The sequence below is a fragment of the Nicotiana sylvestris genome, chromosome 11 (genome assembly GCF_000393655.2).
Source record: "Nicotiana sylvestris chromosome 11, ASM39365v2, whole genome shotgun sequence".
Taxonomy (NCBI): Eukaryota; Viridiplantae; Streptophyta; class Magnoliopsida; order Solanales; family Solanaceae; genus Nicotiana; species Nicotiana sylvestris.
In genome coordinates, this window is record NC_091067.1 from 67230989 (window position 1) to 67303077 (window position 72089).

The 72089-nt window shown below is 39.5% G+C and overlaps 4 protein-coding genes across 4 annotated transcripts; 3 read left to right on the forward strand and 1 right to left on the reverse strand.

Moving 5' to 3' along the window:
* The first annotated feature begins 31605 nt into the window (after window positions 1–31605).
* On the forward strand, window positions 31606–35872 carry LOC104227504 (probable 1-acyl-sn-glycerol-3-phosphate acyltransferase 4). Its single transcript, XM_009779753.2, has 4 exons — window positions 31606–31736; window positions 34331–35069; window positions 35183–35313; window positions 35395–35872. The coding sequence occupies exons 2-4, from the start codon at window positions 34498–34500 to the stop codon at window positions 35835–35837; spliced, it is 1146 nt and encodes a 381-aa protein (XP_009778055.1). The 5' UTR covers window positions 31606–31736; window positions 34331–34497; the 3' UTR covers window positions 35838–35872.
* A 2939-nt stretch (window positions 35873–38811) lies between these two features.
* Window positions 38812–40247, forward strand: LOC138881129 (binder of USO1 and GRH1 protein 1-like). Its single transcript, XM_070161330.1, has 4 exons — window positions 38812–38920; window positions 39110–39555; window positions 39841–39993; window positions 40104–40247. Exons 1-4 carry the CDS (start codon window positions 38812–38814, stop codon window positions 40245–40247), a joined length of 852 nt encoding a protein of 283 aa, XP_070017431.1.
* Window positions 40248–45614: 5367 nt separating this feature from the next.
* LOC138881130 (uncharacterized mitochondrial protein AtMg00810-like) lies at window positions 45615–47854 on the reverse strand. The gene is made up of 3 exons (XM_070161331.1): window positions 47798–47854; window positions 46742–47669; window positions 45615–45682 (listed from the first exon to the last, which is right to left on the reverse strand). The coding sequence occupies exons 1-3, from the start codon at window positions 47852–47854 to the stop codon at window positions 45615–45617; spliced, it is 1053 nt and encodes a 350-aa protein (XP_070017432.1).
* An 8289-nt stretch (window positions 47855–56143) lies between these two features.
* LOC104227503 (pathogenesis-related protein 5-like) lies at window positions 56144–58128 on the forward strand. Its single transcript, XM_009779752.1, has 3 exons — window positions 56144–56225; window positions 57162–57287; window positions 57489–58128. The coding sequence occupies exons 1-3, from the start codon at window positions 56174–56176 to the stop codon at window positions 58052–58054; spliced, it is 744 nt and encodes a 247-aa protein (XP_009778054.1). The 5' UTR covers window positions 56144–56173; the 3' UTR covers window positions 58055–58128.
* The last annotated feature ends 13961 nt before the right edge of the window (window positions 58129–72089 follow it).

A 72089-nucleotide genomic window follows, 5' to 3' on the forward strand; every position in this document is an offset into this window, starting at 1 on the left:
CACCCTCAGGAGTCGTGATGGCGTATACTAGTGAAAGCTAGGCAAGCCGACTATTTGAATTATTTATCTTATTTTTCATTTTAGTCCTTTTACAATTAATTACCAACAATTGATAAACAGCGAAAATCTAATAAGCGGAAGACATAAATGTAATAACTTAAGATAGATGCCAATACCAACCGTACAATAACTACCCAAGACTGGTGTCACAATTCCACAGACTGTCTAGGAATACTACAAATAAAAGTCTGAAAGATTTATTACAACACTGTCTCTGAGATATATAAAAGAAACATGCTAAAAGGATAGGGGAAGACGCCAAGGCCTGCGAACGCTTGCAGGACTACCTCGGAATCTCCGACTGGAATGAAGGCAGCCACCCAAAACTACGGTCCGAAAGCTGCTGCTCCGGGATTTCCACATAGTATAGAGTGTAGTATCAGCACAACCGACCTCATGTGTTGGTATGTGCCTAGCCTAACCCCCGCGAAGTAATGACGAGGCTAGGATCAGACTGCCAAATAAACCTGTGCAGTTATATCACATACAGCGGAAAATAAAAGCAGAAATGTATAATTAAGGACGGGAAGGGGAAACATGTTGCGGAGGAATATCATTTACCAACAGTAACTCAGGAGAAAAGCATAAAGAACAATTTAAAATTCGCAGCAGAAAGAATACGGAAACCGTAACAAATCAATAACCACTTTTATCATTTATTGTTGCGGCGCACAACCCGATCCAAATCATAATCACACTATTGCGGCGTGCAACCCGATCCATATCATATATCACTGTAGCGGCGTGCAACCCGATCCAAATATAATATTATTGCGGCGTGCAACCCAATCCAAATATAGTATTGTTGCGGCGTGCAATCCGATCCAAACATAATATTGTTGCGGCGTGCAACCCGATCTAAAATTACCTCGACGCCTTGAACACAATTCAAGTCTCAACTTCTTTACCTCTTGATTCCACCACCAATTCGCTCGTATCTAGACACAAGTTACTTAATTATATCAATAAATGCTAAATGAATCAATTCTAATGCATGAAAATAAGTTTTCTAAAGTTTTCCCCAAAAAGTGACAAATTGCCCCGGGCCCACATGGTCAAAACTCAAGGTTCTAACCAAAATCCGATTACCCATTCCCCACGAACCCAAATATATAATTTGTTTTGAAATCGGACCTCAAATCAAAGTCCAAATCCCCAAAATTTGAAAAACCTAGGTTCTACCCAAAACATCCAATTTCCCCCATGAAAATCATTGAGTTTGAGTTGAAATCATGTGAAAAGATGTTAACGATTAAAGAAAACAAGTTAGAAATGACTTACAATCGATTTGGAAGAGAAGTTATCTTTGAAAAATCGCCCAAGAGTGTTTTGGTTTTGAAAGGGTTTGAAAAATGGAAGATTTTCGACTAAGTTATAAAGTTGCAGGTAGAAGATGTCGCAATTGCGACCAGGATTCGCAATTGCGAACCCTTAAGGAACCTGCTACCTTCGCATTTGCGATCATATGTTCGCAATTGCGAACTCGCATTTGCGAAGGTGGCGTCGCATTTGCGACCACTAGCTACAACTGGAGGCATCGCATTTGCGAGGTATTGCTGGCCTGGGCTATTTTGCATTTGCAACATAACTCTCGCATTTGCGAGTCAGGCTTCGCATGCAGACCTGCAATATACCAGTTAAAATCTGCAACACCCTAAGTCCAAATTGCACTCCGTGGCCTATCCAAAACTCACCCTGACCCCTCGGGGCTCCAAACCAAACATGCACACCAACCTAAAAACATCATACGGACTTGCTCGTACATTCAAATCACCAAAATAACCTCAACAATTATGAATTTAGCATCAAAATCATGAAATCACTTAAGAATATCAAATTTTCCAATTTTCTTAAATAAGGTCCGATTCACGTCATTTCAAGTCCGTTTCTTACCAAATTTCACAGACTCAACTTAAACCACGTATAAGACCTGTACTGGGATACAGAACCAGAATACGGGCCTGATACCATCAAATTTTTCACACATTTCATTTCCCAAAATTCATAAATATTTCAGAAAATAATTTTCTTTAAAAATTCATTTCTCGGGCTTGGGACCTCAGAATTTGATTTCGGGCATATGCCTAAGTCCTATATTTTCCTACGGACCCTTCGATACCATCAAATCACGGGTCCGGGTCCGTTTACCCAAAATATTGACCGAAGTCAACTTAAATTCATTTTAAAGGAAAAAATCATCATTTTTCACAGATTTTCACATATTGGCTTTCTGCTACGTGCCTAGACTGCGCACGCAAATTGAGAAAGAGAGAAAGAGGGTTTTAAGGCCTCGGAACACGGAATTTATTTCTAAAACAAGTGATGACCCATTGGGTTATCACATTTTCCACCTCTAAAACAACCATTCATCCTTGAACGAATATAAGAAGGAAGTACCTGAGTCGGGAAAAAGATGGGGATAATGGCTCCGCATATCAAACTCAGACTCCCAGGTCGATGCCTCAACAGGCTGACCTCTCTACTAAATACGAACAGAAGGAAAACTCTTCAATCTCAACTGACGAACCTGCCGGGCTAGAATGGCTACCGGCTCCTCCTCATAGGACAAGTCCTTGTCCAACTTGACAGTGCTGAAATCTAACACGTGGGATGGATCGTTGTGATACTTCCGAAGCATGGACACATGAAACACTGGATGCACGACTGATAAGCTCGGCGGTAATGCAAGTCTTTAAGCCATCTCTCCCACTCGATCAAGAATCTCAAACGGGCCAATGAAACTAGGTCTAAGCTTGCCCTTCTTTCCAAATCTTATCACGCCCTTCATAGGCGACACTCGAAGCAATACCCGCTCACCGACCATGAATTCCAAATCTCGAACCTTACAATAGGCATAACTCTTTTGCCTAGACTGAGCTATACGAAGACTATCCTAAATAATCCAAACCTTGTCCAAGGCATCCTATACCAGATCCGTACCCAACAACCGAGCCTCTCCCGGCTCAAACCATCCAACCGGCGACCGACACCGCCTACCATACAAAGCCTCATAAGGAGCCATCTGGATACTCGACGGGTAGCTGTTGTTGTAGGCAAACTCTGCTAAAGGCAAAAACTGATCCCACGAGCCTCTAAAGTCAATGACACAAGCTCGGAGCATATCCTCCAAAATCTGAATGGTCCGCTCGGACTGCCCGTCCGTCTGAGGATGAAATATTGTGCTCAACTCAACTCGTGTGCCCAACTCTCGCTGAACTGCTCTCCAGAAATGTGAGGTAAACTGCGTACCTCAGTCCGAAATGATAAACATGGGCACACCATGAAGATGAAAAATCTCCCGAATATAGATCTCAGCTAACCTCTCGGAAGAATAGGAGACTGCCACCAAAATAAAATGTGCTGACTTGGTCAGCCTATCACCAATAAAGTTTCTTTGAGTTCGTGGGAGTCCAACAACAAAGTTCATAGTGATACTCTCCCACTTCCACTCAGGAATCTCAATCTTCTGGAACAAACCACCAGGCCTCTGATGCTCGTACTTAATCTACTGACAATTCAAATACCGAGCCACATATGCAATAATGTCCTTCTTCATTCTCCTCCACCAATAATGTTGCCGCAAATCCCGATACATCTTTGCGGCGCCCGGATGAATAGAGTACTGGGAACTATGGGCCTCCGCTAAAATCAACTCCTGGAGCCCATCCATATTAGGCACACAAACTCGACCCTGCAGCCTAAAAAATCCATCATCTCCTAAGGTAACTTGCTTGGCACCTCCGTGCTGCACAGTGTCTCTAAGGACACACAAATGAGGATCATCATTTTGCCGATCTCGGATACGCTCCAATAATGAAGAACGAGCGACTGTGCAAGCTAACACACGGCTGGGCTCAGAAACATCCAACCTCACTAACTGATTGGCCAAAGCCTGAACATCCAAAGCAAGCGGTCTCTCACCAACTGGAATATAAGCAAGATTGTCCATACGGGCTGACTTCCTACTCAAAGCATTGGCCACCACGTTGGCCTTTTCCGGATGATATAAGATGGTGATATCATAATCCTTTGATAGCTCCAACCACATTCTCTGCCTCAAATTTAGCTCCTTCTTCTTGAACAAGTACTGCAGACTCTTGTGATCCGTGAACACCTCACATGACATGCCATATAGATAATGCCTCCAAATATTCAACGCGTGAACAATGGATGCTAACTCCAAATCATGAACTAGATAGTTCTTCTCATGAATCTTCAATGCCGCGAAGCATAGGTAATGACCTTACCATCCTGCATTAACACTGCACCAAGTCCAATACGAGATGCATCACAATAAACTGTATATGGCCCTGAACCTGTGGGCAAAACCAAAGATGTCTTGAGCTTCTGAAAGCTTGCCTCACACTCGTCCGACCACCTGAACTAGGCACCCTTCTGGGTCAACATATTCATCGGGGCTACAATAGATGAAAACCCTTCCACAAACTGACGATAGTAGCTTGCCAATCCTATGAAACTTCGGATCTCTGTAGCTAATGCTGGTCTAGGCCAGTTCTCGATTGCCTCAATCTTCGTCGGATCTACCTGAATACCCTCTGCTAATACAACATGACCCAAGAATGCAACTAAACTCAACCAGAACTCACACTTCGAAAACTTAGCATACAACTGACTATCTCTCAAAGTCTGGAGGACCACTCTCAGATGTTGCTCATGCTCCTCCCGGCTGCGGGAAATAGATCAAAATATCATCAATGAAGACTATCACAAACGAATCCAAGTAAGGCCTGAACACTCGGTTCATCAAATCCATAAAAGCTGCTGGGGCATTTGTCAACCCGAATGACATCACCAAGAACTCATAATGCTCGTACTGAGTGCGGAAAGCTGTCTTAGGGACATCAGATGCCCTAATCCTCAACTGATGGTAGCCAGATCTCAAGTCAATCTTCGAAAATACCTTGGCACCCTGAAGCTGATCAAACAAATTATCAATCCTCGGCAATGGATACTTATTCTTGATTGTAACCTTGTTCAACTGCCGGTAATCTATACATATTCTCATCGATCCGTCCTTATTCTTAACAAACAACACTGGCGCACCCCAAGGCGAAATACTAGGTCTAATAAAACTTTTTTCAAGCAAGTCTTGCAACTGCTCCTTCAACTCTTTCAACTCAGGCGGGGCCATACAATACGGCGGAATAGAAATGGGCTGAGTGCCCAGAGCCAAATCAATGCAGAAGTCAATATCCTTGTCGGGTGGCATACCCGGCAAGTCTGAAGGAAATACCTTAGGAAACACACGAACAACAGGCACATAATCAATAAAAGGAACCTCGACACTAGAATCCCGAACATATGCCAACTACGCCAAACACCCCTTCTCGACCATATGCCTGTTGATATCCAATTTTTCCCTAGATATTTTTAATATGCAAAATAACTTCAAAATAGCATATATATATATATATGCATATATAAGTATGTCCAAATGTTTTATTATTTTTCCCATAACTTTTAAAGGTTTTTAAATCAATTTAATTCCCTCTTTTATTCATAAAAACCAATAATTATTTCCAAAATTATTATTTTTGGTAATTCATTTATTGGATTTTTATATTAATACTAAAATATAGCTAAGGTAATTTTTTGTATATTTTTACAAATTTATTTAGTATTTTTAAGCTAAATTGCATATATTTGCAACATTAGCCTTCTAAGATTTAATTGTGTTTTATATTCATAAAATTAAGTCCTGTATTTTTAAATTGTTAATTATATGTTATAAATCATTTTAGGGTTTTCAATTTATTTTCAGAAATTTATTTACTATTTTTATAAATTAAAAAGTAAAAAGTGGCTATTTAAATTTTAGCCCAAATTGGCCTTCAATTTGACCCCAAATTAAACCCAATTTCCCCCGACCCAATTTAATTTAAACATGAACCCTAACCCAATTTAACTAGCCCAACCCGAATTCCCCACCTAACCATTCAATCTTGGTCGTTGATCATTCAGATCAACGACCACCGTTACCCTTACCTAAAGTAAACCTAAACGACCCCTTACCCTAATTAATTCTTCACCAAACGCCGCCCTTGAATCCCTTCCCTCTCAATTCTCTCTGCATCCTCTCATGAACCCTAGCCGCCGCCATCTAATTTCACCCTAATCCACTTCAATCCCTGCCTAATCCATGGCTTCTCATGGCCATTTGAGATGTGTATCGGCCTCCTATGGCTCTGGGGTGTTTGTTTCCGTGATTTCATGGCTAGATCTCGAAGAGATATCGTCTAGTCCTTGCTCAACTTCCATTCATGGCCTTTCTCCGGCCATCTCTGGTCTTTCTCCGGCCAACCATGGCCGTTCAAGTAGGATCTTTGATTGTTCTGGCTAGATCGGTAACTTTAAAAGTCTTTCTCACTTTTTCTGGGTTTTCTGAAACGCTAAGCTTTAAGATCTTTCAATTTTTCTTTCAGATCTATCTTAGATCTGTGCTTACTATGAACGTCTTAAATGTTTTTCTCAAAGATTCTCCGATTTTCTTTCAAAGTGATTCTTCATTTTATTCAATGATTAGGGTTTTCCTTTAAGTTTTTAAAAGATCTCTTCTCTGATTTTGATGTTGTTTATGATTTTTCGATGTTTAAAACGATTTGCTCATGTTGTTCTTCTACCTATTTCATCGTATTGAAAACCCTAAGTTTTTTGGTCTTGTCCGAGTTCTGAAACTGTCCTTGTTTGTTTGAATGTGTATTTGTTCGATTAAATTCTTTGATTCTCTTTTCTTTGTGTGACTTATATGGTTCTGGTTGCATATCATCTCTTAAACTCGACTACTGTTGTCAAAACCCTAATTTCTTAAAAGGTTTTCCTCACTTGTTACTGTGAGACCTTTACTTGTTTCTGATTCTCTTACCTGTTACTATGTTCTTCTTCACTGTTGATTCTAAGTGACTACTTGACCTACTTGACTACTGTGTTTCGAATACTTTTCTTACTGCTGAACCCTAGCTTACCCCTACTGCTACCGTATGTTTGTGTTGCTTCTTTAGTCAACATGTTTGACTCTGCATGCCTGTTCATTCCTTGCTATTTATATGTTGAGGTGCAGAATCTGGACCCTTTCTTGATTGATCCTGATTCCCTCGATATTGTGACTGATTGCAAAATTTTTCTTATGAACCCTAATTTTATTCGTTTGTTTGAATTAATTGATTCCCCTCCTTTAATTACTGTAGTGTTTTACCTTGCTGAATTGTTTTCCAAAAATTAAGCCTATTTTGAACATAGACTTGATTATTTACTTCATGCTTTTACTGCCCCTTATATGGCAATAATCAATCTGTCCCAAACTGATTTCTTTCATTAATTAAAACATGTTAGTATACGTTACGCAATGATTCCTTAATTAAAGGGAATCACTTGTGTTAATTATTTCTGATTGTGATTATTTCCATGTTTGTGTTAAGACTTTACTCGTTTTCAAAACTATAAATATCTACCCTCTCTTCTTTCAAAACACATGAACTATTTGAGTTTAGAACACACACTTACACTCAAACTTTCTCTCTTTTCTCTACTATTACTTGTGCTGCTACTTTGTCTAGCCGGCTGAAAGCCAAGTCTAGACTGTGGAATCTTGCTTACTTTTCTTTCTGCACTTTGCTTCTCTACTGGTACGTTCTAGTTAATTTTTAAAGTCTCAACAACAACAAGTTCCTTTGATTGTTTCAATTTCTTTCATTCTTGTCTATTCCTGCTTATGTTTCTGCAGTTAAGTTATATTACTAGCATGCTGTAATATGTCCCTTTCCCTTTAGATTAATGCTTCCCTATGTGTGTACTCTGTCAGTCACTTGTTATGTGTTTGCTGACTTATGAATCCCAAACCCCCATATCCCCTCTATGTGTTTGTATCCTCTGGCTGGTTTGTGGGCATGCCAGCATCAGCTATTGTTGTGCATGACCAAACCTGACCCCTTCTGGGGCCATATGCTGCATACAATGTATTCCCAAAACCCCTTGACCCCTTTGTGTAACTACTGATTCTGTGTAGTTTGAGTTTTACTACTACTGTTTTCAAACCACCCTTACCACTTACTATTTTCAACCTAGTTTTATAAAAATCTCTTCCAACTATGTTCTACACTTCCACTATATTCTTAGAACCTAGGTTCTGCCCATCTTGTGTGAGCCTTGCCTTTGGACCCTTGAGCTCCCTATGAACTTGGACACATAAGGGCTGACCCTTCCACATTGCACTCATTTCTGTCTGGTTATGCAAACCTGGGTGTAAGCACTGCCCGGGGTCCCTTGAGACCCTTAGGGAACTTTAACACACCCAGATATGAGAAAGGATTTGAAACAATAAATGGCATTTGAGGTGGTTTATTCCATAACTCAGAGAGGAAGTCAGAATCATGCTTCATATGGTTGTAACTTCTTATTTTACACTTTTTCTGATGTAATTCAGTATTTGGTCTGTAATAATTTGTAACCAATATTGGGGTTGGCTAGTGAAATGGATGTGGTGATTATGCATGTTTTAGCTATTAGAAGGGTAGATAACATGCCTATAGGATGTATTTCGATATGATCTGTTAGAGAACATGCCTATAGGATCTGCTCTGTTTTAATTAAGTTCTGCATGCTTTGCTTTCACATGAATAGAAACCATGCCTATAGGATCTAAATGGTTCTAATAGAGATCATGCCTATAGGATCGAAATGGTTCTGATAAAAGTCATGACTATAGGAACTTCGCTTTGATCAAATAAATCCTTCTTACTTCACTGTATGTTCAATTAGATACCATACCTATAGGACCAAAATCAGACTTTAATACTTAGATACCATGTCTATATGAATTAAAATCAGTTATAATAGAGATCATGCCTATAGTGTCGAAATCAGCTTAGTTAAAATCACTTTGACTTATGCCGGTCTGAATCAGATTAAACAGCCTACCCTTCTCGTGTTAATTAATATGGCTTAGAAAGCATGCCTATAGAATCCAAATCACCTGTTTAAAATTAACAACTGCTCTACTGCATTCCTAATCAGTAATAGATATCATGCTCATAGGACCTCACTATCACACCTAGGCAAGCCTTAGGTAATAATGATAAAACTGAAATCGCCTTTGTTAATTAGCACTGCTACAACCAGCTGGCAGGCCTGATTCAGACTTCTTATCTGAGTTATATAATAAATTTGGTCTTCTTCAACAATTTAAACACCCTGCTTTAGTGTTTCAAAAGTCAGACCCTAATTGTGTTTAAGTTATGCTATTTATATGCATTGTCTGCGGAGGTATATATGAGCCCTTTAAATTGTTTATATGTTTCCCCTAATATATAGTCCTACGTGTTTTGTATGTCGCCTTAGCCTTTTTACCTTTAAAACCTAAGAGTCAGCCTAAAATCCTCCCCCTTATAGGAATAGTAGTCCTAAATTCCTCCGGGACTGATAGGAATGGGACAGGTAATAACATGCAATAGAGGTCAAGACCAATCTGTGCTTTAATACCTTAACGGGGTGGGAATGGTAGATATGGATATGATGACCGGTGCGCTAATACCACGTGTATGCCCTATTCTGCGGAGTGTCATACTGGGTATCGCATTGATGTGATCCATATTATAAACGAGCCTAGGACCCCCCTTCCCTTTTACATTCTCAAGTATTTGTAAAACTGCAACTCCTTTTCAAAATTCGCCTTTTAATAATTATTTTCAAACCCTTATCTGTTTAAACTTAAATCCCCTACTATTTGAACCTATACTTGTCTATTTTGTAATTGTACAAATTCACAAAATTGTCTGGACGGGAACCATACTAGTGGATCCTGAGGGGTGCCTAACACCTTCCCCTTGGGATATGTTCAAGCCCTAACCCTATCTATAGTTATCAAACAAACTTAGAAATGAACCCTATAGGTGTACTAATGCACCATATATCATTAGGTGACAACTCTTCAAATGTAAACCCAGTTCTCAAAAGGAATGAGTTGTCCCATACCTCAAAATGTCATAAAACTGATTTTTTGATGTGAAGAGGGAAAAAGGGGGAGCGACAGCATGACGACTCTGCTAGGGATTTTAGCTTTTACCATTTCAGATTATTTTGTGAATTTGTACCCCCCCCCTATGTGCAATTACCTCTTTAAATTTCTTTAAGCATTTAACCTCCTTTTCAACTGCAAAACTGACATGTCTTCTTTGTTTCTTTCCTTTATTGCAGCTTTAAATTATGAAACTGTAGTATTTATCGCTTTCTTAACATGCAAATGCATTCCAACATGCTTGCATAATCATGCTCAACATCATACTCCACTCGTGCCAAACAAATACTATAGCAACGCTTTTAACGAGTGGTTGCGCTCTTCCATATTATTACCCCCTAAATTCGGAAAGGCATATTTGCGGTAAAACCAGTCGATCAGCGGTGCAGTCGACGGTTCCGTGCCTTCCCCCTTGAGTTTTCCGCTCAAGGGTACCAGTCTAAAACCCCATAGAAACCTTACTCTATTTGAATTTTGCATGCATTATGGTCAAACCTAGCCGGGTCAGTTATGTTGTCCGCATAATGATCCTTTAAGATAGCCTTGTCCAAGAGTCCATCGAGTTTCCCTAAACCCAAACGAACGTCGTCACGTTCTGTGCATTTAGTTGGAGAACTAAATTCTTCATGCTAATTATTGATGTTAAATAGTCGAGTCTGGTGGGGGTAAGGGCCTAACCATATTTGTCTTGCAGAAATATGAGGCACGAAGTCTCCAGATTCGGCATTGTCACCAGTATCCACCCAAGATTGCTAAGATGGTGGAGAGATCTACACTCTAGTGATCAAACCCTCATCCGAAAATACTTGGGCAACCTACCATCCCTCCTGAAGGTCCAACCTAACAACAAGATCATAGAAGCTGCTACTCTGTTCTGGGATTGTGAAAGGGCCGTGTTCCGCTTTGGGGACATTAAAATGACTCCTTTGCTGGAGAAGATAGGAGGATTGGCCGGTTTAGTGTGGGAAACTCTGGGTTTGCTAGTGCCTGGGAACCGAAAAGTCAAGGGTTTCCTCAAAATGATGGGTTTGAAGAAGAATACAGAACTGACATGCCTAAAGGAATCATATATTCCTTTCGACTACTTGTATGAAAGGTACGGTCACAGCAAATCCTGCCGTACCTACCCTGATGAGTTTGCCATCACATCCTTGGGGCACATCCAACGAAGAGTTTTCATCTTCATGTTTTGTTTCCTGGGGCTGATTGTGTTTCCAATGAAGAAAGGGAGAATCCATACTAGGCTGGCTATGGTAACTAAGACCCTAATGGAAGGGATTAGTGGGTAGCCATTCAGCATCATGCCCATGATCATTGCAGACATATACTGAACCTTGGAGAAGTGTCAACAAGAAGCAAAACACTTCGAAGGCTGCAATTTATTACTTCAACTCTGGCTCATGGAACACCTCCAAAAGGGCGAATACCGACAAGAGATTACGTGAAGGGACTGGGATGATCACATCGCTTTTCATCATCCAAAGCGAATGAATTACATCCCCGATATGTTCGCCCAACCAGAGAATGCTAAAGAATGGGTCGAGCTTTTTGAAAATCTGACATAAGAACAAGTTCAATGGATGTTCGAGAGGTTTCCAATCGAGGAGTTCATCGCTCGATCTAGAGATGCACCTTTCCTGATACTGATCGGTCTAAGAGGAACATATCCCTACGTCCCTCTTCAAGTTATGAGGCAGGTTGGTAGGAAGCAAATCATACCCAGGGTCGACAAGATGAGCCATTTCAGAGCTGACTTCCAAAATGATGATAGTCCCTACAAGTGCCAAGCTCAGCATATGTGGCACTGCAAAATCGTAATGAGGAAAGACACCATCGAGCCAGACAGATATCATGCTAGTAGTACTCCCTACTATTCAGGCTGGTTGGAAGATAATCATGATGGTCTAGGCCAGCCTGGGTTTGTTCAAGGTCATAGAATCATAGATGAAAAGTCCGAGGAACAAGTCAAATACAACCAGTTGCGCAAAGGATCCGCGAATGCGAGAGCAAACACAACGAGATACAAGAGTCCAACCAGAAGTTGATTGAGGAATAGAAGGATATGACTGCCAGCGCCAACAAAAGGCTAGGATATTTGGAGCGAGGCATAGTAGAACTGGAGAGGAAATTTCTTAAAAGGATCGAAGATTGTCAAAAGGCCGAAGGAAATGAAGGCGGACATCTAGCCAGAGCATACTTGTTGCTGGGACTTCGCGAGTTGGGGAAGATGTTCAATGGAGCCAAGGATGCCGAATCTGGGGAAGGTCCTTCTGGACCAAGTAGATAGGAATTTATCTTTTTGCTTTATAAAATGTAATAAGCCAATGGGCATTAGTGACTTTTTATTTCCTGTTTGTTTAGTGTCGATTTAGGATTTGTCTTATTTTTATCAATAAAATGAGGCATTTAGCATTCTAAGTTCTTCAAATTAATTTGTCGCTAGGACTACCTCGGGCACAAAGAGGTTCTCAAATTAGGACGTGCTTTGCATTCAGCACTATATTTTTAAATACCGCAACACTTTTTATGATCCACACTAACTTGATTACCTTTTATTTTATTTTTTGTTTTATTATTCCCCTCCCCCAAAAGTTAGTTCGTGCACTTTGGCATCATCATCTTATTCCACGATATCCAGGGGCCCTCCACCCACTCCTCATCTTAGTCTTGTCAGAAACAAGAACAAAAGCAAGATGGAAGATCTGAACAACATCAGGAAGGAGAATCCAACTGAACGGGTAGAGGCTACTAATAGCCATGGTACTTAGGTTCCTCAGGAGAATGTATCCCAATTTGAACAAAAGCTGCTGACATTCCAAGAAGATCTTGATCAGGTTCGGAATTTTGGCAAACTTGTCATTTTCCCTCAGCACCCCAGATATCAATTTCCCCAACACTCAAAACCCTATACCTCCGCAGAATATCCCAAAGCAACAAAACTATCCCGCTCCTCACCATCACACTATTCCACCAAAAAATCAATGCAACACCTGCCATATCCCAAACAATACTCCACTACTCATCCCAGAACCCCAAAACTCCTCAAACGACTACTTTCACACCTACCATAACACCCCTATCTACGTGGAGACCATGCCACACTCCATCCAACCCATCTCAAGCATACCCGAGTCTGATGAAAAGGATCTGTTTATCAGAAACCTGGCTGAGGAACTTAAGAAATTGACTAGCCAAATTCAGGGCGTTGAGGGAAGCAAAGGAATCGAAGGGCTGAACTATAAATATTTTTGCATACAGCCCGATGTCGAACTGCCCGAGGGGTACAAACCTCCTAAGTTCGAAATGTTTGATTGTACGGGTGATCCGAGGGTCCATCTGAGAACTTACTGCGATAAACTGGTTGGAGTCAGGAAAGACGAGAGAATCCGCATGAAGCTGTTCATGAGGAGTTTGAAAGGAGATGCGTTGTCCTGGTACATCATCCAAGATCCAAAGAAGTTGTCAAGCTGGGTAGGCATGGCGTCCGATTTTATGGATAGGTTCAGGTTTAACACAGAGAATGCGCCGGATATGTTCTATAAACAGAATCTAAGGAAGAAGCCCACAGAGACGTTTCGCGAGTATGCCACTCGCTGGAGGTCCGAAGCTGCTAAAGTCAAACCTGCCTTAGAGGAGGAACAGATGAACAAGTTGTTTGTCCGGGCTCAGGACCCGCAATATTATAAACGATTGATGATGATCGAGAACCACAAATTCTCCGACATTATCAAACTAGGTGAAAGAATTGAAGAAGGTATCAAAAGCGGTATGTTTACAAACTTCGAGGCCTTGCAAGCTACAAATAAGGCCTTACAATCCGGTGGTGTGTCCAAGAAGAGGGATGTAGGGGCCGTGATGGTTACACAAAGGACCAAATCTCCCCTCAAATACCAAACTTACCCAACATCTCCACTCATATATCAGCCAATCCCAAATGACCAAGCACTTTCACCCTCATAGCAAACTCCACCGACTTATCAGTCACCTCCACCTCCCACATATCAACCTACCTCACCCAGATACTCGCAACCCGCTCATGTCTACCAAACCTATAATGCTCAACCATCCCACTATCAATCACCTCCTGCACCCCAAAACATCTCTAGACCTCGGCCAAATTTTGATCGCAGACCTCCAAAATAATATACAGCCATCGACGAACCTATTGACTAGTTGTACGAGAAACTCAAAGTTGCTGGTTATGTCACCCCCATCCCTAATGCAACCTCTGAGAACCCTTCCCAGTGGGTTAACCAAAACAAATCTTGTGCATAACACTCCAGCATGAAAGGGCACACCATCGATGAATGTCGTTCCTTGACAGACAAGTTCCAGTCTTTAATTGATAACAAGATTATTGTGGCAAAGGAACCCACTCCAAATGTCCGCAACAACCCTCTGCCAGACCATAAGGGTGGAGGTATCGATATGATTGAAATAGAGGATGATTGGGATCCCGAGGGACCAATCGGTTTGATCGCAGAAGGTGATGACCCAAAGAAGCCAGCAGTCACTCTCAATACAATCATAGTCCAGATTCAACCATCTAAGGATGTTGAGGTGAACTTGTCTGTACCACTTGAATTTGAAACAATGTCGTCCGCAAAGACACCAACACCAATTGAGGTTGAATTCGTGTCTCCGGCAAATGCACCCGCACCATTTGAGGTTGCAGTTTTACCACCCAAAGCAAATGTTCTGTTTGGAGTGAGGATAGCCACGCCGATCCTAGTGGCAATGTCGACCATGACACCGTTCCATACGAAGGCTGTACCCTGGGACTATACAACCGAGGTAAGGAGGAAAGGCAAGGTCAGTTTCGAAGAGACTATTGCAGCACAGGGTATGACAAGAACTGGTAGAGTCTATACCCCTGAACATCTTGTTGAGTCAAGGAAGTAGGCCTCCAATCGGCCACCCCTTATTGAGATAGGTCCGGACGATCTTTGGAGAAAGATATAGGCCAAGGAATACTCGGTCATAAACCAGTTGAACAAGACACCGGCGCAAATCTCCATTTTTGCTTTGCTACCAAATTTTGAGGCACACAAGAAGTTGTTAAAGGAGCTAAGTGAAGTGTACGTGCCAAGTAACATCACTGGCGGGGAAATGGCTAACATGGTAGGACAAGTGTTGGAGAGCAATAAGATCACTTTTCATGAGGACGAGCTACCACCTGAAGGGCTGGGGCACAACAAAGCATTGCACATCACCGTGCAATGTGAGGACTATTTCATCGCCAGAATCCTAATCGATGGAGGTTCCAGTCTCAACATTTGTCCGTTGGTAACACTCAAAAAGCTGGGTAAAGGACTGCATGAGATAAAGGATGGGGCAATCAATGTGAAAGCCTTTGATGGTTCTTAGAGGTCCACCATCGGTGAGATTGTCCTATGCCTGCAAATGGGACCAACATGGTTCGATGTCGATTTTCAGGTGATAGGCGTGCCAACATTTTACAACCTACTGTTGGGACGGCCATGGATTCATGCTGCTGGGGCCGTAGCGTCAACACTGCATCAGGAAATAAAATTCGAATGGAATCACCAAGAGATGATCATTCACGGCGACGGTAGCAATCCCATATACAGTACCATTCCGGCGATCGAGGGAAGAAGGAAACTGGGTGGAGAGACTTACCATCATATTGAAAGGCTAAATGCTGTTGACAAGGACAAATGGTGGGATAACAAAATCGAGAGTATACAGAATTAGAGTGGGTACGAACCTGGCAAGGGGCTCGGCAAGAACCTCCAAGGAATCGCTAAGCCCATAAAACTCAGCACTACTTTCGGTTTGGGATATGAATATACATGGGAAGAATTCAACAGCTGGTCGCCACTATGGCGTGGTCCTTACTATCCGCTAGAGCAGCCAATACCGCATCTGGAGCAGACTTTCCAACAAGCCGACATTATTTATGGGTCAAACGAAGAAGAAGCACTTGCAGCGGTAAAGAACTTGTTCCTTGAAGACAATGACACGGACTATTGTGATGTTCTCAAGGAGTAGGGGAGGAAGGCCCTTCCATACAGGCTATGAGCAGAGGGGCACGCCTCAATAATTGGACCATAAGGATAACTAGAGCCCGACGAGCCTTGGGATAGCAAGGCTAAAACAAGCATTATCCATTATTTTACTAAATGATTTTCTTTTCGCATTCTTAATTCCTGCAATAAGATCTTCAATGTTCAAAACGGTTATGCAATTTAGCAAAACATTTTGACTTTTCTTACAAATCAACACTCATTATCATTTTCTCTCATTACTTTACTTATACAACATTACTATTACTTATCTTGATGAACCAATAACTGTGACATGCAATGAGACAATGCAAAAAACGGACATTGATTCAGAGGAAGATGACATACCAGATGAGATGGTTAAAGAAGTTGCGAACTTTGAGAACAGACCTAAGTCCAACCTGGACGAGACCGAAATTGTTAACTTGGGAGATGCAAAGAACGTCAAGGAAACATGAATCAGTGTTCACCTATCGCCAGCAAAAAAGAAAGAATATACAGAATTTCTAAAGGAATATGAGGACATATTCGCCTGGTCGTATAATGACATGACTGGTCTGAGTACGTCTATTGTGGCTCATAAACTACCAACCGATCCGACATGTCCACCAGTAAAGCAAAAGCTCAGAAATTTCAAGTTTGATATGAGTTTGAAAATCAAGGAAGAAGTCACCAAGCAGGTCATAGATAGGATTCTCAGGGTAGTAGAATACCCGACATGGTTAGCCAGCATCGTGCCAGTGCCAAAAAAGGATGGGAAAGTCAGAGTCTGTGTCGACTACCGAGATCTCAACCGGTCCAGTCTGAAAGATGACTTCTCTTTTTCCGAATATACACATCCTAATTGACAATTGCACCAAGCATGAGCTGCAGTCATTTGTGGATTGCTTTGCTGGTTATCATCAGATCTGGATGGATGAAGAAGATGCTGAGAAAATGACTTTCATTACGTCATGAGGAATGTACTGTTACAAGATGATGTCGTTCGGCCTAAAGAATGCAGGGGCCACCTACATGAGGGCCACGACTACCATTTTCCATGATATGATACACAAAGAGATTGAGGTATATATAGATGATGTCATCGTCAAGTCCAAGAAGGCCATTGATCACATGGAAGATTTGAGGAAGTTCTTCAATAGATTGTGAAGGTACAACCTGAAACTGAATCCCGCGAAGTGTGCATTCGGGGTTCCTGCTGGGAAATTGCTTGGGTTTGTTGTGAGTCACCGAGGAATAGAACTGGATCCATCAAAAGTCAAAGCTATTCAAGAATTACCACCGCCAAATAACAATAAAGATGTGATGAGCTTCTTGGGAAGGCTCAATTACATCAGTCGATTCATAGCATAGTCTACGGTTATCTATGAGCCAATCTTTAAGATGTTGAAGAAGGACGCCGCTACCAAATGGACTGATGACTGCCAAAGGGCCTTCGACAGAATCAAAGAGTACCTGTCAACACCACTAGTCTTGGTCCCGCCCGATCCAGGTAGACCCTTATTACTCTACCTTGCAGTATTAGATGGAGCTTTCGGTTGCATTCTAGGGCAGCATGATGAAACGGGGAGGAAGGAGAAGGCCATCTATTATCTCAGTAAGAAGTTCACCCCGTACGAGGCCCAGTATTCTCTATTGGAGCGCACCTGTTGTGCTTTGACTTGGGTAGCTCAAAATCGGAGGCACTACTTCTGTGCCTATACTACATATCTCATATCAAGGATGTACCCCTTGAAGTACATCTTTCAGAAGCCCATGCCCACTGGCAAGCTAGCCAAGTGGAAAATCTTGTTAAGTGAGTTCGACATTGTTTACGTAACTCAGAAAGCGGTCAAGGGACAAGCACTGGCAGACCACCTTGTTGAGAATCCCGTAGATGGAGAATACGAACCATTGAAAACGTATTTTCCTGACAAAGAGGTATCATTCATAGGAGAAGACATTGCAGAATCCTATGACGGTTGGAGAATGTTTTTCGATCGAGCAACAAATTTCAAAGGAGTTGGCATAGGAGCAGTCCTAGTATTAGAAACCGGTCAGCATTATCCGGTATCCGCCAAACTCAGGTTCCCTTGCACCAACAACATGGCCGAGTATGAAGCTTGCATCTCAGGGCTTAAAATGGCCATTGACATGAATGTTCAAGAGCTACTAGTGATTGAAGATTCAGACCTACTTATACATCAGGTCCGAGAAGAATGGGCAACCAAGAACTCCAAGATACTCCCGTATCTGCATCATGTATAGGAATTGAGAGAGAGGTTCACAACGGAGTTCCAAAATGTTCCCAGAGTCCAGAATGAGTTCGCCGATGCATTGGCTACCCTGTTATCTATGATACAACATCCATACAAGAATTTCATTGACCCCATTCCAGTAAAGATCCATGATCAGCCAACTTTCTGTGCCCATGTTGAAGAAGAAGTAGAAGGAAATCCTTGGTTTCACGATATCAAGGAATATTTGACAAAAGGAGAGTACCCAGAGCTTGCAAATCCTACTCAGAAATGCACACTTCAGAGATTGTCTAATAACTTCTTTCACGACGGAGGAACCCTGTATAGGAGGACTCCCTATTTGGGATTACTAAGGTGTGTCGACGCAAAAGAAGCATCCAGGCTACTAGAGGAAATTCATGCTAGGACCTGCGGTCCACATATGAATGGTTTTGTCTTAGCAAAGAAGATACTCCGGGCAGGTTACTTTTGAATGACTATGTAAACGGACTGCATCCAGTATGTCCGAAAATGCCACCGCTATCAAATACATGCAGACATGATAAAGGTACCTCTAAATGAGCTCAATGCAACAAACTCACCATGGTCGTTCGCCGCTTGGGGATTGATGTTATTGGACCGATCGAACCTGCCACTTCCAATGGACACAGGTTTATCCTAGTAGCCATCGACTATTTCACCAAATGGGTCGAAGCAGCATCTTACAATGCCGTAACTAAGAAGTCATGGCAGATTTTGTCCGCGACTGCATTGTTTGTTGATTCGGAATTCCAGAGTCAATCATCACTGATAATGGCTCCAACCTCAACAGTGACTTGATGAAAGCTATGTGTGAAAATTTCAAAATTAGACACAAGAATTCCACAGCCTACTGGCCTCAAATGAATGGAGTTGTAGAAGCCGCCAACAAGAATATCAAGAAGATATTGAGGAAAATGATAGAGAAGCATAAATAGTGGCACAAAAAATTATCATTCGCTCTGTTGGGGTATCGCACCACAGTCCGCACATTAACCGGGGCAACCCCTTATATGCTGGTTTATGGTACAGAGGCTGTCATTCCCACCGAGGTAGAAATTCCTTCCCTAAGGATCATACAGGAAGCTGAACTCGACGATGCGGAGTGGGTAAAAAGTCATTATGAGCAACTAGCTTTTATAGACGGAAAGAGAATGAATGCAGTTTGCCATGGTCAACTCTACCAGAACAGAATGTCCAGAGCCTTCAACAAAAGATTCAAGTCAAGACAGTTCACACCGGGGCAGCTAGTATTAAAGAAACTTTTTCCGCATCAAGATGAAGCCAAAGGGAAGTTCTCTCCCAATTGGCAGAGTCCATACATGGTCCATCGGGTTCTGACAGGAGGAGCCCTCATACTTGCAGAAATGGACGGAGAAGTCTGGCCAAAGCCAATCAATTCAGATGCAATCAAGCATTACTATACGTAATCCTTATGCTTTCCTTATATGATGTAAATTGAACTACGCTCGACCTGATTCCTATTTAAGAGGGGATACGTAGACAGCTTTATGGATTCGGTCACAATGAATAAAATTTTTATTTCCCCCCGCAATTGGAAAATGGGGATGAATTTTGAGGAGGACCCTCAAAATTCTGAAGTAACTTCAGCCGATCGTCGTGCGAGCAGCAGCCAAAAACATCAACCCATCAAACTAGGGCAGAATTTGGAGGGTCAGCTGGAAAGGTTACAATGTCCCGAGCTACGTCGCAGTCATCGGTTCATCTAAAAAGCTAATTTAATTATACACTTATAACATATATTTTTTATGAAATTATGCATGTTTATTACTGAAACTGCTTTGTTTAGCAACGCTACCCCAATGATACATACGGTATCACCAGATCAGAGCCGAGCAGGTCAAGCAAAGCCAGCGGGGATACGAGCTGACCTTCCCCTTACAAAACTCACGATTTTTCTTTGGATGTAGGCACTAGGATTGCAAAATCATTAAACATACTATACACTCATGGGACAAACATTATTCAGAAATACAACTCTTCGAACCGTCGCACTTACCAATATTTTCTATCCGCACATGCCAGTGATACTCCGTCTGTCACAATCCTCTCAGTAATCACGACATCGCAATCTACTATCAGCTAAGAAAACTCTACTATCACTCATTATTTGCATTGCATAAGGCTACCTTTATGCCTTCCGAGATTAAACAATGTCTCTATTTGCATTTGCATTCTTGCATAAGGCTACTATTCGGCCTTCCAATTTGCATAAGGTTACTATTCGGCCTTCCAATTTGCATAAGGCTACTATTCGTCCTTCCAATCTGCATAAGGCTACCTTGCATCTGCATTCTTGCATAAGGCTACTATTCAGTCTTCCAATCTGCATAAGGCTACTCTTCGGCCTTCCAATCTGCATAAGGCTACCTTTCTGCCTTCTGAGACTAAACACTGTCTCCATTTGCATCTGCATTCTTGCATAAGGCTACCATTTCTTCCTTTCAAGACTAAACACTGTCTCCATCTCCATCTACATTCTTGCATTGCACAAGGCTACTATTCTGCCTTCCGAGACTAAACGCTATCTCCATCTGCATTTTTGCATAAGGCTACTATTCTGCCTTCCGAGACTAAACATTGTCTCCCTTCGCATATTTGCATAAGGCTACTATTCTGCCTTCCGAGACAAAATGTTGTCTCCCTCTGCATCTTTGCATAAGGTTACCATTCTGCCTTCCGAGGTTAAGCTCTACCTCCATCTGTATTCGCATCTTTGCATAAGGCTATCATTCTGCCTTTCGAGGTTAAGCTCTGCCTCCAATACATTTCAAAACTAAGCGCTATCTCAAGCACTATTTATTTCTCTTTTCTTATGGGCTAAGTTCTGCCCTTCAATTCGCAAGATTAAGCTCTGTCTTGTCCGCATCATGCTACTGCATCTCATGGGCTGAAAGATCGCCTCATATTGCATCTCATGGGCTTAAAGATTGCCAAATTATCCAAAGACGTCATCGTTCGGAGGCACCATCTTCATAGCCCGAGAACATCATGTCATGGCCTGAGGATCCCTTTTAATCTTTTGCATATCATTATTCAAAGGCATCATAGTTTGGAGGCACCATCCTCATAGCCTGAGAGCATCATTTCATGGCCTGCGAATCCTTTATCATACGCTTCATGGCCCAAGACGTCATGGTCTAAGGACGTTATCCTAACCGTCCAAAGACAACATTCATGGTCCGACGGGAATTTACATCATGTTTAAATTTATGCGCGATATACGCTTGTATTGTTTCTAATTGCAGGTAAACTGGCGAGCAACAACTAACCTAGGAGGAGCGATTCCGCTCCAGTTCCCGCAGCCATATCAAACCTAACCACTTTCGTAAACTGTTCACTCACCCGGCCCTAGATATTGCATTCGTTCTTGAAATCGTCTTCATCGGCATACTCCGCCGATGGATCCTGAACTACAAACGGCCTGATTCCTGTAAAACCATTGATATGTAGGCAGCTCAGAAAGCTAGGTTACGGCCTGAACCTCTTAGAACCGTTTCGCTCGGTCAAAATTGGCGATCATATCTTTACCCGACAACTCTTTCATTCTTTCCGGGTAAAGAGGGGTAGTTGTTAATATCCAATTTTTTCCTAGATATTTTTAATATGCAAAATAACTTCAAAATAGCATATATTTGCATATATAAGTATGTACAAATGTTTTATTATTTTCTCATAACTTTTAAAGGTTTTTAAATCAATTTAATTCCCTCTTTTATCCATAAAAACCAAATAATTATTTTTAAAATTATTATTTTTGGTAATTCATTTATTGGATTTTTATATTTATGCTAAAATATAGCTAAGACAATTTTTTATATATTTCTACAATTTTATTTAGTATTTTTAAGCTAAATTGCATATATTTGCAACATTAGCCTTTTAAGATTTAATTGTGTTTTATATTCATAAAATCAAATTCTGTATTTTTAAATTGTTAATTATATGTTATAAATCATTTTAGTGCTTTTAATTTGTTTTCATAAATGTATTTACTATTTTTTATAAATTAAAAAGAGAAAAGTGGCTATTTAAATTTTAGTCCAAATTGGCCTTCAATTTGACCCCAAATTAAACCCAATTTCCCCCGGCCCAATTTCAATTTAAACCCGATACCTAACCCAATTTAACTACCCCAACCCGGATTCCTCATTCAATCCTGGTCGTTGATCATTCAAATCAACGGCCACCGTTACCCTTGCCTAAAATAAAACAAAACGACCCCTTACCCTAATTCATTCTTCACCAAACGCCACCCTTGAATCCCTTCTCTCTCAATTCTCTCTGCATCCTCTCATGAACCCTAGCCACCGCCATCTAATTTCACCCTAATCCACTTCAATCCCTGCCTAATCCATGGCCTCTCATGGCCATTTGAGATGTGTATCGGCCTCTATGGCTCCTGGGTGTTTGTTTCTGTGATTTCATGGCCAGATCTCAAAGAGATCTGGTCCAGTCCTTGCTCAACTTCTATTCATGGTCTTTCTTCGGCCATCTCTGGTCTTTCTCCGGCCAACCATGGCCGTTCAAGTCGGATATTTGACTGTTCTGGCTAGATCGGTAAATTTTGAAGTCTTTCTCACTTTCTATGGGTTTTCTGAAACCCTAAGCTTTAATATCTTTCAATTTTTCTTTCAGATCTATCTTAGATCTGTGCTTACTATGAACTTCTTAAATGTTTTTCTCAAAGATTCTCCGATTTTCTTTCAAAGTGACTCTTCATTTTTTTCAACGATTAGGGTTTTCCTTTAAGTTTTTAAAAGATCTCTTCTCTGATTTTGATGTTGTTTATGATTTTGCTATGTTTAAAATGATTTGCTCATGTTGTTCTTCTACCTATTTCATCGTATTGGAAAGCCTAGGTCTTTTGGTCTTGTTCGAGTTCTGAAACTGTCCTTGTTTGTTTGAATGTGTATTTGTTCGATTAAATTCTTTGATTCTCTTTTCTTTGTGTGACTTATCTGCTTCTGGTTTCTTATCATCTCTTAAACTCAACTACTGTTGTCAAAACCCTAATTTCTTAAAAGGTTTTCCTCACTTGTTACTGTGAGGCCTTTACTTGTTTTTGATTCTCTTACATGTTACTATGTTCTTCTTCACTGTTGATTCTAAGTGACTACTTGACTACTGTGCTTCGAATACTTTTCTTACTGCTGAAGCCTAGCTTACCCCTACTGCTATTGTATGTTTGTGTTGCTTCTTTTGTCAACATGTTTGACTCTGCATGCCTGTTCATTCCTTGCTATTTATATGTTGAGGTGCAGAATCTTGATCCTTTCTTGATTGATCCTAATTCCCTCGATATTGAGACTGATTGCAAAAGTTTTCTTATGAACCCTAATTTTACTCGTTTGTTTGTATTAATTGATTCCCATCCTTTAATTACTGTAGTGTTTTACCTTGCTGAATTTTTTTCCAAAAATTAAGCCTATTTTGAACTTAGACTTGATTATTTACTTCATGTTTTTACTGCCCCTTATATGACAATAATCAATCTGTCCCCAGACTGATTTCTTTCCTTAATCAAAATCTGTTAGTATCCGTTAAGCAGTAATTCCTTAATTAAAGGGAATCACTTGTGTTAATTGATTCTGATTGTGATTATATCCATGTTTATGTTAAGACTTCACTCGTTTTCAAAACTATAAATACCTACCCTCTCTTCTTTCAAAACACACGAACAATTTGAGTTTAGAACACACACTTACACTCAATTTTTCTCTCTTTTCTCTAATATTACTTGTGTTGCTACTTTGTCTAGCTGGCTGAAAGCCCAGGCTAGACTGTGGAATCTTGCTTACTTTTCTTTCTGCACTTTGCTTCTCTACTGGTATGTCCTAATTAATTTTTAAAGTCTCAACAACAACATGTTCCTTTGATTGTTCCAATTTCTTTCATTCTTGTCTATTCCTGCTTATGTTTCTGCATTTAAGTTATATTACTAGCATGCTGTAATATGTCCCTTCCCCTTTAAATTAATGCTTCCTTATGTGTGTACTCTGTCAGTCACTTGTTATGTGTTTGCTGACTTATGAATCCCAAACCCCCATACCCCCTCTAAGTGTTTGTACTCTGGCTGGTTTGTGGGCATGCTAGCATCAGTTGTTGCTGTGCATGACCAAACCTGACCCCTTTTAGGGTCATATGCTGCATACAATGTATTCCCAAAACCCCTTGACCCCTTTGTACTGATTCCGTGTAGTTTGAGTTTTACTACTACTATTTTCAAACCACCCTTACCACTTACTATTTTCAACCCAGTTTTAAATAAATCTCTTCCAACTATGTTCTGCACTTCCACTATATTCTTAGAACCTAGGTTCTGCCCATCTTGTGTGAGCCTTGCCTTGGGACCCTTGAGCTCCCTCTGAACTTGGACACATAAGGGCTGACCCTTCCACATTGCACTCATTTCTGTCTGGTTATGCAAACCTGGGTGCAAGCACTGCCCGGGGTCCCTTGAGACCCTTAGGGAACTTTAACACACCCAGATATGAGAAAGGATTTGAAACAACAAATGGCATTTGAGGTGGTTTATTCCATAACTCAGAGAGGAAGTCAGAATCATGCTTCATATGGTTGTAACTTCTTATTTTACACTTTTTCTGATGTAATTCAGTATTTGGTCTGTAATAATTTGTAACCAATATTGGGGTTGGCTAGTGAAATGGATGTGGTGATTATGCATGTTTTAGCTATTAGAAGGGTAGATAACATGCCTATAGGATGTATTTCGATATGATCTGTTAGAGAACATGCCTATAGGATCTGCTCTGTTTTAATTAAGTTCTGCATGCTTTGCTTTCACACGAATAGAAACCATGCCTATAGGATCTAATCGGTTCTAATAGAGACCATGCCTAGAGGGTCTCAATGGTTCTGATACTTCACTACATGTTCAATTAGATACCATGCATATAGGACCAAAATCAGCCTTTAATACTTAGATACCATGTCTATAGGAATTAAAATCAGCTATAATAGAGTTCATGTCTATAGGGTCTAAATCAACTTAGTTAAAATCAGTTTGACTCATGCCTGTCTGAATCAGATTAAACAACCCACCCCATTCGTGTTAATTAATATGGTTGAGAAAGCATGCCTATAAGATCCAAATCACCCGTTTAAAATTAACCACCGCTCTACTACATTCCTAATCAGTTATAGATATCATGCTCATAGGACCTCACTATCACACCTAGGCAAGCCTTAGGTAATAATGATAAAACTGAACTCGCCTTTGTTAATTAGCACTGCTACAACTAGCAGGCAGGCCTGATTAGGACTTCTTATCTGAGTTATGTAATAAATTTGGTCTGCTTCAACAATTTAAACACCCTGCTTTAGTGTTTTAAAATTCAGACCCTAATTGTGTTTAAGTCATGCTATTTATATGCATTGTCTGCGGAGGTATATATGAGCCCTTTAAATTGTTTATATGTTTCCCCTAATATGCAGTCCTATGTGTTTTGTATGTCGCCTTAGCCTTTTTACCTTTAAAACCTAAGAGTCAGCCTAAAATCCTCCCCCTTATAGGAATAGTAGTCTTAAATTCCTCCGGGACTGATAGAAATGGGATGGGTAATAGCATGCAATAGAGGTAGATACCAATCCGCGCTTTAATACCTTAACAAGCTGGGAAGGGTAGATATGAATATGATGACCAGTGCGCTAATACTACGTGTATCCCCTCTTCTGAAGAGTGTCATACCTGGTATCGCATTGATGTGATCCATATTATAAATGAGCCTAGGACCCCCCCTCCCTTTTACATTCTCAAGTATTTGTAAAACTGCAACTCCTTTTCAAAATTCGCCTTTTAATAATTGTTTTCAAGCTCTTATGTGTTTAAACTTAAATCCCCTACTATTTGAGCCTATACTTATCTATTTGCTAATTGGGCAAATTCACAAAACTGTCTGGCCGGGAACCACACTAGTGGATCCCGAGGGGTGCCTAACACCTTCCCCTTAGGATAATTTCAAGCCCTTACCCTATGGTTATCAAACAAACTCAGAAATGAACCATATAGGTGTCCTAATGCACCTTAAATCATTATGCGGCGACTCTTCAAATGCAAACCCAGTTCCCAAAAGGAATGAGTTGTCCCATACCCCAAAATGTCATAAACCCGATTTTCCGATGTGAAGAGGGAAAAAGGGGCGCGACAATGCCGAGCCTTCATATATGAGATAACACTACGGGTAGAATGACCAGGAGTCCCTCTCCACTCCAAATGGGGTAAACCCGGCAAGGCTAAGGTCACGGTCTTGGCATGACAGTCCAAGATAGCGTGGTAGGGTGATAACCAGTCCATCCCCAATATGACATCAAAATCAATCATGTCCAGAAGTAGCAAATATACACGAGTCTCAAGACCCCCAATCACAACTATACATGAACAATGGACACGATCTACCACAATAGAATTACCCACCGGTGTAGACACATATACATAAGCACTCAAAGAATCACTAGGCATGACCAGATACAGTGCAAAATAAGATGACACATAAGAGTATGTAGATTCTGGATCAAATAAAACCAAAGAATCTCTACTACAAACCAGAACAGTACCTGTGATAACTGCATCGGAAGCCTCAGCCTCAGGCCTGGCTGGAAGAGCATAACATCGGGGCTGAGCCCCTCCACCCTGAACTACATCTCTGGGACGGCCTGCTACTGGCTGGTCTCTACCTCTAGTTGTCTGACCTCCACCTCTAATACCTCTACCTCCAACTTTTGCCCCTCTACCCCCACCCCTAGCTGGCGGAGCGGGCGGTGGAACACCTGGTGCCTGAACCATAGCACGGGAACCCTGCTGCTACGACTGAGCACCCACCAATCTCGGACAAGCCCTCCAGATATGACCATACTTACCGCACTTAAATCATCCACCTGAATTTGCGGCTGAGGAAACTGAGACTGACCCTGGCAACCTGAATGACCACCCCGAAAACTCTGGAGCGGCGGTGCACTGCAGGACTACTGATCAAAATACTACATATGAAAACCACGACCACATGAAGCACCGTGAGAAACCTGAAGTGCTGACTGAAGAGGCCTAGGAGAATGGCCTCTACCATACGAATCCCTGCCTCCGGACGAGGCACCACTGAATCTGCCTGAATGATGAGGCCTCTTGTCAGACCCCTGACCACCCCCTGCGACAGAACCATCTCAACTCTCTTGGCCACATTGGCCGCCTCCTGAAAAGAAATCTCACTCCCCGTCTCCTTAGCCATCTGAAGTCGAATAGGCTGAATGAGTCCCTCAATAAACCTCCTCACCCTCTCTCTCTCTCTCTCTCGGTGGGAAGTATGATAAGAGCATGACGGGCCAAGTCGATAAATCTGGTCTCATACTGAGTAACAGTCATAGAACCCTACTGGAGACACTCAAACTGCCTCTGATAGATCTCTCTCTGAGTGATAGGGAGAAATTTCTCCAGAAATAGCTAAGTAAACTGCTCCCAAGTCAAGGCTGGTGATCTGGCTGATCTAGCCAAACAATAATCTCTCCACCAAGTCTTGGCGGATCCAAATAGGCGAAAAGTAGCAAAGTCAACCTCATTGGTCTCCACTATCCCCATGTTCCCGAGAACCTCATGGAAGCTGTCTAAATAATCCTGGGGATCCTTAGAAGTTGCACCGCTGAAAGTAGTAGTGAAGAGCTTGGTGAACATGTCCAATCTCCAGAAAGCATCGGCAGACATAGCCGCTCCATCAGCGTCTGAGCTACCACACCCGGCTGAACTGCTCCAACTGGCTGAGTTGCTGGAGTCTGAAACTGGGGAGCCATCTGCTCCGGAGTGCGAGTAGCTGGAGTCTGGGCTCCTCCTCCAACCTGAGTGACAGTTGGTGCTATAGGAAGCAAGCTTGCTCGGGTGACACTCTCCATAAGGTCCAGTAGACAGGCCAGAGCATCCTGGAGTACTGGAGTAGCAATGAACCCCTCTATGGCCTGAACTGGGCCCACCGGAACTGCGTGGACCAGAACCTCATCATCAAAGTCAACCTGAGACTAACCGCGGGTGCTGCTGCTCTAGGCTAAGCTCTGCCCCTACCTCGGCCGCTAGCACGGGCTCGGCTTCGCCCTCGCCCTTTGCCCATCGTGGGAACTGCTGCTGGGGGCTCGGGCTGCTGATCGGTGAATGAGAAAGCGTGTGTTCTCGCCATCTGCAAAAGAACATAGTAGAAATTCAATTAGCATTGAGAAACCAAACCCCACAACATGAAAGAATAAATGTGAAGTTTTTCCTAACTCTGTAGCCTCTGGGGGATAAATACAGACGTTTCCATACTGATCCCTCAGACTCTACTAAGCTTGTCTGTGAATTGTCAGACCCATGTAACCTAGAGCTCTGATACCAACTTATCACGACTCGGATTTCCCACCCTCGGGAGTCGTGATGGTGCCTACTAGTGAGAGCTAGGCAAGCCGACCATTTGAATTATTTACCTTTTTCCCGTTTTAGTCATTTTACAATTAATAACCAACAATTAATAAACAGCAGAAATCTAATAAGCGGAAAACTGAAATGTAATAACTTAAGATAGATGCCAATACCAATCCATACAATAACTACCCAAGACTGGTGTTACAATTCCACAGACTGTCTAGGAATACTACAAATAAAAGTCTGAAAGATTTATTACAACACTGTCTCTGAGATATATAAAAGAAACAGGCTAAAAGGATAGGGGAAGACGCCAAGGCCTGCTGACGCCTGCAGGACTACCTTGGAATCTCTGACTGGAATGAAGGCAGCCACCCAAAACTACGGTCTGAAAGCTGCTGCTCCGGGATCTGCACACAGTGCAGAGTGTAGTATCAGCACAACCGACCCCATGTGCTGGTAAGTGCCTAGCCTAACCCCGGCGAAGTAGTGACGAGGCTAGGACCAGACTACCAAATAAACCTGTGCAGTTATATCATATACAACGAAAACTAAAAGCAGAAATGTACAATTAAGGATGGGAGAGGGAAACATGTTGTAGGGGAATATCATTTACCAATAGTAACTCAGGAGAAAAGCATAAAGAACAATTTTGAAATTCGCAGTAGAAAGAATAAGGAAACCGTAACAAATTAATAACCACTTTTATCATTTATTGTTGCGGCGCGTAACCCGATCCATATAATAATCACACTGTTGTAGCGTGCAACCCGATCCATATCATATATCATTGTTGTGGCGTGCAACCCGATCCAAATATAGTATTGTTGTGGCGTGCAACCCGATCCCAATATGCAATTCATCACCAATCACAAAAGAGTCCCGACAAGGGAACAATAAGGGAACAATAATATCCCCGCAAGGGAATCGACAGTAAGAAGTAAATACGTCCCGGCAAGGGAATCAGCTATAACCAAACTTGTTCTAATATTTAACTTTACACAGAAAACCTCAACTAGCACCAATACTCAACCATAAGCAATTTCCAAGAGAATAATCATAATTCTTCCACAAAGAATCAACAACTTAGACATTTGTAGCACTTATTAAGAACACAACGATTTCAACTTAAGACTCACGGGCATGCTTGACACCAACGTATAGATACTCGTCACCATGGCTATACATAGTACTCAACAAATAACACATAGCAAATAGGACACAACTCCTAATCCCTCAAGCTAATGTTAGACCAAACACTTACTTCGATGCCTCGAACAAAATTCAAGTCTCAACTATCGCTTTACCTCTTGATTCCATCACCAATTCACTCGTATATAGCCACAAGTTACTTAATTACATCAATAAATACTAAATGAATCAATTCTAATATATGAAAATAAGTTTTTTAAAGTTTTCCCCAAAAAGTCAAAAATCGCCCCCGGGCCCACATGGTCAAAACCCGAAGTTCGAACCAAAACTCGATTACCCATTCTCCCACGAACCCAAATATATAATTTGTTCTGAAATCGGACCTCAAATCGAGGTCCAAATTCCCAAAATTTGAAAAGCTGGTGTCGCATTTACGACCACTGGGCTACAACTGGATGCATCGCATTTGCGATGAGTACCTCGCATTTGCGAGGTAATGCTGGCCTGGGCTTTTTCGCATTTGCGACATAACTCTCGCATTTGCGAGCCAGGCTTCGCAAATGCGAAGCCTGCAGGCCTACAATATACCAGTTAAAATCTGCAACACCCTAAGTCCGAATTCCACTCCGTGGCCCTAAACCAAACATGCATACGAACCTAAAAATATCATACGGACTTGCTCGTGCATTCAAATCACCAAAATAACCTCAACAATTATGAATTTAGCATCAAAATCATGAAATCACTTAATTATATCAAATTTTCCAATTTTCTCAAATAAGGTCCGATTCATGTCATTTCAAGTCCGTTTCTTACCAAATTTCACATACTCAACTTAAACCACGTGTAAGACCTATATCGGGATCCGGAACAAGAATACGGGCCCGATACCATCTCACACATTTCATTTTCAAAAACTCATAAATATTCTAGAAAATAATTTTCTTTAAAAATTTATTTCTCGGGCTTGGGACCTCGGAATTCGATTCCGAGCATACGCCTAAGTCCCATATTTTCCTAGGACTCTCCGGGACCGTCAAATTACGGGTCCGGGTCCGTTTACCCAAAATGTTGACCAAAGTCAACTTAAATTCATTTTAAAGGCAAAATTCATTATTTTTCACAGATTTTCACATATTGGCTTTCCGTCTACGCGCCCAGATTGTGCATGCAAATCGAAGTGGGACAAAAAGAGGTTTTTAAGGCCTCGGAACACAAAATTTATATCTAAAACAAGTGATGACCTCATCACAATTATAATTATAATCATCAGAAATACCAATTCTAACTTATCTGATTCATGATGGGTACAATCAAATTATTCCCCTTCAAACAATAATCATTTTTTTAAATAGAAGCGAGTCCATAAATAATGAACTGAAGGATGTTTCACGCTCTAACCAAGAAGTTGCATGCCTTTTTTTTCTTCTTAATTAATAAGTGGGTTAAACAGGCGTTATATACGGAGAAGGACAGTTTGTTTATTAATCCACAATAAACTATTACATTTATTTCTCAGTGGATGTTTAATTATTTAATTTTATAGATAGTCTTTACGTCAAAGAGATCCAACAAACCCACGTATGACTCATGAGTTCAACTTCATTTTCGTTGGTCACTAAAATGATGACATAAGGTAGAGGTAACAACATTTGATTACTACTCCTTTTATAAATAGTGATTTTCCTTCTTTGAAGGAGTCTTCCCTCCTTGGTATATTGCTTCAGGTGCAATTCTGCAAATCTCCCAAGTTTTATCCATTTTCGATGCTCTCCAGTTTCGCTCACCTCTAGGTACGCAAATCTCTGTATACTTAATATTTATGTGCTTATATGTTGGATCTACTTTCTAAATTTATACAATTCTGCATGTACATATGAGACCGTTCGTGTGTGTATGTGTATGCTCACACACAGACACTTTTATATGAATACAAGATATATGTCATTGCTTATGTGTGAAGCTTTTAAATGAATCTGCAGATCATGGCTGTTCAATTTTTTTTATTGAGGTTTCGTTTTGTTTCTTTTTAACCGTAGAATCTAATACATGAGTGTTTGTTTTGGTTTAGTCGCTTCATTAGTTTAGCTTATGAAAGGGGGAAATTCTTGTATGTTGTCCCATGTTTGATTCAATATCAGCAAATTAAAGAATATGGATGGAATATGTCTATCTATCTATCTATGAGGACCTATTCTTTAGCATTTGATTTTTCCAAATGCTTATGATTAAGGGTGAGAATGAATAATTAACAACTTGCTAAATGTGAAACCAGCAATGGAGGGAAGATATTCTATACCCGCTCGCTGCCAGGGGCGGAGCTAGGTATAAAAGAAGGGGGTCCAATTAAATTCCTTTGTTGAAAAAATATACCAATCAAATAGGAAGGGAAAAAAAACAAAAATTTTCCTTACTCAAATTGCTTTTGGTCACTTACTCAAATCCCAACTTTGGTATTATACTCCTTCCGTTTCAAATTAGATGAACTAGTTTAACTCGGCACGGAGTTTAAGAAGAAAAAAAGATTCTTGAAACTTATGGTCTTAAAAGTTTAAGGGGTAAAAACTTATAGGGCCATGACATTTGTGCGGTTATAAAAACTTCTTATTAAGGATAAAATCGGTAAGATAAAAATTTTAAAGTTGAATTATTTATAATTGTAGAAATATGTCATTATTTTTGGAATGAATTAGAAAGGAAAGTGTGTAATCTAAATTGAAACAGAAGGACTAATATTTTCTTGAATCCATCTCTTATAAATTTATGGCTCTGTCACTCCTCACTACCATAATGCAAAAGGGCTCGTTTCTTAGTGTCTAGGGTCGTGTAGGATCAGAGCCAACAGTCATTTTCTAGGTGCATTTGGTTTTGTTTGAGTGTTTCTATAATAGGTAAATTAATTTGATAAGGAAAATAAAGATTAATCAAATTTTATCTGGTTTATAAGTCAAATACAACAATTTGTAATAATAGCCTTGCAAAAATGAGATCTATGTCCTATCAAGTGTCATGTGCCATTAAGTTGGAAAGTAGCTCATTTGATGTGGCATCATGTTACCTTCAACAGGTAAGAAGCTTCCTTTAAAGTATTATTAGTACATTTAATCAATATATTACTATTTTCTTTCAACTTCTAAACATGTTTTAAACTAAAAAGGTCAAGAAGAAATAGGAGGGGCAAAACATAACAAAACTTCTTTTCGATATTTGTGAATAGTTTAAGTATTATCTCTATGTTCCCATTAACTGCAAAAGTTCTTGTAGTAATTCCAACTATGATTTTACTCTTTCAAATGACTCCTAGGGGACAATTCAAGATGAAAACTTATTATAGATCAGTCTCTCAACAAGAATTCTATTAAAAGAAACTGTAACAATTTATGTAGTAGCTGCTTGTTTTATGACAAGAGTTGTTATGTAGATATCTTGATATCATTAAATTATGAAACTTTTAAGCACCAGTAGAGGATCTGTTAATTTCACCATATTTTAAATTACTGACAACTACATCATTTTCTTGTGATGTCCAACTTAAATGTACTCATTTCAAAGCGTCCAACTATATTATTATGCAGACTAGGTTCTCTTCTTTACCAGAAATGTGTCTCTTTATTATGGTGGATGTGACTCTGGCAAGTATTGCCTTAAAATCACCTTAATATCACAGGTAACTTATGGAAGTCGAGCAGGAATCTCTATTTGAAACTTGTAAATGCATTCATCATCATCCCCCAGTTCTCTATTCTAATCCCTATTGTTAGAATTTCCTTTCTAATGTGACGATCATGTTGTGAACATGGATAAGTTAGATAATGCTTATGGGCCAGTTATTTGGATAAAGGTTGTCCAAGCTATTGGTCCTGGGGCAAAACCGCGATATGGCCAAGGAATTAGACAGCCCAATAATATATTTGCTTGGGATCCAGGTTGAGTGGGGAAGTACGTGATAAAGGGGATAAAAGGGTGTCATCGGCAGTTTTGGGAATTATGCGAATTGTGTCAACTGCTTAGGCAAAGTCTATGTTTCCTCATCCCCAATTCTTCTCTATGTACTCCTCATCCCCTTCTTCTACTTTGATTGTTCTTAGCAATTTCCTTTCAGTGTTTCGTTTCCCTTTGTAATTCTCGTTTCTATCGTAGTGAAATACACTTGTTAATAAGTTGGGCGTGGAATTGTGTGTGTTTAGTTTTGTGTTTGTTACATACCATTTTCCATGAGACAAATAATTAGTCTACATTATGCTGTTAAGTTCTTGATATCTTAGTTGCTTTCTGATAATTTGGCCATCATCTGCTTTGACATAGTTTTGTCGACTACTTAAGCCTTGAACTCTTGAAGGCACAAGTCATTTGTTCTCACTAGGCTTCATATTTTGTTTAATTGCAGATATGAGCTTCAGGAGTTGTAGTCCTCCATGTTTATGGGAGCTCCGCCAATTTATGTTCTATATAACGAGTGAGAGTAAAGTTACTGAAATTGCGCGCATGTAAGAACTTTTAGCTGGCTCATATCTTCAGCTCTTTTAGACAATCGCCTTGAGCACAGAAGATAGGATGGAACTTAGCCAGGTTCTTGCCTCTGACGAGAAAGCAAAACATTTTCCTTTAACACCTTTCAGAATCCTCAGGGGTGTGATATGTTTAGCGATTCTTCTTTCAACCGCATTCATTTGCTTAATTTATTTCGCACCAATAGCAGCTGTTCTCTTGCGCTTCTTCAGCACACATTATAGTAGGAAAGTAGTGTCATTCCTCTTTGGTCTTTGGCTTGGATTGTGGCCGTTCTTGTTTGAAAAGATAAATGAAACCAGAGTGGTCTTTTCTGGAGAACATGTTCCACCACAAGAACGTGTTCTGCTGATGGCCAACCACAGAACAGAAGTTGATTGGATGTACTTGTGGGATCTTGCATTGCGGAAGGGATGCTTGGGTCACATCAAATATCTACTTAAGAAAAGTTTGATAAGATTGCCAGTCTTTGGATGGGGATTTCATGTGCTGGAGTTCATCCCACTCGAGAGAAAATTAGAAGTGGATGAACCAGTTATAAGACAGATGGTTTCGACTTTTACCAATCCTCAGGATCCACTTTGGCTGACCCTTTTCCCCGAGGGAACTGATTTCACGTAAGGAATAGTAATTCTTAGAATCTTAAGATGAAATGTCTCATTCTTACCTGAACATTTCACAATTATTATTCTGTTTACTCTCTAAAATTGCTACTTGCCTTTACTTGCAGTGAGCAGAAGTGCAAAAGCAGCCAAGAGTTTGCTATCAAGAATGGATTACCTGTTCTAAAGAATGTACTGCTTCCTAAGACGAAAGGTTTTTATGCATGTTTGGAAATATTAAGGAGCTCCTTGGATGCAGGTTTTGTCTTGTAACAAATGTTTTCTACTTTTGACTCTCCAGTAGTCTTATATATACTCCCTTAACATGTTCAATTTGCAGTTTATGATGTGACTATCGCATATAAGAATCAGTGTCCAACTCTATTGGACAATGTTTTCGGCGTGGATCCTTCTCAAGTACACATTCATATCAGACGCATTCCCATAGAGGAGATTCCAGCATCCGAAAAGGAGGCATTTGCATGGTTGATGGAGACATTTCAGTTGAAGGATCAGTTACTCTCTAATTTTATTGCAAATGGTCATTTCCCTAATGAAGGAACCGAAGAAGAACTCTCTACAGCAAAATGCTTGGTCAATTTTACACTAGTAATTGCTGTTAGTGGAATACTTGCATTCTTTACATTTTATTCATTCATCTGGTTCAAAATATATGTAGGTTTGTCTTGTCTATACCTTGCTTCTGCTGCTTACTTCAATTTTAGACCACAACCTCTTCTTGGTTGTACTAATGAAAAGCCTTGGTGCAGAAAAAGTTCATAGAATGAAAAACCAGCACAAGGTAATATTGATGATGATTTTGAATTGCATTCTTCAAATTCTTAACAATATTCGTTCTTCTTTTCCTTTGGCTTAATTACTGTTGGAAGTGAAAGTGAAATTTCGTTTTCCTTCTTTCCTCTTGTGGTTTTCTCAATTACTTTATGTCAACATGTCACCTTTTTTGTTTCGAAAATAAGTTAATCAATCGCTAAAATTAGATTTAGGATTTCTTAACATATTTTTATTTAACCCAACATTTGTTTAATAGTTGAATCAATTTAATTTGTAACAATAAGGCCACAAGCAATCGACTGACTCAATTTATGAAAAGAAAATCAGTGATGGCAGTAAAATAAAATACAAACACAAACGATTGTAAAGACAAAAGGAGGAGATCTTACTGAAAATCTTCTTTTAGTACTAGAATTATTCACTGCTAATTTCAGTTGTCAATTCGTTACAATAATAGTGGGAATAAGTTAATTCATATGATCTTGATATAAATGATCTCGATTACACTCTTCAAGTGGCCTTCAGGTTCATTGCTTATTTGTCCTAAGGCTGACTAGGTGTCAATTGCCATGTGTCGTCCATTATACTGTCCACGTGATGAATTCATTTTTTACCAATACATGTTTAACATCATACATTCAATACCATGAATATGTTGAAATCATATGGGGTATTTCATTAATAGATATAAGGGTGCCAGGCAAGTACAACCACCTCCTCTGAAGCAAAAACAATCATTCTCACTAGTGAGATATTAAAATGAAAAATTTAGCCCGATTAATTATTTTTTGGACCGGCTACTAGAGTTTAGTCAGTTTTTTAAATGCATTAGTGAAGTAGCCATTGTCCAACTAAATTGATATTTTTGCCCCAATTAAAATACGGAAATAACTCCAATAATCGGTAATGGAGTTCGAAGCTTTGACAAGTGAAATCTCATGAGCAGAGGTGGATCCAGGATTTTAAGTATATGGGTTCTTGTCGCAATTTCAAAGTAATATACAATAATAAATGGGTTCACAAATAGATATTTATAGATATTTAATAAAAAATTTAACAAAAATATAGAGTCTATGCATAAGTTACTGGGTTCCCGAGAAACCATATATTTCACTCTAGACCCGCCCCTGCTCATGAGTAAACTATATTGGAGTTCAAAAATTTGCTGAACTTTCAAATCCCATGAATGATTCATGAGGTTCAAAACATTATAAGTTCAACCCCCAACAATAATTCCTGATTTTTGAAGTTGTATTAGTGCAAATTTCAGAAATGATTCTTGGTTTTTGAATCTTTATTAGTGCAAACTCCAGGAACGATTCCTGATTTTTGAACTGTTTACCCTAAAAATTGGATAACAATTAAACTTATAATGTGATTTTAAGGATACATGATTTCACCTAATACCAATTGATAAACGTAAAGATAAGTGATGGAAATTGACAATAATATAAAGCAAACCAATGTGTCAACAGAGCTCTCGAGCTTCAATACCCTCAAGCTAGTTATGCAAGAACGGTTAAAATGTAACAAGTTGATAAACAAGCGAATGTAAATTAAATGGAGAATATTGTATTGCTTTGATCTGTGTCAATGTAAGGTGCTTATAAATGATGAACAGTCCTCTTTATATAGTAGAGGAATCCTAATTATGGTATAACTCTAATTATAGAAGTAAATCCCATGATTAGCCTAAACAACTGCCCTTGATTTGATCTGTTCTGGGATCTCCGACCTGTTACGGATATCTCGCCTTTTTGTTATTGCACTCCGTTCGAAGTCTGTCATATATAGTCTCGATCATGTTGGCCTCGATCTCGATGAGCACCTCGATTCTCGAGCTCGTTACCTTATCTTCGTGCTTTGACCTGATGCGTTACGAGACTGACCCCTGACGTGATTCCCTGGTCTCGATTAAATGGAAAAATCAGGCAAGCCCTATTTTATTCGTATACAGATAGTCCCCTCGTTTCTTGGAATGTAATGAGAAAAAACAAATTGAGCCTTTGATTTTATACGTCGACCAGTTATGACGTCATCCTTATATGTAAGACAGAAGCATCGCGTCGATAGAGTTCCCAAAATCATTAATGAGCATCAGTTGATGGTCGACCACCAGTGTCTTTGAACCGCCATAGCAAACGTTATAAATAGGTCTTTATCATAATTTTCTCAAACTTTACTTTTAAAACTTCCCTTAATCGTCAAAGCACTCTACTTCCTTCAAGTTCGTCAAATCCTGTTGTCAACCTTTTCTCAAAACAATAAATCTCATCTCCTCTGAATCCATATAAAAATGGCAAAAACATCTAAAATCGTTACTCAAAAGGAAAAAGCTTTTTCATCGCGGACGGTCGGGGATAAAACGCCGGTAGAGCCATACCTCGAGGAGTTGTTCCTTGGGGGGGGGGGTGATCTTACTTCCGACTTCAAAGTCGAGAAAACTTCGTCGGTCCGTGGCCGATGTGAGCAAATATCGAGATATATATGCTCGATAACTGAGGACGACCTCAAACATATGAAGAAAGATTGCAACTGGGGAGACAAAGAGGTGGTGATTCCGACCCCTGAAGAGGACATCACTACTTACATGAAAGGGTTTCTATGTGTTTATATTTATCCTTTCATGCTGGGCCCCGTCGATCACGTCATCAGCGACTTTTGCCACCAATACCGAGTAACCCTAGGTCAAATCCATCCCTCTATTTGGCGAATCATTATTCTGCTCCAATTCTTTGTGAGCAAGTTCGAAGGGATGACTTTCACCCTCGACCATCTCATCAAAATGTACAACCCCCATCTTTATCGAGGCGAGTTAATAAGGCTTCAGCGTCGGGCTACCAAGGTATTGTTCTCGAGCATAGATAAGGATAAGGATCGAGGATGGATGGGCCGGTTCTTCCGAGTGAGGACTTTCGACATAATCCCGGCCGAGAAAATTCCATTCCCCGAGGAATGGAATATGAAGAGTAAGTACAAACCCCACCCATGGCTTCCATTTACTGTCTTGTTTCCTTTGCTTTTTCTCATCGATATTCCTCCCCATGATGCAGCGGATTCTTGGATGCCTGGTGCAATTCCGAACCTTGAGGGCTGGGTTCAGAAACTAGCATCGACTTTTTCATATGCCGAGCACTCGTGGCGCGATTTGGCAAGGGGCCGATGAGAGGCCAAAAATCATGGTAAGCTTATTTTCATGTATTAGATGATCTTTTTCCGAAATATTTCCTTTCTCATTCACTTGATTTCTTTTCATATAGGCCTTGGAGACATTACTGTCATGAGGCCCCCGTCTAGAGAGGAGGAGGTTCCGGCCCCGGTCCTGAGGCCGTCGAAGGAGAAGAAAAGAAAAAGGGTCTCGCCCTCAGAGACTCCAAAGCCTAAAAAGAGTAACGCCCGTAAGTCAAAGAACAACAACACCGCCCTGCCTGCCGATGTAGCTCAGCGACTACGAGATGAAGAAGAGGAAAATAAAAACGCTGACTACAAGCTGGTGGCACGAAAGAGGAGCACTGAGGTCCCTAAGGCCGCTGATGATAAAAAAGGTTCAGCCTCGGACCGAGGAGATCTCGGGAGATGGCCCGAGCAAATTTCCCAGTCGTCGGAGGCTGAAGATGCCTCCCGCCATGACGAACAATCAGCGGATGTGTTTGAGGGGGCCGGTTCTGAAGCCCTTCGGATCAAAGAGAATGCCCCAAGTGGCTTGGTTGGAGCAATATATATCAACGACTCGCCGCCCCTCTCCACATTTTTCGACGGGCAGATTCAAGAAGCCTAGGCCATGGGAACCCCCAATGTGGGAACGGTCCATGAGGGAGAGGACCTTTTCCGTATTGCTTCACGGGGGTCGAAGATGCTACCGACCTAGGTAATGCATCGAGTCTCTTCGATGAGGCTCAACAACATCTGAGTTAGGCAAGTCTCTATTCCCCTTATTGATATTACACTTATGCTTATTTCTTTTTGTCTAACTTCCTTTATTTCTGCACAGGCCTTGACACTTCACCGGAATACATTTTCCAAATCCCGGGCAGAGCTGAGCCAATGCGAGGCCAATCTTCAAAGGCTTACGGAGGAGAGGAATTGCCTCAAACTTCTCAGTGGGCAAAAAGAAGAGGAGATCAAGGACCTCCGAGCCGAGTTGGTCAGAACTCATAAAGAGCAGACCGACCTGATTGAGCAGATAATAAAAAAAATCCTTTAGAAGCTCGACATATCATTTCGGGAACGACGACTAATATTTCAATCCTGCAGGTTCAGCAGAAGGCCGAGAAGATCGAGCAGCTTCGTGATAAGGCCATCACGAAGGAGGCAGAGACCTTGGGCTGGAAGCAAAACATAGACCGCCTTGCCTCGGAAAAAGAGACTTGCAACAAGAAGGGTTACAAAAAGCAATAACTGAGATCTTAGCAGAACAAGTTATAGCAATTTAATACAGATAAGGCTAAGTTTCAACATCAAGTCACCCAATAGAAATCGTACACATATGAAACCTCGTGCCCATATTGTCAATCACCCTTGCAAGGTAAAGACCTTGTGTCACAGTATATACCATATCTGCATGGCAAAGACCTCGTGCCACAACATATATCATACCTGCACGGTATAGACCTCATGCCACAATATGTATCATACTTGTGTCAATTACCAATAACATGTTCAAGAGGAATTTACCGAAAATCAAATAAAGTAATGCATGATAACAACTTTTTTAATCTTAATCCGTTATGCTTCCAACAACACGATAGAATACGAGATAACAAAAATCATCAAGTAACAACAAGGCATAGAATGGAAGGTAAGAAACCACAAAACAATTCATGTATAAATACATGATATATACAAAGAAGTCATAAGCACAAACAAGAATACCCCTTTTTCACCACCACACAAACATCATCAATAAATGCCCCCAGAATATCACATATCATCCCCACATAGTCAGCCTTATCTCACCGTGTGAGCATCAGTAAAGTAAATGTCCGTTTTGTCTCGCCACACGCGTATTAACAAATTATCCCATCTTGTCTCGCCACATGTGCAAACCCGATATAACCTGCATTATCACACCACAAGTGCAATATCAACATAATAATAGTACAACAGAAATCTCGTACAAACACCCGAACAATCCGCCCAATAATTCCACATATTTCACAATCATAACAACATATCATGCCAACAATTGTCACCAACACATAAATTCACAATCTACCAGTGATGTGCACAAGGACAACTCAATAAGGAAACGGATGTATGTTCAACATATAAGCATGAAAACTAACTCAAATCAGTAACAATCTCACAAATGCCCACTTTGGCCAATTTAGGAAATACGATCCTAAAACATGATCTCTATCATGGAACATAGACTGAAATAATTGTCCAAAGTGAAAAGCACGTCATACAGGGTCCTCTCAATCAAAACAAGGCAATAGAAGAAATCTCGGGTAAAATTCAGTCATAAAGCACACATACGTCCGTGTACACACTCGTTACCTAGAATACATGTCATTTACACATAACACAAATAAGCAATTAAGCCAAATCCCGAGAAAAAAAATTCTCCCACATAAAGTTACGCAAGATACTTACCAAAAATTGCCCAAATCAATACTCAAAAATAGCTTTTCTTTTAAAATTCTCCTCCGCTCTGCTCAACTCTAAACAAAAATAACTTAGTAATATAAAACAATGCAAGAGAAACTAATTTCATTTAATAAAATTAAGATCTTTACACAATTTCCAAAAAGTCAATAAAAGTCAACCCCAGGCTCACTCGCTCAAAATTCGATTCGAATGATAGATCTCGACTATTCATAGTCCCACGAGTCCAAATATGTGTTTGATTTTTATATTCAAGTCCAAATCGACTCTGAAATCCCAAAATTTTATTTTTAAAACATAGTCAAAATTCCTTCAAATCCCATGATTTTGATGTTAAAATCCATAACAAATCAAGTTAAAATATTGAAATTGAGTCAAAATTACTTACCTAATGGCTAGACTTTAAAAATCCCCTAGAACAAATTGCCTCCCACCAAGTCTAGGGCTCAAAATGTGATCAAATGCTACTAAGTCTCGAAATCTCATTCTTTAACTAGCTGCAGATGCCGCATTTGCGACCAAAGGTTCGCAAACGCGACCTCCGCAAATGCGACACAGGGATCGCAAAAGCAAACTCTGTTAGCCCCAGCAAATCTCGCAAGTGCGAGACACGCTTCGCAAATGCGAAGCTAGAACCATCACAAAAGCAACAATGCAATCACAAATACGATTATCCCAGCCCAGTTGCCCCTTCGCAAGTGAGATCCTATTGTTTGCAAAGCGAACACTTCAGTCCCCAGCCACCTCGCAAATGCGACACTCTCCTTGCAAATGTGAGATTTACAAATGTGGAATGGATCTCGCATTTGCAAGACCTGCAACATCAACATAACACCAGAAAATCTGAACTCTCCCAAAACACTCTGCAACGCGTCTGAAACTCATCCGAGCCCCCAAGACTCCACGCTGAACATCGACACAAGTCTAAAAATATCATACGAACTCGCTCGAGCTCAAACCATCAAAATAACATCTAGAACTACGAATCGAACCCCATAATGGATAGAAATCTCAATGAAACTTTAAGAATTGTTAAATCACAATCAGGCATCCGATTCCTACCAAACCAACTCGGAATGACACCAAACTTTGCACACAAGTTCGAAATGGAAAAATGGACCTATTCCAAGTCCCGAAATCAAAATATGAACCCAATAACTACAAAGTCAATACATGGTCAAACATAGAAGAATTCTAAACCTTCAAATTGCCAACTTCCCAAAAAAAAGCTAATTCAACCTATGAACCTCTGAAACCAATGTCGGGCATACGCCTAAGTCCAGAATCACCATACAATCATATTGGAACCATCAAAACTCCGTTTTAGAATCGTTTTCAAAAGAATCAAACCTCGGTTAATACTTCCAACCTAAACTTCCAATCTAAGGACCAAATATTCCGAATCAATCCAAAATCTCCCCGGGACTAAATTAATCAACTTCGCAAGTCACATAGCCACAAACACACATACGAAAAGCTTCGAACAGAAAAACGGAGCTTGAATACACAAAATGACTTGTCTGCTCGTACAACTACATACGCCCTTGGATTGAAGGGGCTATGATTCCGGTCGAAACAATTCCACAAAAAGGAATATCAGAGTAAACCATCATGTTAATCCTTCAAAAACTTATGCGGTTCTTAGTGGAGATGAAAACGAATGTAAAATTCGTTATAACGCAGTGCTACTTGGTCATATAGAAGAAATGACCCCCCATCATAATGCAATATTTAGTAGACCGTAAGTTAATATCTATATATTTTTATGTATAGTAATTTATGTACTATTTTCTGTAAAATAAGAATGAATGTACAGTAATACCAAATAACGCATTTTATAATGTCTTTACAATAAATAATTCATGCAAAATAATTTATATATTATTATTAACATAATAATATGTACATTTATACCAATCATTCTATTATTATACAGACATCATAAAGTGTCATTAGATATAAGTTCCGTATGACTAATATGTAAATCAAATGACCAAATAAGCTCATAGCTAGGGTCGTTTGGTTTGGGTTTTAGAAGAGCTTTAGTTCCCACATAAATATTAGGATCAACTTATACAATGTTTGGTTGGGATTTAACGAGATTTAATCTCTACATAAAAATAATATTCATTAGTACGTCGTTAGGTAGCTCATTTTTTGTTTTTTCTGATCATAATCAATACTTGCGTAAGTTATGCGAAATTTATGTACTATTTTATGCTAAATAAGATTGCAAGTATTAGTAATACATGTATATTAAATACTAAAATAACAACACTAACCCTCTCATAATAATAATAAAAAATAAAAAAACATTATATACTGATTATGTAATATACTAAACTACACACTTAACAAGAAATAATATCTACATTATACAATTCTTACATCATTATTCCTGCATTACGGTTCATGCATTACTATTTATTTCTACATTATTATCTCCGCATAACTTGTCTCTTAGTCCAAACAATCCAACAGTGTACAATACATCTTGCATGTTTTGACCGCAACCATGTCGTGTGGTATGGTACTGCTGCCCTGTCTCTCACGGCATAACTGAATCCTTCTGCAGCCTCTTGACTTGGGAGATAGTCTTCGTACGTCCTTCATGTGGACCCAGCACGTCATATGTATAGCCCCATTCCATTTCTTCTCTTTCTTTTTTCTTTTGTTGATTTAAATTTTCAGACACAATTAAACTGGGAATTGGGAAATAATGAAACTATTGGTTTGGAAAAGCTAAAGTAAATTTAGTGGTTGGAAACTACGTAGAAAGAGAAAAGCAAAGGGTGAGAATCAAGAATTGAAGTTCGCTGTTCTTTTTCCCTTTTATTAATTAGAGTCTTAGAGATCAGCTACGTAGTGAAGATATGTTTTGGTATTTTTTAAACCTAAATCTTTCCTTAAAATGAAGAAATAAAAAAGTAGGTCTACAAGGAAATCTATTGTAAATTTTATTCTTAGGTTCTGTAACTAAGATAAAGAAAAATAGTAGTAATATTTAGTTCTTTATCAACACACAATAAATTTATGGAGTGAATAATGCAAGTAATAAAACTTCTATTTCGTTCAATATTAGACAAATCTTAAGTTTATTAGTTTGCATTTGGAATTCTGAGCTAAGTTGAAAAGACATCTGGGCTGTTTTTTCCTCCTTTTTCTCCACCGTTAATTATGGAGAAGGAATTAAATATTTGTACATGATATGAAAGTTGACCGTGGAACGCATTTTCACCTTGAGAATTCTACGAGAATTTATGTTTGAAAATTTTTGGTTACCCTATCGTAGGGACAGGGCTGCAATTTTTTTCCTGGTTTAATTATTCGGGACTTTTTGTCTATTAATTCATTGATTCGATTAATTAAGATTTTTCTAGGATAAATTTAATGTTGAGAACATAAAGTATTTCTTAAAGACTGTTTTATAATTACAGAATGAGAACTCCACATTTCTGGAGTACAATGATGCCACCACACCTAGAGGAAAGGTTGCGTTTTCTTTTTCTTTTTTTTTTTTTGTTGGGTCGAGAGTTAAAATTTTATTAAACCAAGTAAACAATATGTACAACTAGCTTAATTTAACTCTAAAGCTAGATCAGCAAAAATAACTAAAAACAGTAAACTCTAAGACAGAATTTGCTTAGCTATCAGTAGCCTAGACTCAGCACCTTACCAAAAACAATATTAGTCTAAGCCTCTTCATGTTGCAGCAAGTTTAGCCAGTTAACATTGAAAACTATTTTAATGCTCTAAGTTTACGTTTTGTTAAAACAACATAAACATCTAATATGCATGCAGTTATATTTTACGTACGAAATGAAGCCGTGTTCATTTTTGGGGTCAGACGGTCATGATTTTTAGCTAGAGAGAATTTTGTTCTTTAATTTCTTATTTTCCACGATGAAAAAGAAAATCTAAATAGCCAACAGTGGTCAAAAATCATTGAATGTTAAGTCATAACACTACAGATCAAAATGTGACCTCTCATCACCGAATGACTATTTTAATCACAATTATTTAGATTTTAGTTATTAAATATATTTATTTTTTAAGTTTGAATCTTAATCATTTAAATATTAATTTTTTTTTTTTTACAACCAGGTTTGAATAGATTGAAATAGTTGAGATCTACTAAAGATGTTGTCCATTTAAGAATTATGCAAAGATGACATTTACTACTCCATACACTTTCACTGCTAATCGCCACTTTCCACCATTTTCAACTACCATTATTATCAGCCATCACACAATACACACAACCACAAAACCTCAATCAGAACCACCTTGTCACCAATTACCACAATCATTTTTTACTACCACTAACTACCATTTCAAACATCGTCACCAACTGCTGGTACCACAACAATCACCAATCGATCGTTATTGACCACATTCAGCCAACACTATATATCGCAACCGCCGTTATCAGTCACCGCTATCTTTAGTTATCAATTTCATCCACCACAATTGTCAGCCTCCATCACCAACTACTACCATCAACTCCACTAACTGCCAGCCACAACTGCCACTAGCTATTACCACAATCACCATTATCGGCCAATTATACCGCCACCAACAGTAGCAAAGCCAAAATGTTTATTAAAAATGATCAAAATAAAGAAGTAAACCCGCAAAGAGGCCGAAGTGTGTCAATATGTAGTATACATACATTAAAAAAATTACCTAGCTACATAATGTGATTTTTCGACGAAGGGGTGTCATCGCGTGAATACATGTGGCTCCATCACTAGCCCCCAACCGCTTCTCCCCGTCAGTTAGCACTTAGCCATCACCATCACCCACCATCATATACTTCTTTAAAATATACAATTAGATTAATTAATATTTTATTTAAATTTATATTATTAATATTTAAATAAAGACAAATTTATATATTTAGTGTTAAGGTCAGAGATCGTGCAACAATGGTAAATCTATGTTAGGGTTTACAAAGAGAAAATGAGAGAAGAACTTTGGGCAAATTTTCTGTATTGAAGAATAATGATCTGTTCTTGTCTAGAATGTTCCCATGCCTATATATACAACGGGCCTTATTTTCTACTACAAAAAAATACAAGGAAATAATTACAATGGGTCGTGGCCCAATACACTACTGATACCCAATACACTACTGACTAATTACATTTGTGGCCCAAGTAAACTACAAATGTATTACAACCAAAAAATTAAATGTCCAAATGTATCATGTAACTCCAATACCCCCCTCAAGTTGGAGGGTGAACACACTCCCAACTTGCTGGATAATAGGCGATGTTGCAAACCTGTCAAGGACTTAGTAAAAATATCAGCCATTTGTAAAGAAGTTGGAACATGAGATAGAGAAATAAGCCCATCAGCCAACTTGGTGCGTATGAAGTAACAGTCTACTTTGATATGTTTAGTACGCTCATGAAAGACAGGATTTTTGGCTATATGAATGGCAGCTTGGCTGTCACACAATAGTGGAACAGGAGTAGTAAAAGGCACACCCAAATCAGCCAACAAACGAACAAGCCAAGCTAACTCCGCAGCCACCTTACTCATGGCCTGATATTCAGCTTCAGCGGAAGATAAAGAAACAGTTGGCTGCTTTTTAGACTTCCAACTAATGAGGCTGCCCCCTAAATGAATACAAAACCCAGAAACAGACCTTCTAGAAGTAGGACAAGCAGCCCAATCACTGTCACATCTATCCAACAAGGAGAAATCAGAAGAGTTGTTAAGAAAGACACCATGATCAAGCGTACCCTTCAAATATCGCAAAACATGTAGAGCACCAGACATGTGTGGAATTCTAGGAGCCTGGAGGAACTGGCTAAGGTGCTGGACAGTGAAGCATAAATCAGGCCTAGTGTGAGTCAAATAATTTAACTTCCCAACTAGACTCCTATATTTATCAGGTTCAGGCAACAAATCCCCAACATCAACATTTAGTTTAAGTGAAATGTCTAAAGGAGCAATAACCTTAGAAACATCAGAACAATGATATTCAGTAAGCAAATCATTTATGAACTTCTTCTGATGCAAAATAATACCTGAGGGATGATGAAGAACCTCAATACCCAAAAAATAATGAAGGAGTCCCAAATCCTTAATTCTGGATTGGGCATCCAAAAATGACTTAAGAGCTAAAATCTCAGACAAATCATCTCCAGTAAGGATGATGTCATCCACATAAACAGCAAGAAAAACAGTACAATATGGAGACTTCTAACAAATAATGAATAGTCATTCAATGAGTGAATATACCCTTTGGAGCAAAGAACTTGTGATAACTTTGCATACCACTGTCGAGAAGCATGTGTAAGACCATAAAGGGATTTCTGAAGTTTTCATACCAAGGGGGCAAAACTGGAAGAAGTTGAAGGAACAGAAAGCCCTGGGGGAAGTTTCATGTAGACCTCTTCATTTAGGTCACCATGCAGGAATGCACTATTAACGTCTAGTTGAAATAAAGGCTAGTATTTCTTAAGTGCAACAACAATCAAGCATCGGACAATGCATATTTTGACAACAGGTGAGAAGGTTTCATTGAAATCAATCCCTTCTACCTGAGTGTCTCCTCTAACTACCAATCTGGCCTTAAACCGTTCCACAATACCATCTGCTTTATATTTAATTTTATACACCCATTTACAACCTATGATTTCTTGTCAAAAGGTAATTCAACAATCTGCCAAGTCTTCTTTGCCTCCAAGGCTTCAAACTCTTTGGCCATAGCTTCCTGCCAAGCGGGGCTAGCAGCAGCCTGAGTGTAAGAATGAGGTTCTACTAGTACATGTTGTGTAGCAGAAAAGGAGGAAGAAGTGGAAGAGGAAAGGGAAGGTGGAAGTTGTACAACATAGTCCTTCAAGTGAGATGGTATGTGGTGGGTTCTAGAACTTTTTATAATCATAGGAAATGGATGAGGTTGAGGTTCTAACTCATGTGTTGGGAAGGTGGGCTGAACATGATCATGTTCAGGTGGTAAAAAAGGATCAGGAGTAGGTGAGTCAGATGGGATGGAGACAGTTGGAGAGGAAGGTCTAGGTGGATTGGAACTATGCAAATCAGAATGTGTATCAAAGGAGTACATGGGAAAGGATGAAGTTGGAGTAGAAGAAGAAGAAGTAGAGTGTATCAATTGATAGGGGAATACAGATTCATGAAAAATGACATCTCTAGAGTACAAAACTGACTTGGTATTTAAGTTGAAGAGTTTGTAACACTTTTTAGCGTAGGGATATCCAATGAACACACAAGGAGAAGCTTTTGGTTGAAACTTGTCCCTATGCATTTAGGTACAATAGCATAACATAGACATCCGAAAGGTTTTAGGTGAGAGTAAGAAGGTGGACTACCATAAAGAAGTTCAAATGGTGTCTTGTTGTGTAAAACTGAAGAGGGAAACCTATTGATAAGGTAAGTTGCTGTTAAGACACAATCACCCCAAAATTTGGTAGGAAGTTTAGATTGAAACAATAAGGCTCTTGAAGTTTCAAGTGGATGCTTATGTTTTCTTTCTACCACCCCATTCTGCTGTGGGTTGTGAGGATAAGTTGTTTGATGGATTATTCAAGTGTTAGAAAAGAACTGAAGAGCTGAATTAGAAGATCCAAGCTCTAAGGCATTATCACTTCTAATGACTTTTATAGAAAGTTGAAATTGTGTTTTAACCATTGTTATAAATGCCTTAATTAAGCTAAAATCATAGCTTTTGGAGTGTAACAAATGTGTCCAGGTTGCCCTACTGTAATCATCAACTATGGTCAGAAAGTATCTTGCCCCAGAATATGATTGAGTGTGGTAGGGACCCCAAGTATCTACATGTATAAGTTGAAACAGTGCAGTAGAATGAGTAGAGCTGTTTGGAAATGACAGTTTAGGTTGTCTTGCTAAAGGGCAAATAGGACAAATAAAGGACTGCTTTGCTGATAAAGAAGAAGAAATAGAAGGTATATTTTTCATTTGTGCAAAAGGAACATGACCCAGTCTATGGTGCCAAAGAACATAATTTTTATTTATATGCTGGGTACTATTACAATTTGGTAATGAAACAGGATCATGAAGAGAATTCAGAACATCTACATGTGCATCCAAAGGAAAATCATGTACTTCAGCTATTGTATTAAAACTAGAGGCAGATGAATCAGAAACAACAGGAAGAGGAATAGGGTGTTTAATACTGTCCATGACATTTTGGGAAACAGATGCAGGAGAAGTAGGTTGGTTGAAGTAAAATTTGTATAGTCCATGGTTCATTCTACCAAGCTCCAGAAGCTTCTTCACAGAATGGGCCTGTAGAAGTATACAAGAATGGAATGTGAATAAAACATAACATCTGAATTGATCAATCAGTTTACTTACTGAAATTAAATTATAGTGGAAAGTAGGTATGTATAAAACATGATGAAGAGTGAAGGAAGATAACAAAGTAAGAGATCCAGTACAAGTGACCTTCACTTTGTAACCATTAGGCAAAGAAACTAGATAAGGGATAGGTAGAGGAATAATTTTGAAAAGAAGGTTCTATTTGAAGTCATATGGTCAGTGGCCCTAGAATCCACTATCCATATCCTTCCAGCTACATTAGTCAACATGCGCACATTAGAAGTACCATTCAGACACACAGGTAAGGAAGAAGAACTACCAGCAAAGTTTGCAGAACCCATGATGACAGGTTGAGGTGATGACTCATTGAGACCAGATTGTTGAAGAAGGCTCATCAGTTGAGTATACTGTTCTTTGGTTAAACCAGCTATTAATGAATCCTCCTCAGCATGTGAAGGAGTCTGATCAGAAGCACCAGGAGGCTGCCCTTCAACAGTAGCAACAATACCAAACTTTTTACCTCTTGTAAACTTGAAATTCTGAGGAAACCCATGCAATTTGTCACATTTTTCAATTACATGGCCAAGCTTCTTGCAGTACTTGCAAAACAGTGAAGCTTTGCTGTGATCAGGATTGACCCTTTGATTATACTGATCAAATTTCAATTTCTGAGGATATTGTTGCTGAGAAGAAAATTGAGGAGAAAACTTATTGGAATTTGCATGGAAAGAGGCTGATTCAGAATAAGCTTGTGGATTTGGAAGAACTTGTCTTTGTTTTTCATCTTGTAGGAGTATATTATAAACATTATCAATGGAAGGCAAAGGGTGCATCATTAAGATATTGCTTCTAACTCCTACATAGACTTCATTTAGGCCCATTAGAAACTGATGAACTTTATCTTCTTCCTTTTCTTTCTGGAGACCTTCTTTAGCAACACAAGCACAAGCACAAGCACAAGCATTAGCATGACTACTGCGCATAATCTCCAGTTCATCCCAAAGTTTTTTAAGCTTATTAAAGTAAGAAGCAACATCTAGGGATCCTTGATAACTGGAGGAGAGCTCTCTTTTAATCTCAAAAAACTTTAGTTCCACTAACAATCCCATATCTATTGTTTAATTGTTTCCAAGTACTCTCAGCTGTTTCTGAGTATTGTACACTCTCAGCAATGTCTGGGGATAATGAATTGGTCAACCATGATATAACCATATTGTTACACCTATCCCATTGTCTATATTGAGGAGAGGTTTCAGCAGATTTAACGCACGAGCCATCTATGAACCCTATTTTGTTTTTAGCAGACAGAGAAACTATCATATTTCGCTTCCATCCCCCAAAACCTGTCCCAGAGAAAGGAACACTAACAAGAGACACTCCCGGCACATCGGAAGGAAGTAAAAATAGAGGACTAGTAGGTTCAGGAACGTAAGGACCAGTATTTGAACTGGAATCACCCATGATTGTCAACAAAAATGCTCAAAAACAACTGATCTCCAAAAAATCTTAATCTCTTAAAATAGAATCAACGAATATAGAAGAATAGGAAAGAGTGTACCAAACTTCTTCGCGACCTGAAGAAGTAAAAGGCCTTGAAGATGAAACGCACAAGATTGCTAAGAACTGAAAACCCTAGTTTCGAAGAAAATCCTTGAAAAACTATGATTGAATAAAGAATCGCACAAATTCATTAGATGTCGATGATTCCAATGCAAGCGAGCAAAGAAACCAGTAGAAGAGACAAAAAAAATCGAAGTTCTGACCGCTAAGACCAGATGAAGAATGTTCGGTAGCTAACGAAATGAGATCTCCAAAATCAACACAGCTAATATTACGAGGTGAAGGATCAATGATTTCATGGCTCTGATACCATGTTAGGGTCAGAGATCGAGCAACAATGGTGAATCTATGTTAGGGTTTACAGAGAGAAAATGAGATAAGAACTTTGGGCAAATTTTCTGTATTGAAGAATAATGATCCGTTCTTGTCTAGAATGTTCTCATGCCTATATATACAATGGGCCTTATTTTCTACTACAAAAGAATACAAGGAAATAATTACAATGGGCCGTGTCCCAATACACTACTGACTACCCAATACACTACTGACTAATTACATCTATGTCCCAAGTAAACTACAAATGTATTACAACCAAAAAATTAAATTGTAACACTCCGTAAAAATTCGGCTTAGATATGAATGAGTTAAAGGAGTAGTAAGGATATATTTTGAACATGTGAAGTCCCATCGAGATAATTATGGGTGAAAATAGTTGTTTCAAAATCAAGATGGAAAGTGAGGTGCATAAGATTTGGCAAAATCGACTAAGTTTGCAGAAGGTCTGTCTTCTAGAAGGTTTTAGTGAAAATGTGTAAGGAATCTGGAAAAACTCAAAGCATAAAAGTTGTTGGCCTTTGAAATAGCTTTCCAAAGATAAATTATGGATCCTGAACGGATCTCTGTGCAAAACGTTATGCGCATTTTCCAGAATAGTATGTGATATGCGTGCCGGTAGCGCGCCCTTAGCGCGGCTGCGCTAATTTTGAGGCAGTGTTACTACCGTTTAGCGCGGTCAGTAGCACGGGCAGGCCTCCATATGCACGGGCGCACTAGTGGGGGGTCGTTTTAAAGCTATATTTCATCCCCCACAGCCCCAAAACATATAAACTTGTTTTAGAAAGGAGAACTCTCAAAAACATAACTTCCAAAGGGTCCTTCCACCACCCAAGGTAAGTTCTAATGGTGATTCTAAGTTAATTTCAATATCCCAATATCTTATTAACATGGTTAAACCCTCCATATCATTAGATATTCGTTTGGGGCATCATTGTTGAGAGAAGAAACCCTAGAACTCGAATTCAAGAAGATTGAACGTCAAAAATGTAATATCTTCACCCTCTAATTGATTCTAGCATTGGATTAATGATTATTGACTCAAGTTCATGAGATATGAGTTGATGAGTTTGATAGAAAAGCATGAACGATTATAGGTTTGGCTTGTTGATTGTTGATTATTGGTTAAGGGTGTTGTTTACCTTATGAGTGATAAAGAATAATGTTGATTATAACTATTTGAGACTTTAGAATTTATCTAGGAGCAAGAGAATAGGTTATTGGGTGTAGAAACACCATTAATAAGGATTATGAAGATTTATGCCACCAAGTGTTTCAGAAAATGCCTAAGTAACCAAAACATGAGTATTATTGCTAATATGGAATCCCTTTGACTTATATTGATATAGATTAAAGTTGAAAGGGTTGACGAATGTTGTATTACGCTCAAGAGCAAGAAGTTAAGGTATGTGAGGCCAACTCTCTATGTTTGGGAATATTAATGATTCTCCCTACACTACGTTTCTTTTACGACGTATCAATTGCCTAAAAAGTATAGTTAAGCCTAGTTCCTTGAATAGTTGTAGAGCTTCTATTCTCTAGCTTCATAACTCGTTCATGACTTTCATTCTAAACGTTGTGAGCTCAGTGCGTATTCAATATAGATTTGGGATTGATGTCCCCGAGTCTTAGTATAGATTACTCAGTATGCCATAAACAGTTGAAGTTTCAATGTTCATAATCAGTTCAAGAATACATGTCTCAATCTAGTCCTATTCAGTATTCCAGTATTATATAACTCAGTGTGATCCAGTATTCCAGTATTATGTAACTCAATGTGATTCAGTATTTCACTATCATATATTGCAGTATGATTCTCAGTCCCCGATTTTAAATCTCTGAATGTTGAACACTTGTATTTGGGCCTGAGGCCGCAGTTTATGCTTTATGCATTTTAGACCTGAGGTCGCAGTTATGTATACGTATACTTGGGCCCGAGGCCGTAGTTTGTCCACACATACACACACACACACACACACACACACACACACACACACACACACACACACACACACACATATATATATATATATATATATATATATATATATATATATATATATATATATATATATATATATATATATATATATTGGGCCTGAGGCCGCAGTTTGATATTCAGATAAATAGGTTGTTCATCATTCAGAAGAGGGAGTATTCATATCCTTACTTCCTTTCAGTTCAATTATTAGTTACCGTTCAGTTATCAGCTATCATATCAGTTACCAGTTATCAGTTCAGTTATCAGTTATCAGTTCAGTTACCAGTTATCAGTCCAGTTATCATTTATTAGTTATCATTTCATTTATCAGTTATCAGTTATCATTTCAGTTTCAGTTTCAATAGTTATCATTTCAATTATCAATTCTCAGATATCAGCTTAGTTTCAGTTTCAGCATTTATAATTCTTTCTTTTAGTTGCCTTACATACCAGTACAATTCAAATGTACTGACGTCCCTTTTTGCCTGGGGCCTGCATCTCACAATGCAGGTAATGATTTACAGGCCGATGACGCAGAGCGCTAGGATTCTCGTACCAGCTATTTGGTGATCCCCAGTTCTTTCGGGGCATTATCATTACTTTACGACCTTTCAGTATTTACAGATAGTCAGTGTCTTCAGCACTTCAATAGAGGCTTCATAGACTAGAGTAACAGTTAGACAGAGTCACAGGCTTTTCATAGTAAGATATGTTGGCTACAAATATGTTTCAGAATTGTATTAGTATTTCCGCACTTTGATTTATATCATCCAGACTTTCAGTATATCAGCATGTGTTAGTTTATTTTCCGCATTCGGTATGTTATGATACCACATGTTGATTCAGCCAGCCAGTTGATTCGCTCGGTCACATGTAGTCAGGCACCGAGTGCCGTGTTACGTCCAGGCCCAGGTTCGGGGCGTGACATAAATGTCCAAATGTATCATGTAACTCCAATATTTAGATGTTGAAAAAGCAAACACTCGTAATTATTTATTATACAAATTTTAATATGAAATCTTAAAATTTAGATATTTATTAAATATCAAATGCACGTCTTAATATTAATAAAAATATATAAATGAAACCTTATAGTGTTACTACAACAAATAGAAAAAGCCAAGTAGAGGTCAAGGTAATACTCAAATGCACGCCACTCATCAACGTTATTAGTAAACAGATTAGGGAAGAAATTTTGTTATTGCGTTCGTCATTTATTGCGTACATACAATATCATCGAAGGGTATGTTTAGATAATTATAATCTTTCAATTTAACAAGATATCTCCAGTTCAACGTTGTGACTGAAGAATCTTTGTGCTAGGGAGCTCCTTACCCTTCTTTGTAAGCTTACTTGATGTAAATTCAAATTAGCCGGATCAGTAAACTTTGGACAATAATTGCATTTAAATGCTTCAAGAGAATGAAATTGTCTTAAACTGGAAGTGGCTGGATGTTGGTTATTGGTAAGGTAAACAGAAGGTTGGGAATGCGTATTTGTTGGTGCAGAAAAAATCAAACTAAGAAAGATCAAAGGGAGTGATCGGACTCATATATTTTTGGGAATTAATTCAATATATTTGCCAGCATGCGAAATCTTTGCGTGGCCATATAATTAATTAGTCACGTCAAGATATTAGGTTCTTGGCCACCATTTCGCATAATATACTAAATACCACCAATTTCAACATTAAGAATGGAAAACAATATGGAGAAAACATTTTTTTTAATTACTTTTTCTTTGGTATTCTATTGTTTCACAGAAAACAATAGTGCGGGTGATAATTAAAAAAAAAAAAAAAAAAGAGAAAGAAAAAGGATTGCAATCCAACGCCCAGCTTTTGCAGTTTTCCCCTTGATCTTCCCTTATTTCCTGCTTAAATTTTTCTTTCGAAAGAATGTTACTCCTTTCGATCCACTTTAATTGTTTTTAGTTTTTTTCACACATATTAAGGAATTCACTTTTTAACATTAATTAATAATGAAATTGACCAAATTAACCTTAATTTGTTCATTGAAAATATAACAAATACTCATATGCTCTTCTACTTCAAGGGTAACTTTGAAAAAAAAGAAGTTAATCCTTCTTGATATTTGAAGAAATCAAATATTATGGACCAAAAAAAGACCTAAAAAATCAATTAAAGTGGACTGGGGAGTATTCTCTTTTAAAACTAAAGTGCTTATGTTAAAACCACAATTTTCTAGGATATTTTACAAATAAAATAAAATAAAATAAAATAAATGAGAAGGTTAAAATTGCATTGATTTCATCAGTCGAAAACCAAGTTTAATTAATTTTACTGATTTAGAAGGTGTAAGTTTTGTTTCCCAACAAAGATCAAGCATATGCATCAACAAAGTAACTTCTTTTCATTTATCTTTTCCTTTTTCTGTTAGTTTCTTCAGATATTAGTTGCTATAAATAGGCAGTGGTCTAGTGATTGATTTTCCAATATTAACTCCTCCAACTACTCAACTTCTTCCCTGATTTTCTCTCTTCCATTATACACCTTTTTTGTGTGTTTCAGATGGCTGCCATGCAAAAATATTCTTCTTTGCTCCTTTTCCTGATCATGTTGGGTATGTCTTTATTAACTCTTTCATTACCCCAAGTCCCTATGATTAATTAATTCTTTATTATTTTTTATTCTATTCTTATTGCAAGTTTTTTCTGATATTAACTATTTCAAAAGAATTTCATGGTATTGCAGCTCGAATTAACTTCCCTTTCTTCTCTCATGTCTTAACTGCAAATTTTATATCATTCGCTGGTAACCGATCTTTAATTTATTAAAAAGAACAATAAGCAAAAAGAGCCAAAAGTGAGGGAGACTAGCTAGACGAAAACTTCGACAATGTAAGTAATACCCTCAATTTCTCTTTTATAAAACTTTTAACCAATAAAAAGCGTCTGCACAGAGTAGTTCAGTTCAAAATATTCGTATTTAGAGTTTTCCTTTGGTTTTTGTTTGAACTTTGTCGAGTAATAAGTCATCAGAGTATTACAAAACATGTCATTTGACAATTTATTCACATAATCATCAAAGAAAACAACATATATGTTGTCCATTAAAGAATCAAGATTGAGCTGTTCTCGAACCTTTTTTAACATACACTTCAACCGTTTCAATTTAGATAAAGTAGTTTGACTCAACATCGAGTTTAATAAAACGCAGAAGACTTTTAAAACTTGTGGTCTTAAAAGCTTAAGGGGTAAAAACTCCGTGGGATCATAACATTTGTGTGGTTATAAAAGTTTCTCATTAAGGGTAAAATAGGTAGAATGAAGAGTTTAAAATCGAATTATTTCCAAATTTAGAAATATGTCATTTATTTTGGAACTGACTAAAAAGGAAAGTACCTCATCTAATTTAAAACGGAGAAAGTAACATTTATATGATTGGCCAGTTAGGTTCAACTAAACTCATTCTTGTAGACTTGAATAATGATATATTTATTTTGAGTTGGCTTTTACTAGTAGCATATTAGCTCATCATATTGTATCATATCATGCAGAAGCGATCACTGTTATTTCAGCCACTGTATTCACCTTGCAAAACAACTGCCCCTATACGGTATGGCCCGGTACACTTTCCGCCAAAGGTGCCGCCATCTCAGGGGATGGCGGCTTTTCATTATCCCACGGTGACACCATCCACCTACCAGCAGAGGCGGATCTAGAATTTAAATTTTGTTGGTTCAATTTTAAGGCTTTTAATATTGAACCCATTGTATTTTTAAATTTATGGGTTCATATCTACTATTTTTGCAATTTTAATGAATTTTTACATATAAATTTTTACTCTGTCGAAAGTTATGGGTTCAGTTGAACCCGTAAGTTATACGGTGCATCCGCCAGCCTACCAGCTCCTTCCGGTTGGTCTGGCCGGTTCTGGGCAAGAACCGGATGCACTTTTGACAATTCCGGTAACGGAAAATGCATCACCGGCGACTGCGGTGCACTAAAATGCACTGGCGCTGGTGTACCGCCAGTGAGTCTAGCAGAATTCACCATTGCCAAAAGCAACAATGAGAAAGACTTTTACGATCTTAGCCTTGTGGATGGATACAATGTGGGTGTCGGTATACAGACTTCTGGTGGCTCCGGTGACTGTCAATACGCCAGTTGTATCGCCGACGTGAACGGAAACTGTCCGAAAGAGTTACAGGTCTTGGATAATTCTGGTAAGGTTGTGGCATGTAAGAGTGCTTGTGCACAGTTTAACAAGCCGGAATATTGTTGCACCGGCGATCATGCAACGCCACAAACTTGCCAACCGACGCATTATTCTCAGTTGTTCAAGAACGCGTGCCCTACTGCTTATAGTTATGCATATGATCATGCTTCCAGCACCTTTACTTGTTCTGGTTCAGACTACTTGATCACGTTTTGCCCAAGCAGTTCTTAATCAATTTGATGATTGCTTTGCGATTATATTATTATAATACTTTTGTTTTGTTGCACTATTGGCTTAAATAAAGCAGTGAAAATTTCTATAGCCGATCTCAACTTATTGGCTCTGGACATAGTTATTGTTGTTGTTCGATCAATATAAAGATTTAGCTATGGTTTTATGCTAAATTGGTTGTTATGTAATGATTTGGCGCACTCATGATGCATTTAAGTTTTATTTTCTTGTCCTAGTAAAGAACTAGTCCTATATATCTATCAATTACACTTTAAGAACTAGACAGGTTTAATTAAGTCAATTCTCAATATTGATTGTGCCGTGCCTAGGTAGCATATTCATGCGGATTCTAATCATCATATTTTGACTATTCTACGCTTTGCAACATTTGTCTATTTACCCGTAAAACAATACAGTTAAATTTGTTACGTGGATTATAAACAGACGAACTAATTTGATCCAAAGCTAATAAAGAAATAAGATTAAAAATGAGATTTAGCAATTGAAATTGATGAAGATGAAAAGCATGACCCGAATGCAATGTCTCTGAGGACAAAAGTGAAAGCAGTGATAAAGAACAAGTAAAGTTATTTAATGGAGCGCAAAAGTGTCACGACCCAAATTCGACTATAAGCCGTGATGGCGCCTAACGATACCGCTAAGCAAGCCAATAGTGAACTAACCACATGATTGTTTCTTTTAACATTTTAGAAATAACTGATTTTTAATTTGTGCATAAATAGGAAGTAAGAATTTTATAAAATGAGAGATCAATAATTTTGAAAGCAAGTGAGATAAGTAAATATCCAAAAATCATCATGTGTCTACTAGTAAAATTTTCAAGACCTAGTGTCACAAGTGTATGAGCTACTAGTAGAATATACAAAAGAATACTAAACTACTGTATGAAATGAAGTAGACAGAAAGTAAATACAACAGAAAGACTTCAAGTGTTGCGGAAAGGACTAAGAAGGCAGCTCACCACGAAGTCTCGGAGGAATCAGGAGTGCGCGCTGGGATGATAACCAGATGCACCTGCCTCAAATGCTGCACGGGTAGTACAAAAGTGTAGCGTGAGTACATAAACAACATGTACTCAGTAAGCATCTAGTCTAGCCTCGAAGAAGTAGTGACGAGGTGTCCACTTCGACACTTACTATGGGCTAATAATAAAATATTGAAACTCTAAATAAGCATAGGGTATGTAAATGATAATAAAACTCAATAACAAGAAATAAATAAACAATTCTTTCTCCGATAGTAAGTCCCAAATCAATTTCCATAATTGAATCATTTAACCTCTCAAGCCAATAAAAACGATATCAAGTATAATTGGGCTCCAAATATTATTACGCACGAATTATGCCGAGGATGTACGGCCTGATCCAAAATACATATACATATACTGTGTGCACTTCCAAGGGTCGAACGACACGAACCGTAGATGCATCTATTATTCTGCAGAGGCGAACGACCCGTTCCCATGAGAGTAGTGGAAATTACGTCGCATGCGGAATATACTTGCGACGCGAATGAACATAGATTTCTCAAATTTATCATAATATTTCTCAATTCTTTCAAAAAATAAGAAATTCAAAATGGAAACTTTTAAATCTTGAAATCCTCAATCTCACCTATATTCAAGGTAGATAATAAGCATAATCAAATAATGGTGTCAACAAGGCATGGTGTAAATTTAAGGCTACCTGGACATAAGCATAATTAGTAGCTACGTACGGACTCTCGTGACCTCGTGCGTTCGTAGTCCCCAAAAATAGAAGCACATATTAATTCAATTCACCTATGGGGTTAATTCCCTCTTACAAAGTTAGAAAAGAGACTCACCTCGTCTCAAAGCTTACTTTCTGGTTCACAATTGCGCTATAAACCCTCAATTCGGTGCCAAACGACTTGAAATTAGTCAAATATTATATAAAATAGTCAATGCATGTTCAAAAGTTCATATCCCAACTATTAAAGTGATTAACCAATCCTAATAGAAGAATTCCCAAAATTCACCCACGGGCCCACGCGCCCTGATTCCAAAATTGTTTGAAGAAAGTTATTACCCATAACCCCATAAACTCAAATATATGAGTTTCACCCCATTCCATAATTATTTTTGTAGTTAAATCCCATTTTTATCAAAACCCTAAGTTTTCCTCAAAAATCCCATAAATCCACCATTCTCCATGTTAAATCGACTTATGATTCATGTATTTAGATAAAGAATCAATAGGGATCACTTACCTCTTGATGTTGATGGAACCCCTCCCAAAGATGCTCTCAAAATTGTCCAAGACCACGTGGAAAATGAGGGAAATAAAGCTAAGTCCCGCAATAATAGCTATTGCACAAGTTGCAAATGCGACCAAAAACTTCGCAAATGCAAAAAGGCAGTTTTGCGAGACCTTCCCATCTTCGCGAATGCGAAAGGATCTTCGCGAATGCGATCAAACTTTGCATTTGCGAAACCTGCAACACCAGCCTAGAAACCAGAAAAAAACTGATGTCCTTCAACCCCTCCGAACGCATCCGAAACTCACCCGAGCCCTCGAAGCTCCACACCAAACATCTATACAAGTCTAAAAATATCATACAAACTCACTCATGTGATCGAAATATTGATATAACATCTAAAATCATGAATCAGACGCCAAAACGCATGGATAAACTCATGAAACTCAAAAACTTCTAAAAATACTTTAGCGTGTCCGATTCCTATCAAATCAACTCGGAAGGATGCCAAATTTTACGTACAAGTCATAAACAACATTACGGAACTATTCCAGGTCTCAGAATCATAATTGGACCTTGATAACACCAAAACCTACTCGAAACAAAATTTAAAGAACTGTAAAACCTTCAAAGAGCCAACTTTCACTATAAGACGCTGAAACGCTCCTGGGTCGTCCAAAACCCGATACGAACGTATGCCCAAGTCCGAAATCATCATACAAATCTATTGAAACCGTCAAATCTCGATTTTGAGGTTGTTTACTCAAAAGGTTGACCGAAGTCAAACTTAGCCTTTTAAAGCCAAACCATGGAACCAAGTGTTCTGATTTCAACCCAAACCCTTCCAAATCCTGAACCGGCCATCCCTACAAGTCATAAAATAGTAAAAGCACATACGGGGAGTCTTATTTAGGGGAACGAGGTTCTAAAAAGTAAAACGACCGGTAGGGTTGTTACGTTCTCCACCTCTTAAACAATGATTCATCCTCAAACGGGTTTAGAATCATACCTGGATTGCTGAATAAGTGTGGATATCTACTCCGCCGGTCCTCCTCAGACTCCCAAGTCGCCCCTTCGACTGGTTGGCCCCTCCACTGAACCTTTACCGTAGAAATCCTCTTGGACCTCAACTGGCAAACCTGCCTATCAACAATGGCAACTGGCTCCTCCTCATAACCCAGGTTCTCATCTAACTAAATTGTGCTAAAGTCTAACACATGTGACATGTTGGCATGATACCTCCGAAGCATAGATATGTGGAAAATCGGATGAACTCCCGATAAACTGGGAGGCAAAGAAAGCTCACAAAAAACCTCCCCAACTCGTCTCAACACCTCAAATGGGCCTATAAACTTTGGGCTCAACTTGCCCTTCTTCCCGAACCTCATGATCCTCTTCATCGGTGAGACTTTCAAGAGAACCTTCTCGCCCACCATAAATGATAAATCACACGCCTTCTGATCTATGCAACTCTTCTATATGGACTGTGCTGTGCAAAGTCGCTCCTAAATTAACTTTACCTTTTCCAAGGCATTCTTCACCAAATTAGTACTATATAACTTAGCCTCGTCGGGCTCAAACCATCCTATGGGAGAACGACATCGCCAACCATATAAAGCCTCAAATGGAGGCATCTCGATGATGGACTGATAACTGTTGTTGTAAGCAAACTCAGCCAAAGGCAAGAATCGATCCCACTGCCCTCGAAAGTCAATCACACATGCTTTGAGCATGTCCTCCAAGATTGGAATTGTCTGCTCCGACTGCCCGCTGTCTATGGATAAAAGGCTGTGTTGAGATCTACATGGGTCCCCAACTCACTCTATAGTGAACCGAGGGCCTCTATCTAATATGATGGAAACAAACACACTATGCAACCGAACTATCTCCTAAAGATAAATCTGGGCCAACCTCTCTGAAGTATACGTGGTCATAACTAGAATGAAGTTGCTGACTTGGTCACTTGTCGACAATGACCCACACTGCATCAAACTTCCACAAGGTCCGCGGCAACCCAAATACGAAGTCTATAGTAATGCGCTCCTATTTCCACTCAGGTATAGTCATCTGCTGGACTAGGCCACCTGGCCTCTGATGCTCATACTCATCCTGCTGGCAATTTAGACACCTCGTAACATACTTAACAATGTCCTTCTTCATCCGCCGCCACCAATAATGCTTTCTTAGGTCGCGATACATCTTCGTGGTACTTGGATGAATAGAATACCGAGAACTGGGTGCCTCATCTAGAATCCTCTCCCTCAAGCCATCAACATTAGGAACATATAGGTTACCCTGGAGTCGTAAAACACCATCCTTACCGATAGTAACCTCCTTGACACCACCCTATAGTACTGTCTCTTTGAGAACCAACAAGTGCAGATCATCAAACTGCTGAGCCTTGATCTGCTCCAATAGTGAAGACTGGGCAACGACGCTTGCAAGAACTCGACTGGGCTTTAAAATGTCCAACCACACAAGTCTATTAGCCAAGGACTGAATGTCCAAAGCTAATAAAGAATGTCAAGGCAGCCGCAACTGCATTCGCCTTGCCCGGATGATAAAGAATGGTAATATCATAGTCCTTTAGGAACTCAAGCCACCCACCCTGCCTCAAATTGAGGTCTCTCTATTTGAACAAATGCTGCAAGCTGCGATGATCAGTGTAAACCTCATAGGACACCCCATAAAGATAATGCCTCCAGATATTAAGAGCATGAACAATCGCGGCCAACTCCAAATCATGTACATGATAATTCTTCTCATGGGGCTTCAGCTGGCGTGAAACATATGCAATAACTCGCCCATCCTGCATCAGTAAACAACCCAAACCAACGCGTGAAGCATTGCAATTCACAGTATACATCCCTGAATCGAAAGGCAACACTAACACCGGTGCTGAAGTCAATGGGGTCTTGAGCTTCTGAAAGCTCACCTCACAATCATCGGACCAACGAAATGGAGTACCCTTCTGGGTCAATCTAGTCAAAGGTGCTGCAATAGATGAGAAGCCCTCCACAAACAAGCGATAATAACATGCTAACCCCAAGAAACTCCCGATCTCAGGAGCTGTAGTAAGATGAGGCCAACTCTGAACTGCCTCAATATTCTTGGGATCCACCTTAATACCCTCGCCTGATACAACATACCCCAAGAAAGCCACATAATCTCACACTTCGAGAACTTAGCATATAACTTCTGTTCCCGCAAGGTCTGAAGTACCACTCTTAAATGCTGCTCGTGCCCCTTTGTGCTATGCCAGTAGATCAAGATGTCATCAATGAAGACAATGGCAAACGAATGAATGTACGGCCTGAACACCCTATTAATCGAATCCATAAATGCCGCCGGGGCGTTAGTCAGACTGAAGGACATTACTAGAAACTCATAATGGCCATATCTAGTCCGGAAAGCAGTCTTTAGAACATCTAAATCCTGAATCATCAACTAATGACCCCGATCTCAAATCGATCTTAGAGAACACCCTGGCACCTTACAACTGGTCAAACAAATCATCAATCTGCAGCAGCGGGTACTTGTTCTTGATGGTAACTTTGTTCAATTGGCGGTAATCAATGCACATCCGCATAGTCCCATCTTTCTTCTTCACAAATAACACTGGTGCACCCCAAGGCGATACGCTCGTCCTGATGAACCTTTTTGCTAGCAACTTCTCAAGTTGTTCCTTCAACTTCTTCAACTCTTTCGGATCCATATGGTACAGTGGGATAGATATAGGTTGGGTACCTGGAGTCAAATCAATGCAGAAATTGATATCACGATCTAGTGGCATGCCTGGAAGATTAGAAGGAAATACATCGGAGAACTCCTAAACTACAGGTACTGAATCAATCGCCAGAGTCTCGGTGGTAGTATCCCGAACATAGGATAGATAAGCCAAATAACCCTTCTCGGCCATGTATTGAGCCTTTATAAAGAGATGATCTGACTAGGTATGCCGATTGATGAACCCTCCCACTCCAATCTAGGCAACTCTGGCATAACCAACGTAACAGTCTTGGCATGGCAATCAAGGATGGAGTGATATGGAGATAACAGTCCATACCTAGAAGGACCTCACAGTCGGGCATATCAAGAAGAAGAAGATCCGCTCTAGTCTCATAACTATAGAATGTAACAATGCATGAGCGATAGACCTGATCCAAAACAACAAAATCGCCCACCAAAGTGGACACATAAACAAGAGTACTCAAGGACTCATGAGGAACATCCAGGAAATGAGCAAACAGAGATGACACATATGAGTAGGTAGACCCAGGATCAAATAATATCGAAGCATCCCTACCGCAGACAGAAATAATACTTGTGATCACGGCATCAAAGGCCACTGCATCTGGTCTAGCCAGAAAAGCATAGAATCTAGTTGGAGCACCACCTGCCTGGCCTTCACCTCTAAGATGCCCCTACCCATCTGCCCTCTATCTCAGGGCAGCTGAACGGTATAGCAGCTGATGATGTAATCATAGGTTGAGAACCCTGCCGTACTGCCTTACCCCGAAGTCTGGGGAAAAACCTTTTCATGTGGCCAGGATCCCCGCACTCGTAACAACCCCTGAGAGCGGTAGACTGCTGCCCTAAAGTCTAACCTTGATGTCCTGAATACCCACTGGAAGAATCTTGAATAGATGGTGGGCAGTAGGAACTCTCTAGCATAGCGCTTAAATAAGGTCGCACTAGCGCACCCTGAGGAGGCGACGATGCTGGATATGTAGGCCTGCTAGGCTGACCTCTCCCACACTGACCCTTTCCCCTAGAAGGGGAACCACTGAACCCTCCAAAATAGTGGAATTGCTTGTCCCGTGGCATCTACTCTCAGCTCCGCTGATGATAACCCTCAATCCTCCGAGCTATCTCTACAACTAGCTGGTAAGAAGTCCCTATCTCGACCTCTTGGGCTATAGTGGCCTGAATGCTTGAGTGCAACCCCGCAATGAACCTCCGTACTCTCTACGCCTTAGTAGGAAGATCATAAGTGCATGGCAAGACAACTAATAGAATCTCGCCTCATAATCGGTCACTAACATCTGACCTTGCTGGAGCTGCTTGAACTGAAACCGCAACTCTTCCCTCTGAGAGGGTGGAATATACCTATCCAAGAAAAGGCATATAAATTGATCCCAAGTCATGGGAGGATAACCTGGTTGTCTGCCCAGAAGATAGGACTTCCACCACCTACGGGCCCTGCCCTCCAACTGGAAAGTAGTGAAATCTACCTCGTGGGACTCTAATATACTGATGTTATGCAGTCTATCCCTGCACCAGCCAATGAAGTCTTGGGTATCCTCATGTCACTCACCTCTGAAGACAGGAGGGTGTAGCCTAGTCCATCGGTCTAATAGCTTCTGCGGATTGCCAGCCGCAGCTAGTCTGGTATCAGGTATGGTTACTACCATTGGCTGGGCTTAGCCCATGGGTAGTGTGCCGGGGTATGATATACAACAGCTGCATGCCTAGGATCCTGAGCAAAAGGGGTCTGTACGCCCCTCCGCCTGAGATGTGGCTAGGTCTGCTGGAAATAAACTAACTTGGGTCATAGTATCAATGAACCGTAGCATACATCCCAATACCTCTTGAAAGCCCGACGCTAACATGAAATCTATCGGGGCTGGCTCTGCTGCAGGCATCTCGCCCTGCTCCTCAATAATATGATCCTCTATTGGATCCGCTTGTGGCATAGCTAGAGCAACTCTAGGACGTCCTCGTCCCCTTCTACGGGCTAGTTCCCTCCCCCAGCCTCTGCCTCGGCAACTAGCAACAGGGAGAGCATCTCCTCCCAGGTCAGGAACATCCGCTGTGAGCGTTCTCACCATATGTGAGAGAATAAGTGAAAGATACTTAGTATAATATCAACTGCACAATATGAGATGAAAAAGAGTAGTTTCCTAACACCCTATAGCCTCTCGAAGCTAAGTACGAACGTCTCCGTACCGATTCATAAGACTCTATTAGGCCTGCTCATAACTTGTGAACCTACATGAACCTAGTACTCTGATACCATGTTGTCACGAACTAAATTCTACTATAGGCTGTGATGGCGCCCAAGTTTAACACTAGGCAAGCCAACATTGAACTAACCACATGATTGTTTCTTTTAACATTTTACAAATAACTGATTTTTAATTTGTGCATAAATAGGAAGCAAGAATTTAATAAAATGAGAGATCAATAATTTTGAAAGCAAGTGAGATAAGTAAATATCAAAAATTCATCATGTGTCTACTAGTTAATTTTCCTAAACCTGGTGTCACAAGTGTATGAGCTACTAGTAGAATATACAAAAGAATATTAAACTACTATCTAAAATGAAGTAGACAGAAAGTAAATGCAATAGAAAGACTTCAAGTGTTGCGTAATGCCCTCAGAAGGCAGCTCACCACGAAGTCTCAGAGGAATCAGGAGTGGACGCCAGGATGATAACCAGATGCACGTGCCTCAGATCCTGCATAGGTAGTACAGAATGTAGCGTGAGTACATAAACAACATGTACCCAGTAAGTATCTAGTCTAACCTCGAAGAAGTAGTGACGATGGGTCTACTCCGATGCTTACTATGGGCTAATAATAAAATACCGAAACTCTAAATAAGCATGGGTTATGTAAATGATAATAAAACTCAATAACATGAAATAAATAAACAATTCTTTCTCTGATAGTAAGTCCCAAATCAATTTCTACCATTGAATCATTTAACCTCTCAAGCCAATAAAAATGATATCAAGTATAATTGGGCTCTAAATATTATTACATACGAATTATGCGGAGGACGTACGACCCGATCAAAAATACATATACATATACTATGTGAACTGCCGAGGGTTGAACGATACGAATCATAGATGCATCTATTAACCTGATGAGGTGAACAACCCTCTCTTATGAGAGTAATGGAATTTATCTCGCTCGCGGAACGAGTGAACTTAGATTTCTCAAAGTTATCATAATATTCCTCAATTCTTTCAAAAAACAAGAAAGTCAAATTGGAAACTTTTAAATCTCTAAATCATCAATCTCAGCTCTATTCAATCAAATAATAAGCATAGTCAAATAATAATATTATCAAGGCATGGTTTAAACCTAAGGCTACGCGGACATAAGCATAATTAGTAGCTACGTATGGACTCACGTCACCTCGTGTGTACGTAGCTCCCATAAATAGAAACACATATTAATTCAATTCACCTATGGGGTTAATTTCCTCTTATAAGGTTAGAAAAGATACTTATATCGTCTCAAAGTTTACTTTTCAGTCCATAATTGTGCTTTAAACCCTCAATTCGGTGCCAAACAATTCGAAACTAGTCAAATATTATATAAAATAGTCAATACATGTTCAAAAGTTCATATCCCAACTATTAAAGTGATTACTCAACTCCAATTGAAGAATTCCTAAAATTCACCCCAGGCCAACGTGCTCGGATTCAAGAAATTTTCGAAGAAAGTTGTTACCTATCGTCATGAACTCAAATATATGATTTTAACCCCATTTCATAATCATTTTCGTGATTAAATCTCATTTTTATCAAAACCCTAAGTTTTCCTCAAAAATTCCATAAATACCACCATTTTCCATGTTAAACCTACTTATGATTCGTGTATTTAGCTAAAGAATCGATAGGGATCACTTACCTCTTGATGTTGATGGAACCCCTCCCAAAGATGCTATCAAAATCGTCCAAGACCAAGTGGTAAATGAGGGAAATAAAGCTAAGTTCCGCATTAAAAGATATTGCATGGGTCGCAGGTGTCGCATTTACGACACCTTGTTCGCAAATGCGACAAAACGATAACAAATGCGAAGACTGGCCATCTCTGCCATGGTCGCAAATGCGACCAAAAACTTTGCAAATGCGAACTCCACAGTGCCTTCCATCTTCTCAAATGTGAATGGTTCTTCACAAATGCGATCAAAACTTCGCATTTGCGAGACCTTCAGCACCAGACTAGAAACCAAAAAAAAAAAACTGAAGTCATTCCACCCATCTGAACGCATCCGAAACTCACCTGAGCCCTCGACGCTCCACACCAAAAGTCCACAAAAGTCTAAAAACATCATACAAACTTGCTCACATGATCAAAACACCGAAATAACATCTAAAATCATGATTCGGATGCCAAAACACATGGATTATCTCATGAAACTCAAAAACTTCTAAAAATACTTTCGCACGTTGGATTCCTATCAAATCAACTCGGAATGATGCCAATTTTTGTGTGCAAGTCATAAACGACATTACGAAACTATTCCCGGTCTTGGAATCACAATTGGACCTTGATAACAAAAAAACCTACTCTAACACAAATTTAAAGAACTTTAAAACCTTCAAAGAGCCAACTTTCACTGTTAGGTGCCGAAACGCTCCTGGTTCGTCCAAAACCCACTCTGAACATATGCCAAAGTTCAAAATTATCATACGAACCTATAGGAACCATCAAATCCCGATTCCAAGGTCATTTACTCAAAACATTGACCGAAGTCAGACTTAGCCTTTTAAAGCCAAACCATGAAACCAAGTGTTCTAATTTCAACCTGATATTTCCAAATCCCGAACTAACCATCCCCGCAAGTCATAAAACAGTAAAAGCACATACGAGGAGTCTTATTTAGTATAACAAGGTTCTAAAAAGGCAAAACGAATTGTCGGGTCATTACAAAAATTAAAATACAACATATGTTTGCAAAGAATTTTGTCCCCTTATAATTGTTGTTAAGCCTAATATTTATAGCATTTTCTAGGGAAACAAGATGCTAGGATCAAACTCCTCTTAAATTATAATAAAAAGACATCGATTAGCATGTAAGGGCTGGCCATAAATGCAAATATTCTCTGTAATAGTCCCTCATTTAATGTTATAGAATATTCCCTCATTGAATGCTATCCGATGGCAAATAGTTGATCTTTCCCTGTTGACCATGCTCTTTAGGAATTTACTCAATGTCGATTGAATTTGTTGTATACGATATTGGTTGTTATTTGACCTGGATTTTACCTATCTTTGGTTCCACATGTCATGCTACAATTCGACTATTCATTATAAACCAATTTTGCCTTATATAGATAGTTTCTCTACTTTTCGGTGACATATCTTTTTGTTACCAAAAAATTGGTGATGATTCCTTTCTTTGGGGGAAAGTTCCTGAACAGTCTCTGACACTTGAAAGGACGCATTTCTTCTCGCATTTAACACCCTGAACATGTGTTGCCCCGCGATTAAGCAAATATTTTTGCCGGTTTTCGAGGTAATCGTGACCACGATTTTTACCATTTATAACTTCCTTTCTACTCATTATTTCACTTCTTTACTTCCAAAATTTTCATAAGACCTTCTTCCTCTTTGCATCTGCTTAGAATTTTCCACCTTCTTCAACTCTCTTAGCAAAAGATTTTCTGAACCTTTACTACCGTGGCTTCTTTCTCTGTACTCTTCGAAAGCTCTGGTCTAAAAAGCAAGGACAAAGAAACTGATGTCGATTCTGAACCTCCCACTGTAAGAACTGTCACACCCGAACATCTCAGTACTGCTAAGGCCACCTCTACATATTCAAAGACTTAGCCCGTTAGTAGGTATCCCTCCCCCATTTGCCCTTCTAGTATCCCAAATGTGAAGGAAGACTGCAATTGCCCTAATCTTGAAAACCTCGCTCCAGATATGAAAGATCATGTTAATTCACCAAGGTGGGTTTTACGTATGTCTATACATATCCCTTTACCGTAGGTCCACTCTCCCTAGGTTTGAATGAAGGGATCGACCCCATTTTTTGGAATTTTTCCACCTGTACCAGATCTACTTAGCACAAGTAGGCCCATAAATATGGCGAACGGTGGCTTGCCTTCAGCAGCTATACATGGAGACCGTGAAAACCCTAACCCTTGCTTGCATGATGAATCTTTACTCTCCCATAATTTTTCGTGGGGTAGTAATAAACTTCAGCAAACGTGGCCACCACACTCTTCTCACCGACGTAGATGATGACAATGATCATGGGTGGATGGAGCAATTCGTCATCATCTCTACCAGGGACATCATCCCGTCCACAACTCTATCTTTTCCTGAGTTGTGGAATAGCTTTCGCACATTTTTGATTTATTCACTTTCTTCCTTCGTGAAAAGATTGTTTTCCATTGTTGCTGATTTTCATGTTTCTTTTATTCCAGCTACCCGATGAGAACCACCACGGGCTCAAGTCCTGGACTAATGGGTTCATAAAATTCTAGAAATCACAACACAAGAATTCTGCAGGTGGAAGAAATAGCCCTCAAATACGGGTGGAAGGATAAAAATCAAGGTATACTTAGTCCTTCTTTTTTTTTATCTATATACGAACATAAGTAACTTCATGAAAGAGTTTCTAACTCCTTTTTTTTGCTTGATTTAGGACTTGTGCAGGGCTCTGTCACCTATCTCGAGGTCGACATTTTAACTGACTCCGAAGAGGCCAAGAGGGTGCTACAAAATTCCCTTGCTCAAAGCAGTGCTCGCAGATTTGCTTCAGGCGAGGGTGCCTCCTCTCGAAGTCCCCAGCCCGAGAATAAGCAACAAAAAGGCGACATTCTTCTTTAGATGGGACTTAAAATAAGAAAATAAAGAAAACAACGATTAAGCCAGCTGCAGTGGTTATTGTGGATGATGGGGAAGCCAGTGATGAAATGGCTCCCTTTCAAAGGAGAAAAATATCTTCATCAGCTCAGCCGAGAGAGCTTCCAAACCTGACCATAGAAGAAACCCAAGCACTTTGGGGCGAGATGAACCCCGTGAATAATGCTGATTCTTGCGTTCCAATCCCCATTGTTTCCGGTCCAATGAGCTCGGACCCTGGGCCTCTTTTGCCTTCGACCACTAAGCAAATAATAATCAATACTGTCCCTGCCGTAGCTGCTTCTCATCCTTCCATACCAACAACTTCACGCCCATTGACACCAACTATTCCTTTACCACCAACACCAACTACATCTCCTCCACAGGTAACGGACGATCGAGAAATGGGTACATCTCCTCCGTGGTCTCCCGACCATGGGAATTTGGGGCACGATTATTCACCCCCTTCTCAAATCCATGAGGGAGGGGAAGTGTTACTCTATCTGTTTCGAAGGAGTGCCATCTTTTTTCCAAGCCAGTGGAGCTTGCAAACTATCTGAATCCGTTGGTTTCGAAAAAAGATTGGAAGAAAATGCACTTCCTTTTGGGAGAGTACTTGTTAAACAATACCATGTACAATGCAACATAGGTACCGTACTTGTTTCTTATAACCTTTTTTCCATTTACCTGTTGCAATGGAAATCCCAACTTTGGCATTCTCGTTTACAGGCTAACTTTCTTACTTCCGAAGGCCTGTAGAGACTAATCATTGATAAGTAAGGTCTTGCTTCCGAGCAGGATCAACTATTGGCCGAAAGGAACCAACTTACTGTGCGCCTCCCGGTGTTAGAAGCAAAAGATGGTTAGATGGGTGAGCTTGAGACCCGATTATAGCAAAGCATACAAGATAAAATGGCCCACAGCCAAGAAGACACTCAATTACATGAACTACTTTAGGAGGCTAAGGCTAAGTGGGCCGAGCTTCATGATGTTGTGCTTGCTGCTGCCGAGCGCGAGTCTGACTTCAAGGAGCAAATCAATAATTTAAAGGAAGAATTAAGCTCAAAAATTGAGGAGGCCAATGCTGTAGAGTAAAAGAGATCCAAGATGGAGGATAGGCTCAAGAGAGCCATGGATCAAAACCGGATTCACTCAACTACAAATATTGAGCTCGACTCTCGCCTTAGTGCCATGAAATCTGA

Bases quoted from the DNA above. Each gene is read 5' to 3' on its own strand.
- LOC104227504 (XM_009779753.2), top strand. From the start codon at position 34,498: ATGGAACTTAGCCAGGTTCTTGCCTCTGACGAGAAAGCAAAACATTTT. The intron at 35,070-35,182 runs GTAAGGAATAGT...CTTTACTTGCAG, and splicing joins CCCGAGGGAACTGATTTCAC to TGAGCAGAAGTGCAAAAGCA. The intron at 35,314-35,394 runs GTTTTGTCTTGT...TTCAATTTGCAG, and splicing joins AAGGAGCTCCTTGGATGCAG to TTTATGATGTGACTATCGCA.
- LOC138881130 (XM_070161331.1), bottom strand. From the start codon at position 47,854: ATGAAACTTCCCCCAGGGCTTTCTGTTCCTTCAACTTCTTCCAGTTTT. The intron at 47,670-47,797 runs GTATGAAAACTT...ATTATTTGTTAG, and splicing joins CTTCCAGTTTTGCCCCCTTG to AAGTCTCCATATTGTACTGT. The intron at 45,683-46,741 runs GTTTGCAACATC...TAATAATGGTAG, and splicing joins TTTTACTAAGTCCTTGACAG to TTGAAAATGGTGGAAAGTGG.
- LOC104227503 (XM_009779752.1), top strand. From the start codon at position 56,174: ATGGCTGCCATGCAAAAATATTCTTCTTTGCTCCTTTTCCTGATCATG. The intron at 56,226-57,161 runs GTATGTCTTTAT...CATATCATGCAG, and splicing joins CCTTTTCCTGATCATGTTGG to AAGCGATCACTGTTATTTCA. The intron at 57,288-57,488 runs ACGGTGACACCA...CCCGTAAGTTAT, and splicing joins TGGCGGCTTTTCATTATCCC to ACGGTGCATCCGCCAGCCTA.
- LOC138881129 (XM_070161330.1), top strand. From the start codon at position 38,812: ATGAAGAGTAAGTACAAACCCCACCCATGGCTTCCATTTACTGTCTTG. The intron at 38,921-39,109 runs GTGCAATTCCGA...CTTTTCATATAG, and splicing joins AGCGGATTCTTGGATGCCTG to GCCTTGGAGACATTACTGTC. The intron at 39,556-39,840 runs GTTGGAGCAATA...ATTTCTGCACAG, and splicing joins AGAATGCCCCAAGTGGCTTG to GCCTTGACACTTCACCGGAA.